The sequence below is a fragment of the Hyla sarda genome, chromosome 11, assembly GCF_029499605.1.
Source record: "Hyla sarda isolate aHylSar1 chromosome 11, aHylSar1.hap1, whole genome shotgun sequence".
Classification (NCBI taxonomy): Eukaryota; Metazoa; Chordata; class Amphibia; order Anura; family Hylidae; genus Hyla; species Hyla sarda.
Genome location: NC_079199.1, coordinates 8488724 through 8560812, shown reverse-complemented (window position 1 = coordinate 8560812; position 72089 = coordinate 8488724). Strand labels below are relative to the sequence as shown.

The 72089-nt window shown below is 44.9% G+C and overlaps 1 protein-coding gene across 1 annotated transcript; it reads left to right on the top strand.

The window, feature by feature from the left end:
* Positions 1 to 26339: 26339 nt before the first annotated feature.
* LOC130295000 (prostaglandin E2 receptor EP2 subtype-like) lies at positions 26340 to 59137 on the top strand. The gene is made up of 2 exons (XM_056545169.1): positions 26340 to 27465; positions 56019 to 59137. The coding sequence occupies exons 1-2, from the start codon at positions 26665 to 26667 to the stop codon at positions 56340 to 56342; spliced, it is 1125 nt and encodes a 374-aa protein (XP_056401144.1). The 5' UTR covers positions 26340 to 26664; the 3' UTR covers positions 56343 to 59137.
* The last annotated feature ends 12952 nt before the right edge of the window (positions 59138 to 72089 follow it).

The following is a 72089-nucleotide window of genomic DNA, read 5'->3' as shown; positions in this document are numbered from 1 at the left end:
ACCAGAGATGGACACTTTGAGTATCTGGTCATGCCCTTTGGACTGTGCAACGCCCCTGCCGTCTTCCAAGACTTTGTCAATGAAATTTTTCGTGATCTGTTATACTCCTGTGTTGTTGTATGTCACGATGCCGGCTGGCAGGTAGTGGATCCTCTGTGCCAGAGAGGGATTGGCGTGGACCGTGCTAGAGGATCGGTTCTAAGTCACTACTGGTTTTCACCAGAGCCCGCCGCAAAGCGGGATGGTCTTGCTGCGGCGGTAGTGACCAGGTCGTATCCCCTAGCAACGGCTCAACCTCTCTGGCTGCTGAAGATAGGCGCGGTACAAGGGAGTAGACAGAAGCAAGGTCGGACGTAGCAGAAGGTCGGGGCAGGCAGCAAGGATCGTAGTCAGGGGCAACGGCAGAAGGTCTGGAATCACAGGCAAGGAACACACAAGGAACGCTTTCACTGGCACTAGGGCAACAAGATCCGGCGAGGGAGTGAAGGGGAAGTGAGGTGATATAGGGAAGTGCACAGGTGTAAACACTAATTGGAACCACTGCACCAATCAGCGGTGCAGTGGCCCTTTAAATCGCAAAGACCCGGCGCGCGCGCGCCCTAGGGAGCGGGGCCGCGCGCGCCGGGACAGAACTGACGGGGAGCGAGTAAGGTACGGGAGCCGGGGTGCGCATCGCGAGCGGGCGCTACCCGCATCGCGAATCGCATCCCGGCCGGAGGTAGTAACGCAGCGCCCCGGGTCCGTGGAACCGACCGGGGCGCTGCAGTGAGGGAAGTGTAGCGAGCGCTCCGGGGAGGAGCGGGGACCCGGAGCGCTCGGCGTAACAGTACCCCCCCCCTTGGGTCTCCCCCTCTTCTTGGGGCCTGAGAACCTGAGGATCAGACTTTTGTCCAGGATATTGTCCTCAGGTTCCCAGGACCTCTCTTCTGGACCACAACCCTCCCAATCCACTAAAAAAAAAGTTCTTCCCCTGACCTTTTTAGAGGCCAAAATCTCTTTGACAGAGAAGATGTCCGAGGAGCCGGAAACAGGAGTGGGAGGAACAGATTTAGGAGAAAAACGGTTGAGGATGAGAGGTTTAAGAAGAGAGACGTGAAAGGCATTAGGGATACGAAGAGAAGGAGGAAGAAGAAGTTTGTAAGAGACAGGATTAATTTGACACAAAACTTTAAAAGGACCAAGATAGCGTGGTCCCAACTTATAGCTCGGGACACGGAAACGGACATATTTAGCGGAGAGCCATACCTTGTCTCCAGGGGAAAAAATGGGAGGAGCTCTTCTTTTCTTATCTGCGAATCTCTTCATGCGAGAAGAAGCCTGTAAGAGAGAATTTTGGGTCTCTTTCCATATGGTGGAAAGATCACGAGAAATTTCATCCACAGCGGGCAGACCAGAGGGCAAGGGGGTAGGGAGGGGGGGAAGAGGGTGACGGCCGTACACCACGAAAAACGGAGATTTGGAGGAAGATTCAGAGATTCTGAAATTATACGAGAATTCGGCCCAAGGTAGAAGATCTGCCCAGTCATCCTGGCGGGAGGAAACAAAATGTCGTAAATAGTCACCCAAGATCTGGTTAATTCTCTCTACTTGTCCATTGGATTGAGGATGGTATGCAGAAGAAAAATTTAATTTAATCTTGAGTTGTTTACAGAGAGCCCTCCAGAATTTAGACACAAATTGGACGCCTCTATCCGAGACGATCTGTGTAGGCAACCCGTGAAGACGAAAAATGTGTACAAAAAATTGTTTAGCCAACTGAGGCGCTGAAGGAAGACCAGGAAGAGGGATGAAATGTGCCATTTTGGAGAATCGATCAACGACCACCCAAATAACAGTGTTGCCATGGGATGGGGGTAAGTCAGTAATAAAATCCATACCAATCAGAGACCAAGGTTGTTCGGGGACAGGTAGAGGATGAAGAAAACCAGCGGGCTTCTGGCGAGGAGTCTTATCCCGGGCACAGATAGTGCAGGCTCGCACAAAGTCCACCACATCAGTCTCTAGAGTCGGCCACCAATAGAAGCGAGAGATGAGTTGCACAGATTTCTTGATGCCCGCATGACCTGCGAGATGGGAGGAGTGACCCCATTTGAGGATCCCAAGGCGTTGGCGTGGAGAAACAAAGGTCTTTCCTGGAGGAGTTTGCCTGATGGAGGCTGGAGAAGTGGAAATCAGGCAGTCAGGAGGAATGATGTGTTGAGGAGAGAGTTCAATTTCAGAGGCATCTGAGGAACGAGAGAGAGCATCGGCCCTAATGTTTTTATCAGCAGGCCGAAAGTGAATTTCAAAATTAAATCGGGCAAAGAACAGAGACCACCTGGCCTGACGAGGATTCAGCCGTTGGGCAGACTGGAGGTAGGAGAGGTTCTTGTGATCGGTGTAAATAATAACTGGAAATCTTGATCCCTCCAGCAGATGCCTCCATTCCTCAAGTGCTAATTTAATGGCTAGAAGCTCTCGATCCCCGATGGAGTAGTTCCTCTCCGCCGGAGAGAAGGTCCTGGAAAAAAAACCACAAGTAACAGCATGCCCGGAAGAGTTTTTTTGTAGAAGGACAGCTCCAGCTCCCACTGAGGAGGCATCAACCTCCAATAGGAAGGGTTTAGATGGGTCAGGTCTGGAGAGCACGGGAGCCGAAGAAAAGGCAGACTTGAGTCGTTTAAAGGCGTCTTCCGCTTGAGGAGGCCAAGACTTGGGATCGGCATTTTTTTTTGTTAAAGCCACAATAGGAGCCACAATGGTAGAAAAATGTGGAATAAATTGCCTGTAATAATTGGCGAACCCCAAAAAACGTTGGATGGCACGGAGTCCGGAGGGGCGTGGCCAATCTAAGACGGCAGAGAGTTTATCTGGGTCCATTTGTAGTCCCTGGCCAGAGACCAAGTATCCTAGAAAAGGAAGAGATTGGCATTCAAACAGACATTTCTCTATTTTGGCATAGAGTTGATTATCACGAAGTCTCTGAAGAACCATACGGACATGCTGGCGGTGTTCTTCAAGATTGGCAGAAAAAATCAGGATATCGTCCAGATATACAACAACACAGGAGTATAGTAGATCACGAAAAATTTCATTAACAAAGTCTTGGAAGACGGCAGGGGCGTTGCATAGACCAAAGGGCATGACCAGATACTCAAAGTGTCCATCTCTGGTGTTAAATGCCGTTTTCCATTCATCCCCCTCTCTGATGCGGATGAGATTATAAGCACCTCTTAAGTCCAGTTTGGTAAAAATATGGGCACCTTGGAGACGATCAAAGAGTTCAGAGATGAGGGGTAGGGGGTAGCGGTTCTTAACCGTGATTTTATTAAGACCGCGGTAGTCAATGCAAGGACGTAGAGAGCCATCTTTTTTGGACACAAAGAAAAATCCGGCTCCGGCAGGAGAGGAGGATTTACGGATAAAGCCCTTTTTTAAATTTTCTTGGACGTATTCAGACATGGCAAGAGTCTCTGGGACGGACAGAGGATAGATTCTGCCCCGGGGTGGAGTAGTGCCCGGGAGGAGGTCAATGGGACAATCATAAGGCCTGTGAGGAGGTAGAGTCTCAGCTTGTTTTTTGCAAAAAACGTCCGCAAAGTCCATATAGGCCTTAGGGAGACCGGTTACATGAGGAAGCACAGGGACACGGCAAGGTTTACTGGGAACCGGTTTTAAGCAGTCCTTGGAACAAGAGGGCCCCCAACTCTTGATCTCCCCAGTGGACCAATCCAGGATTGGGGAATGGAGTTGAAGCCAGGGAAGTCCAAGAAGGATTTCAGAAGTGCAATTGGGGAGGACCAACAGTTCAATCCTCTCGTGATGAGATCCGATGCACATTAGAAGGGGCTCCGTGCGGAAACGTATAGTACAGTCCAATCTTTCATTGTTTACACAATTGATGTAGAGGGGTCTGGCGAGACTGGTCACCGGGATGTTGAACCTGTTGACGAGAGAGGCTAAGATGAAATTTCCTGCAGATCCAGAGTCCAGGAAGGCCACAGCAGAGAAGGAGAAGGCAGAGGCAGACATCCGCACAGGCACAGTAAGACGTGGAGAAGCAGAGTAGACATCAAGGACTGTCTCACCTTTGTGCGGAGTCAGCGGACGTCTTTCCAGGCGGGGAGGACGGATAGGACAATCCTTCAGGAAGTGTTCGGTACTAGCACAGTACAGGCAGAGATTCTCCATGCGGCGTCGTGTCCTCTCTTGGGGTGTCAGGCGAGACCGGTCGACCTGCATAGCCTCCACGGCGGGAGGCACAGGAACAGATTGCAGGGGACCAGAGGAGAGAGGAGCCGGGGAGAAGAAACGCCTCGTGCGAACAGAGTCCATATCCTGGCGGAGCTCCTGACGCCGTTCGGAAAAACGCATGTCAATGCGAGTGGCAAGATGGATGAGTTCATGTAGGTTAGCAGGGATTTCTCGTGCGGCCAGAACATCTTTAATGTTGCTGGATAGGCCTTTTTTAAAGGTCGCGCAGAGTGCCTCATTATTCCAGGATAATTCTGAAGCAAGGGTACGGAACTGTACGGCATACTCGCCAACGGAAGAATTACCCTGGACCAGGTTCAACAGGGCAGTCTCAGCAGAAGAGGCTCGGGCAGGTTCCTCAAAGACACTTCGAATTTCCGAGAAGAAGGAGTGTACAGAGGCAGTGACGGGGTCATTGCGGTCCCAGAGCGGTGTGGCCCAAGCCAGGGCTTTTCCAGACAGCAGGCTGACTACGAAAGCCACCTTAGACCTTTCAGTGGGGAACTGGTCCGACATCATCTCCAAGTGTAATGAACATTGGGAAAGAAAGCCACGGCAAAACTTAGAGTCCCCATCAAATTTATCCGGCAAGGATAGTCGTATTCCAGAAGCGGCCACTCGCTGCGGAGGAGGTACAGGAGCTGGCGGAGGAGATGATTGCTGGAGCTGTGGTAGTAACTGTTGTAGCATAACAGTCAGTTGAGACAGCTGTTGGCCTTGTTGCGCAATCTGTTGTGACTGCTGGGCGACCACCGTGGTGAGGTCAGCGACAATTGGCAGAGGAACTTCAGCGGGATCCATGGCCGGATCTACTGTCACGATGCCGGCTGGCAGGTAGTGGATCCTCTGTGCCAGAGAGGGATTGGCGTGGACCGTGCTAGAGGATCGGTTCTAAGTCACTACTGGTTTTCACCAGAGCCCGCCGCAAAGCGGGATGGTCTTGCTGCGGCGGTAGTGACCAGGTCGTATCCCCTAGCAACGGCTCAACCTCTCTGGCTGCTGAAGATAGGCGCGGTACAAGGGAGTAGACAGAAGCAAGGTCGGACGTAGCAGAAGGTCGGGGCAGGCAGCAAGGATCGTAGTCAGGGGCAACGGCAGAAGGTCTGGAATCACAGGCAAGGAACACACAAGGAACGCTTTCACTGGCACTAGGGCAACAAGATCCGGCGAGGGAGTGAAGGGGAAGTGAGGTGATATAGGGAAGTGCACAGGTGTAAACACTAATTGGAACCACTGCACCAATCAGCGGTGCAGTGGCCCTTTAAATCGCAAAGACCCGGCGCGCGCGCGCCCTAGGGAGCGGGGCCGCGCGCGCCGGGACAGAACTGACGGGGAGCGAGTAAGGTACGGGAGCCGGGGTGCGCATCGCGAGCGGGCGCTACCCGCATCGCGAATCGCATCCCGGCCGGAGGTAGTAACGCAGCGCCCCGGGTCCGTGGAACCGACCGGGGCGCTGCAGTGAGGGAAGTGTAGCGAGCGCTCCGGGGAGGAGCGGGGACCCGGAGCGCTCGGCGTAACATTGTATATCTGGACGATATCCTAATTTTTTCTGCCAATCTAGAAGAACACCGCCAGCATGTCCGTATGGTTCTTCAGAGACTTCGTGACAACCAACTCTATGCCAAAATTGAGAAATGTCTGTTTGAATGCCAATCTCTTCCTTTTCTAGGATATTTGGTCTCTGGCCAGGGACTACAGATGGATCCAGACAAACTCTCTGCCGTCTTAGATTGGCCACGCCCCTCCGGACTCCGTGCTATCCAACGCTTTTTGGGGTTCGCCAATTATTACAGGCAATTTATTCCATATTTTTCTACCATTGTGGCTCCTATCGTGGCTTTAACCAAAAAAAATGCTGATCCCAAGTCCTGGCCCCCTCAAGCAGAAGACGCCTTTAAACGACTCAAGTCTGCCTTTTCTTCGGCTCCCGTCCTCTCCAGACCTGACCCTTCCAAACCCTTCCTATTGGAGGTTGATGCCTCCTCAGTGGGAGCTGGAGCTGTTCTTCTACAAAAAAATTCTTCCGGGCATGCTGTCACTTGTGGTTTTTTCTCTAGGACCTTCTCTCCAGCGGAGAGGAACTACTCCATCGGGGATCGAGAGCTTCTAGCCATTAAATTAGCACTTGAGGAATGGAGGCATCTGCTGGAGGGATCAAGTTCTCCTGTTATTATCTACACCGACCACAAGAACCTCTCCTACCTCCAGTCTGCCCAACGGCTGAATCCTCGCCAGGCCCGGTGGTCTCTGTTCTTTGCCCGATTTAATTTTGAGATTCACTTTCGTCCTGCCGATAAGAACATTAGGGCCGATGCTCTCTCTCGTTCCTCGGATGCCTCAGAAGTTGAACTCTCTCCGCAACACATCATTCCACCTGACTGCCTGATCTCCACTTCTCCTGCCTCCATCAGGCAGACTCCTCCAGGAAAGACCTTTGTTTCTCCTCGCCAACGCCTCGGAATCCTCAAATGGGGTCACTCCTCCCATCTCGCAGGTCATGCGGGTATCAAGAAATCTGTGCAACTCATCTCCCGCTTCTATTGGTGGCCGACTCTGGAGACGGATGTTGTGGACTTTGTGCGAGCCTGCACTATCTGTGCCCGGGATAAGACTCCTCGCCAGAAGCCCGCTGGTTTTCTTCATCCTCTGCCTGTCCCCGAACAGCCTTGGTCTCTGATTGGTATGGATTTTATTACTGACTTACCCCCATCCCATGGCAACACTGTTATTTGGGTGGTCGTTGATCGATTCTCCAAAATGGCACATTTCATCCCTCTTCCTGGTCTTCCTTCTGCGCCTCAGTTGGCTAAACAATTTTTTGTACACATTTTTCGTCTTCACGGGTTGCCTACGCAGATTGTCTCGGATAGAGGCGTCCAATTCGTGTCTAAATTCTGGAGGGCTCTCTGTAAACAACTCAAGATTAAATTAAATTTTTCTTCTGCATATCATCCCCAGTCCAATGGACAAGTAGAAAGGATTAACCAGATCTTGGGTGATTATTTGCGACATTTTGTTTCCTCCCGCCAGGATGACTGGGCAGATCTCCTCCCATGGGCCGAATTCTCGTATAACTTCAGGGTCTCTGAGTCTTCCTCCAAATCCCCATTTTTCGTGGTGTACGGCCGTCACCCTCTTCCCCCCCTCCCTACTCCCTTGCCCTCTGGTCTGCCCGCTGTGGATGAAATTTCTCGTGACCTTTCCATCATATGGAGAGAGACCCAAAATTCTCTCTTACAGGCTTCATCACGCATGAAGAAGTTCGCGGATAAGAAAAGAAGAGCTCCCCCCGTTTTTTCCCCTGGAGACAAGGTATGGCTCTCCGCTAAATATGTCCGCTTCCGTGTCCCTAGCTACAAGTTGGGACCACGCTATCTTGGTCCTTTCAAAATTTTGTGTCAAATGAATCCTGTCTCTTATAAACTTCTTCTTCCTCCCTCTCTTCGTATCCCTAATGCCTTTCACGTCTCTCTTCTCAAACCACTCATCCTCAACCGTTTTTCTCCCAAATCTGTTCCTCCCACTCCTGTTTCCGGCTCCTCGGACATCTTCTCGGTCAAAGAAATTTTAGCTGCCAAAAAGGTCAGAGGGAAAAAATTTTTTTTAGTGGACTGGGAGGGTTGTGGTCCTGAAGAGAGATCCTGGGAACCTGAGGACAACATCCTAGACAAAAGTCTGCTCCTCAGGTTCTCAGGCTCTAAGAAGAGGGGGAGACCCAAGGGGGGGGGTACTGTTACGCCGAGCGCTCCGGGTCCCCGCTCCTCCCCGGAGCGCTCGCTTCACTCTCCCCGCGGCAGCGCTCCGGTCACGTCCTCTGACCCGGGGCGCTGCGATTCCGCTGCCAGCCGGGATGCGATTCGCGATGCGGGTAGCGCCCGCTCGCGATGCGCACCCCGGCTCCCCTACCTGACTCGCTCTCCGTCTGTTCTGTCCCGGCGCGCGCGGCCCCGCTCCCTAGGGCGCGCGCGCGCCGGGTCTCTGCGATTTAAAGGGCCACTGCGCCGCTGATTGGCGCAGTGGTTCCAATCAGTGTGTTCACCTGTGCACTTCCCTATATCACCTCACTTCCCCTGCACTCCCTTGCCGGATCTTGTTGCCTTAGTGCCAGTGAAAGCGTTCCTTGTGTGTTCCTTGCCTGTGTTTCCAGACCTTCTGCCGTTGCCCCTGACTACGATCCTTGCTGCCTGCCCCGACCTTCTGCTACGTCCGACCTTGCTTTTGCCTACTCCCTTGTACCGCGCCTATCTTCAGCAGCCAGAGAGGTGAGCCGTTGCTAGTGGATACGACCTGGTCACTACCGCCGCAGCAAGACCATCCCGCTTTGCGGCGGGCTCTGGTGAAAACCAGTAGTGGCTTAGAACCGGTCCACTAGCACGGTCCACGCCAATCCCTCTCTGGCACAGAGGATCCACTACCTGCCAGCCGGCATCGTGACATGTATATTTAATATTTAATATAATATTTAATATATTAGTCTACTTACCTTGTTGGTGTCGCAGGACCTTCGGTCATGTGACTGTGTTGATTCCTCTATGGTATGTTAGAGGACCTTTGGTGGTCCTTGGGTCACATGGTAACCCATAATTCTCTGTACAGGACATTGACAGTTGTATGGACCAGTGAGCTTAAGTCCAGCCCCTGCCCATATAAGGGAGCTGTAGCCAGTAATCGCTCTCTTGGGTTGCTGCTCTCGTGGATGCCGGACTAGCAGGACGGATCTGCACAACTTTCAAAGACTAGCTAGGCCTAAAACCTGCCGGCCTCAGCATAAACTAAACCATGAGTTAACATCTAAATCCCCACGAAAGCTAGTGTGATTACTGGACCGAATCTAACCCCTAAATCCAGTGGATCACCGCAACAATTACCTTCTTAAGCTCAATAGACTCACGAGGATCATAACCACTTGTCAAGCTCTAATAGACTCTGTAATATGAACTGTTCCTGTTCATTATTGCCTAAAATCTTCAGTAAAAGTTCCGACAAGTTTCTGCAAATCTCCGGTTGTGGACAATCAATTATTTCCCTATCTCCCTATCAATCTTGGGACGGGTGGCGATAGGACAAGTATACAGAGAATAGCCCTCACCCTGGCATCACGAATAGAAAGGGTTAAGCAAGCACCCTTTAGTAACCGCACAGCTACATCCCATATACCCTACTCCCCCATGCTATCACATCTATATTTTACACCCCTATAAGTTATAGTTCTTTACATTGTTGTCTGTGGGGCAGTTACCACTCGTGAGTGTAGACCAACTACTAAACTTTTACACATCTTTATTATCCTTTTAAAGTGTCCCTGTAATTAAAAATTTTTTTTTTTACAGGTTTGGAGAGGCCAACAATTAGGAGAACATACAGGAGGAGCGCGCTGTAGTGGTTTGCAGCGATCTCCATCCCGTGGTATTTTCCTGATCGCTGGGGGACTGAACACTGAGACCCTGACTGATGAAAATATTTGATATGTCACAGAGACAGGTCAAAAGTTTGAGATCATTTTAAGGTAGGGTCACATGTAGCACATCTGCAGTGCATTTCATGCTGCGGGAAATACGCTGCGGATTCTGCTATAAGCATACAGACAGGGCTACCCGCCGCAGCCCTGTTTGCTTGTCCTCTGCTAGTCCAAATTGGCCAACAAGAGGACCCCCAGAGAGAGATTACCATTGGTAGAAATGGAGGCCAATATCCAAGGATAGCTGCAGGTGTATGTAGGCTCTAGAGCTGTGGACCTCCAGATATTGCAAAACTACAACTCCCAGCCGTTGGCTGTCCAGACATGCTGGGAGTTGTAGTTTTGCAACATATGGAGGTCCACGGTTTGGAGACCTAGGCCCTAGAACAGTGTTTTCCAACCAGTGTGTCTCCAGTTGTTGCAAAACTACAACTCCCAGCATGCCCGGACAGTCAACAGCTTGAGAGTTGTAGTTTTGCAATATCTGGAGGTCCACAGCTCTAGAGCCTACATACACCTGCAGCTATCCTTGGATATTGGCCTCCATTTCTACCAATGGTAATCTCTCTCTGGGGTCCTCTTGTTGGCCAATTTGGACTAGCAGAGGACAAGCAAACAGGGCTGCGGCAGGGTAGCCCTGTCTGTATGCTTATAGCAGAATCTACATGCTGGGAGTTGTAGTTTTGCAGCATCTGGAAGGCCACAATTTAGAGATCATCGCCCTACAGTGACATAGAGCATGTTAACTCAGATCACCATGGGCATTGCCAACCTCAGCTGTGGGACACGGATAGTTAATTTGCAGACAATAGCGTGGGTCTCTGAATGGATACTATGGGATTGACAAGGATATAACCGGTCAGCACATATTTCTCATCCAGTTGAATGCAATTGATACATTCTGCTGTATAAACAGATGCCTCCGCATACAGGGATCACAGTGAGAAGAAGCTGAAAATGAATACACCGCCACATGTTATGTAGAGTACAGCGGACTGCCGTGTGCTTTACAATGAAAAGAGTACTGTGATGCAGGATATCTTATCCCCTATCCAAAAGATCACAGGGAGTTCTGACTGCTGGGACCCCCTACAATCTCCTGTACGGCACCCCAGTTCTCCCGTGCACAGAGCTGTGTCAACTCCCGTATGAAGCGGTGGCCGACATGCCCCCTCTATGCATCTCTATGGGAGAGCTGGCGATATGGCATTTGTATATCTCTGGCTCTCCATAGAGATACATGGAGGGGCGTATTGACCACCGCTTCATACGGGAGTTGACAGTCTCCTTGCACGGAGCGAAGATCACTCTGCGCACGAGGAGAGCTTTGCGCCGTGTGGGAAATCACGGGGGGGGGTCCTAGCGGTCGGACCCCCGCAATCAGACACTTATTCCCTATCCTTTGGATAGCGGATAAGTTGTCCTGTACCACAGTACTTCTTTAAGGTATTGCAGTGATTGGCGGCACTATATTGCAGTGATTGGCGGCACTATCACTGTCTTATAGTATCAAAAACAAACTTTTCTTGGGATATCTTTAGGATAGGGTTACATGGGGCACATCTGCAGCGTTTTTCACATTGTGGATGCACAGACAGAAATCACAGAGGGACTGCAGAGTGAGCTCCCGGCTGCGTCCTGGAGCTCACTCTGCAGTCCCTCTGTAACTGCCGTCGGCGCATCCGCAGCATAAAATATGCTGCCGATGTGCCCTGTGGGACCCTGAAATAGGAAATTATACCAACACACAAAATCAATAACCCACAAAAGGAACATATGAGATGTGGTGACACGGGGGGGTGTTGGTGGAAATACCTGATCACTTTGTGACTCCAGGGCACCGTTATCCTATATATGGTAGAGGGTGTTATGCAAAGGGCAGATGGAATTACCCTAGGGGCAGATGGCATTAACCCTTCTATTCATGACGCCAGGGTGTGTATCCCTGATACCACCTGAAGGTATACCGCTAGATCCTGGGTTAGGCACAGGGGCAATAATAACTCTGATGCCAATTTACGGATAACGGTAGCTTTACTGAGGGTAGACAAGTGGAAAAGTCTATACAGATCAGCCAGGGCCCACAGAGGTGACCAGTGACTCAGAGACCTTAAGGGCTTGCTGGAACTTGTAGTAGATGGGGTCAATTTAATGCAGGCCACATTGACTTGACAAATGATGACTGTGACTTGTCTGATGACTGACAAGACTGAGACTGTGGTTACTTGTAGCATCTTGTGGCTGCAGACTGGACTTGAGGCTCCTATGACTCTGGACTCTCTAGGACTCGACTGGACTTCATCAACGACTTGTAAGGAAAGAGAGAGAAGCTCCACCCAGGGCTTATATGGGGGAGACCAGCAGAGAGCCCATAGGTCACCCCAGGGATCACCTGGTCACTGATACCTCCTGGGTAACAATCACATGACAAGTCACATGGTAAACAGTCTTAAAGTGACAACGCTTCCTGAACACATTACATGGTATAATACATTATAAACATATTTACATGGGGGACAGATGCAAGGGGTCCCAGGGGACACTTAAGGGAGGCTGCCTGACAGGACAGCAAGGGTACGGGGTAACATCTCCCATACTGGGCCACCACATATACATGGTCCGAGGTTTGAGACAGCTTCCCCTGGGCCAGACACGGGGAGTAAATGAACACACTGACGTCAGGTTACGGATAACTGTCTTTACTGAGCTGGTGCAGATAGTAATACACATACAGCTGCCCTTGGTGTGAGAGTGTGGCGTAACCCCTTGGGAGCACTGTTGCCTTGCTGAGACTTGCGGTGCTTTCACCAGACAGAATTATACTGACTTGAGAATGTAGATTTAAACCTGGTTGCTAGGGTCCTGTCAAGATACTGAAGAATGTTCCGCAGAGGCATAATTTTCCTCGGTGAGAGTAATCCTTGCAAGATGACCAGTTGAGAGATTAGACTTTAAGTAGTCCTCTCCTCAGAGCACACGACACGCAGCACACCTGAGCTAAGCTATTGCTCAGGAGCCGCTAGACTAGAGACTGACAAACTCCTCCCCTACACCTCACTATGTAGGGAAGAATTTTGGGGTCTCATTGGCAGGCAGGGTCACATGGGGTTCATTGCAGGGTCTCATGGGTAGGACCCTTAAAGGCACAGCAACATTGAAAACATATATACATAGAACAATAATAAAATTAATTTAGGAAAAGATATTACTCTGATATTATAGTACATACATAATTAATCCAACAACAGAACTTTAGTGGGCCCAAAACTTTATGCTGCCAAGCTGCCCGAGACAGTCCAAAACCACGGGACAGCCCCTGGCGCTGGGACACCACAGAGAGATAAGAAGACAAAAGGAACGGAGCTACGATTAGTAACCAGAGCAGAAGCAAATCCCCATAGCAAACTGTGGTCAGACTGGAAAGGACTACACAACTTCCTCTGGAAGGATTAAGATTTTTATATAGAAATAATTAAAAAATCTGTATAACTTTCTGGCACCAGTTAATTTAAAATGTTATTTTCCTTTGGAGTACCCCTTAAACGTGTCCTAAGGACACATCGAAACGTTAGATCGGTCGCAGTCTCAATGCCGACATGCCCACACTCATTAGATAAAACCAGCAGAACACTTCTCACCATAGTGCGCAAAAGAAACCATTCAGCTCTGCTACTCCTGTATAATAACATAAACTTAATACAAACCTATAGTATATAAAAGCATAATAAAAGTATATAAAAGCATAATAATCTGTATATATCAACATCAACATGAAGCAGAACATTTCCGGATGAGTAATTTATTTGTGCCGGTAGCATAACATTTACAAAATGCTGAGTGACTCACAAAATACTTGTTAAACGTACAAGATCTGGCAATCGGGTATATTATCTTATCGACTGAATCTAAAAGTAAATTATACGCAGAAAAAAAAAAAAATCAATGATTTCCCTTAATGTAGTTTTGCTGCATATTAAGTAATTTCCTTCAATCAGTCTAGAGAGTAACTCCGGTAAAAGGACTCAGTAAGTGCAAGACTGCTATAGGTGGTGTCTTAAAGGTGCATTGAGCTGTGACAAGTTTTCTATGGTTCACCTAAAGCACACAATGATCCCCTTTGTGCCCTCATTGTCTTCATAGGGGGGTGGCTGCGATGAGGCATCGGAAATCTTCTCACTTTTTGTCTTTACACCTTGGGGGTGCGGCGACATATGCAGGACCCATCTATGAGGCATCAACCTCACCTTACATTACACCAGTGTTTCGCAACCAGGGTGCCGCCAGCTGTTGCAAAACTACAACTCCCAGCATGCACGGACAGCCAAAGGCTGTCCGGGCATGCTGGGAGTTGTAGTTTTGCAAAAGCTGGAAGAACCCTGTGTTACGCCGAGCGCTCCGGGTCCCCGCTCCTCCCCGGAGCGCTCGCTACACTTCCCTCACTGCAGCGCCCCGGTCGGTTCCACGGACCCGGGGCGCTGCGTTACCACCTCCGGCCGGGATGCGATTCGCGATGCGGGTAGCGCCCGCTCGCGATGCGCACCCCGGCTCCCGTACCTTACTCGCTCCCCGTCAGTTCTGTCCCGGCGCGCGCGGCCCCGCTCCCTAGGGCGCGCGCGCGCCGGGTCTTTGCGATTTAAAGGGCCACTGCACCGCTGATTGGTGCAGTGGTTCCAATTAGTGTTTACACCTGTGCACTTCCCTATATCACCTCACTTCCCCTTCACTCCCTCGCCGGATCTTGTTGCCCTAGTGCCAGTGAAAGCGTTCCTTGTGTGTTCCTTGCCTGTGATTCCAGACCTTCTGCCGTTGCCCCTGACTACGATCCTTGCTGCCTGCCCCGACCTTCTGCTACGTCCGACCTTGCTTCTGTCTACTCCCTTGTACCGCGCCTATCTTCAGCAGCCAGAGAGGTTGAGCCGTTGCTAGGGGATACGACCTGGTCACTACCGCCGCAGCAAGACCATCCCGCTTTGCGGCGGGCTCTGGTGAAAACCAGTAGTGACTTAGAACCGATCCTCTAGCACGGTCCACGCCAATCCCTCTCTGGCACAGAGGATCCACTACCTGCCAGCCGGCATCGTGACAGTAGATCCGGCCATGGATCCCGCTGAAGTTCCTCTGCCAGTTGTCGCTGACCTCACCACGGTGGTCGCCCAGCAGTCACAACAGATTGCGCAACAAGGCCAACAGCTGTCTCAACTGACTGTTATGCTACAACAGTTACTACCACAGCTCCAGCAATCATCTCCTCCGCCAGCTCCTGTACCTCCTCCGCAGCGAGTGGCCGCTTCTGGAATACGACTATCCTTGCCGGATAAATTTGATGGGGACTCTAAGTTTTGCCGTGGCTTTCTTTCCCAATGTTCATTACACTTGGAGATGATGTCGGACCAGTTCCCCACTGAAAGGTCTAAGGTGGCTTTCGTAGTCAGCCTGCTGTCTGGAAAAGCCCTGGCTTGGGCCACACCGCTCTGGGACCGCAATGACCCCGTCACTGCCTCTGTACACTCCTTCTTCTCGGAAATTCGAAGTGTCTTTGAGGAACCTGCCCGAGCCTCTTCTGCTGAGACTGCCCTGTTGAACCTGGTCCAGGGTAATTCTTCCGTTGGCGAGTATGCCGTACAGTTCCGTACCCTTGCTTCAGAATTATCCTGGAATAATGAGGCACTCTGCGCGACCTTTAAAAAAGGCCTATCCAGCAACATTAAAGATGTTCTGGCCGCACGAGAAATCCCTGCTAACCTACATGAACTCATCCATCTTGCCACTCGCATTGACATGCGTTTTTCCGAACGGCGTCAGGAGCTCCGCCAGGATATGGACTCTGTTCGCACGAGGCGTTTCTTCTCCCCGGCTCCTCTCTCCTCTGGTCCCCTGCAATCTGTTCCTGTGCCTCCCGCCGTGGAGGCTATGCAGGTCGACCGGTCTCGCCTGACACCCCAAGAGAGGACACGACGCCGCATGGAGAATCTCTGCCTGTACTGTGCTAGTACCGAACACTTCCTGAAGGATTGTCCTATCCGTCCTCCCCGCCTGGAAAGACGTCCGCTGACTCCGCACAAAGGTGAGACAGTCCTTGATGTCTACTCTGCTTCTCCACGTCTTACTGTGCCTGTGCGGATGTCTGCCTCTGCCTTCTCCTTCTCTGCTGTGGCCTTCTTGGACTCTGGATCTGCAGGAAATTTCATCTTAGCCTCTCTCGTCAACAGGTTCAACATCCCGGTGACCAGTCTCGCCAGACCCCTCTACATCAATTGTGTAAACAATGAAAGATTGGACTGTACTATACGTTTCCGCACGGAGCCCCTTCTAATGTGCATCGGATCTCATCACGAGAGGATTGAACTATTGGTCCTCCCCAATTGCACTTCTGAAATCCTTCTTGGACTTCCCTGGCTTCAACTCCATTCCCCAATCCTGGATTGGTCCACTGGGGAGATCAAGAGTTGGGGGCCCTCTTGTTCCAAGGACTGCTTAAAACCGGTTCCCAGTAAACCTTGCCGTGTCCCTGTGCTTCCTCATGTAACCGGTCTCCCTAAGGCCTATATGGACTTTGCGGACGTTTTTTGCAAAAAACAAGCTGAGACTCTACCTCCTCACAGGCCTTATGATTGTCCCATTGACCTCCTCCCGGGCACTACTCCACCCCGGGGCAGAATCTATCCTCTGTCCGTCCCAGAGACTCTTGCCATGTCTGAATACGTCCAAGAAAATTTAAAAAAGGGCTTTATCCGTAAATCCTCCTCTCCTGCCGGAGCCGGATTTTTCTTTGTGTCCAAAAAAGATGGCTCTCTACGTCCTTGCATTGACTACCGCGGTCTTAATAAAATCACGGTTAAGAACCGCTACCCCCTACCCCTCATCTCTGAACTCTTTGATCGTCTCCAAGGTGCCCATATTTTTACCAAACTGGACTTAAGAGGTGCTTATAATCTCATCCGCATCAGAGAGGGGGATGAATGGAAAACGGCATTTAACACCAGAGATGGACACTTTGAGTATCTGGTCATGCCCTTTGGTCTATGCAACGCCCCTGCCGTCTTCCAAGACTTTGTTAATGAAATTTTTCGTGATCTACTATACTCCTGTGTTGTTGTATATCTGGACGATATCCTGATTTTTTCTGCCAATCTTGAAGAACACCGCCAGCATGTCCGTATGGTTCTTCAGAGACTTCGTGATAATCAACTCTATGCCAAAATAGAGAAATGTCTGTTTGAATGCCAATCTCTTCCTTTTCTAGGATACTTGGTCTCTGGCCAGGGACTACAAATGGACCCAGATAAACTCTCTGCCGTCTTAGATTGGCCACGCCCCTCCGGACTCCGTGCCATCCAACGTTTTTTGGGGTTCGCCAATTATTACAGGCAATTTATTCCACATTTTTCTACCATTGTGGCTCCTATTGTGGCTTTAACAAAAAAAAATGCCGATCCCAAGTCTTGGCCTCCTCAAGCGGAAGACGCCTTTAAACGACTCAAGTCTGCCTTTTCTTCGGCTCCCGTGCTCTCCAGACCTGACCCATCTAAACCCTTCCTATTGGAGGTTGATGCCTCCTCAGTGGGAGCTGGAGCTGTCCTTCTACAAAAAAACTCTTCCGGGCATGCTGTTACTTGTGGTTTTTTTTCCAGGACCTTCTCTCCGGCGGAGAGGAACTACTCCATCGGGGATCGAGAGCTTCTAGCCATTAAATTAGCACTTGAGGAATGGAGGCATCTGCTGGAGGGATCAAGATTTCCAGTTATTATTTACACCGATCACAAGAACCTCTCCTACCTCCAGTCTGCCCAACGGCTGAATCCTCGTCAGGCCAGGTGGTCTCTGTTCTTTGCCCGATTTAATTTTGAAATTCACTTTCGGCCTGCTGATAAAAACATTAGGGCCGATGCTCTCTCTCGTTCCTCAGATGCCTCTGAAATTGAACTCTCTCCTCAACACATCATTCCTCCTGACTGCCTGATTTCCACTTCTCCAGCCTCCATCAGGCAAACTCCTCCAGGAAAGACCTTTGTTTCTCCACGCCAACGCCTTGGGATCCTCAAATGGGGTCACTCCTCCCATCTCGCAGGTCATGCGGGCATCAAGAAATCTGTGCAACTCATCTCTCGCTTCTATTGGTGGCCGACTCTAGAGACTGATGTGGTGGACTTTGTGCGAGCCTGCACTATCTGTGCCCGGGATAAGACTCCTCGCCAGAAGCCCGCTGGTTTTCTTCATCCTCTACCTGTCCCCGAACAACCTTGGTCTCTGATTGGTATGGATTTTATTACTGACTTACCCCCATCCCATGGCAACACTGTTATTTGGGTGGTCGTTGATCGATTCTCCAAAATGGCACATTTCATCCCTCTTCCTGGTCTTCCTTCAGCGCCTCAGTTGGCTAAACAATTTTTTGTACACATTTTTCGTCTTCACGGGTTGCCTACACAGATCGTCTCGGATAGAGGCGTCCAATTTGTGTCTAAATTCTGGAGGGCTCTCTGTAAACAACTCAAGATTAAATTAAATTTTTCTTCTGCATACCATCCTCAATCCAATGGACAAGTAGAGAGAATTAACCAGATCTTGGGTGACTATTTACGACATTTTGTTTCCTCCCGCCAGGATGACTGGGCAGATCTTCTACCTTGGGCCGAATTCTCGTATAATTTCAGAATCTCTGAATCTTCCTCCAAATCTCCGTTTTTCGTGGTGTACGGCCGTCACCCTCTTCCCCCCCTCCCTACCCCCTTGCCCTCTGGTCTGCCCGCTGTGGATGAAATTTCTCGTGATCTTTCCACCATATGGAAAGAGACCCAAAATTCTCTCTTACAGGCTTCTTCTCGCATGAAGAGATTCGCAGATAAGAAAAGAAGAGCTCCTCCCATTTTTTCCCCTGGAGACAAGGTATGGCTCTCCGCTAAATATGTCCGTTTCCGTGTCCCGAGCTATAAGTTGGGACCACGCTATCTTGGTCCTTTTAAAGTTTTGTGTCAAATTAATCCTGTCTCTTACAAACTTCTTCTTCCTCCTTCTCTTCGTATCCCTAATGCCTTTCACGTCTCTCTTCTTAAACCTCTCATCCTCAACCGTTTTTCTCCTAAATCTGTTCCTCCCACTCCTGTTTCCGGCTCCTCGGACATCTTCTCTGTCAAAGAGATTTTGGCCTCTAAAAAGGTCAGGGGAAGAACTTTTTTTTTAGTGGATTGGGAGGGTTGTGGTCCAGAAGAGAGGTCCTGGGAACCTGAGGACAATATCCTGGACAAAAGTCTGATCCTCAGGTTCTCAGGCCCCAAGAAGAGGGGGAGACCCAAGGGGGGGGGTACTGTTACGCCGAGCGCTCCGGGTCCCCGCTCCTCCCCGGAGCGCTCGCTACACTTCCCTCACTGCAGCGCCCCGGTCGGTTCCACGGACCCGGGGCGCTGCGTTACCACCTCCGGCCGGGATGCGATTCGCGATGCGGGTAGCGCCCGCTCGCGATGCGCACCCCGGCTCCCGTACCTTACTCGCTCCCCGTCAGTTCTGTCCCGGCGCGCGCGGCCCCGCTCCCTAGGGCGCGCGCGCGCCGGGTCTTTGCGATTTAAAGGGCCACTGCACCGCTGATTGGTGCAGTGGTTCCAATTAGTGTTTACACCTGTGCACTTCCCTATATCACCTCACTTCCCCTTCACTCCCTCGCCGGATCTTGTTGCCCTAGTGCCAGTGAAAGCGTTCCTTGTGTGTTCCTTGCCTGTGATTCCAGACCTTCTGCCGTTGCCCCTGACTACGATCCTTGCTGCCTGCCCCGACCTTCTGCTACGTCCGACCTTGCTTCTGTCTACTCCCTTGTACCGCGCCTATCTTCAGCAGCCAGAGAGGTTGAGCCGTTGCTAGGGGATACGACCTGGTCACTACCGCCGCAGCAAGACCATCCCGCTTTGCGGCGGGCTCTGGTGAAAACCAGTAGTGACTTAGAACCGATCCTCTAGCACGGTCCACGCCAATCCCTCTCTGGCACAGAGGATCCACTACCTGCCAGCCGGCATCGTGACACCCTGTTTGGGCAACATTGCATTAGTATAATAATTTGGATAGGTGAGGCGTTATATAGCTACCGCCAGAGGGTGTAGATGGGGTGTACCCCACAACAGCTACTTCTGCTATCTCTAGAACATGGAGTCATATTAATGTGATGTCCCAGTACAGGATATGGTCCTGCACTACAGCGCCATCTCGGGTATCTCAGTCCAGTCAGCGTAGTGCCAAGCATCTTGAAAGGGCCAGCGCACCCAAATCATCTTAAAGAGACAGCGCACTCAATTCCTCTTAAAGTGACAGCGCACTCAATTCCTCTTAAAGAGAAGGGGAACTCAAATCATCTGAGTCAAGGTTCCTGTACAGATGTGCCGAAGCCTACTCCTAAGAGTGAGGAGGTTTGGCCTGACCATCGGACACCAACTAATATACCCAGGCCTACTCCGGCTGTAAAGGGGGTTTGGCCTAACCAGCGGGTACCCACAAAAGTGCCTCGGCCTACTCCTGCAGTGGTGGAGGTTTGGCCGGATCAGCAGGCACCAACAAGTAATCCCTCAGTGGTTACAGTCATCCCAACCATCACCAATTCCTGATTGTCCCATGTATCATGGAACACCCGTGTTGACCCCAGGCAAGGGGCCCAGTCTCGCAACCCTAGGTACATCTCGCAGCCTAGGACCCCACCTGGTAGGCGAGACTGGGAAAGAAAGCTGTCTAAATGATTCTTGTGTACAGTGAATTAACCAGACTTGGTCGCCAGACTGACTGGTGTGCAACAGCACACTTTTATTGTTCCAGGTTCCTGCAACGTTCAAGAATTGTGCCTGACAGACTTGTCACGAAAATTTATTTTTTTCTCTTTGCAACCAAGATTTGTAAGTAATGTGGCCGGCTTCAGACGAGTGACTCCTTGGTAGAGGACATTCACTATTAGTTCTACGTAGGCACAAACAAGTCAGGAGGGGGACCCTGACTTGAACCACATCCACAAACTCCTTTATGTACATGAACTACTGAGCAGTACATGAACTGTTGTGTAAATACTCAAAGTAATATATTCTGGTTCATCAAAATGGATACCGAGGTACACTGAAAAGTTATGGTCCTGTAATATGTTTGTCAAGGTCCAATAAAATGTATATAAGTTATTGTGCCCCAAAAGTCACCGTGCACAGTCTTTTCTGATGACTGGTTGTATCCTTACAGGGGCTTGTCCTGATCTATTCGGGAAGAGCACATGTCCCCCCTCCACCAGCATCTTGTACATATACAGTAATCAGTAGTGTACTACACATAATGTACGCCTAAAAGTACACATAGTACACAAATTACACAGTCTACTTTAATGTCATATGTCAAATGTCTAAGGTCATATGTTCTTGTGTTCATGCACAGGGTGCTTTACTGGCCAGAAGGTACTCCTGATACTAGGTAATGCACGTAGTCACTACGAGGTAACAGAAATGTCAAAATGTTATCTATATCAGTAGTCTAGCATAAAAATGTCTAGAATAAACTAAATATAGGGTTCTGGGGAGAAGTGTTTTAAATGCCAACGGACTCCAGTAGCCAAGACATTGGGCAGAAAGCCTCAGGCAACCCAATTCGCAAATGTCTAGTGTAAAGTATTAAGTCTAGTCATGAGTATTATGTTACAAGCATAGTCAAAATGTCATGTTGTGTTTAATCCACTGTTTTGCATAGTCAAGTCATCAAATGCATAGTAAAAGGTCCTTAAAGTAAAGTTATATGTATTGGTCCTAGTCATTATCAATCCTGTTCTCGATTGAACACCAAAAATGAGAGTATGTATGGACAATATTACAGAGACTCTTATGTTATCAGTTTTACCAGCCTGAAATGGACGTTTGTTTGCAGAAAATGCCTCAGGACTGCATCCGGACCCAGGGCCACCTCGACTCTCAACTCTAACAGAACCTGCGTTTAGGTGCGGCTTGTGTTTAGTAGGGGGGTTTGTGATGTCCCAGTACAGGACATGATCCATTAGGCCCTGTCAGGTTGAATCCCTCAGTGACCTGGAGCTCTCCTGCAGTGTCTCCCCTGCTGTTACTATACTGTCATTTATCGTAATAGAATTATAGTCAGTGTATTAATGTATAGTTAGTATAAAGGACCTGTGAGATGTTCTCTAAAGGACCTGTGAGATGTCACATGTTACCCGGAGGACACCAGGTTAACACAGGACCCGCAGCTTGACCAATGTGCTTTGGCTCAGCTATATAAGGGGGTGGCCATTACAGCTCTTATCTCTTCCACCACTTTACTGAGACCAGCAAACACCAGAGATCTCAGTGCTAGTGTCCAGCACCTGGAAGGCCTCAAATCTACAGTCATTCCAGTAAGTCACGTCTATGTCTGCTGTCATTACTACCTATAGTCAAGTCCAGCCTAAAGTCAAGATTCTAAAGTCTATTACAAGTCTAATTGGTCCCAGCAAGCTGCGAGGTCCTTCTGTGTTCCTGGCTACCTCCCTGGGATTCTGGCCTAGCTGTGAAGCCTCCGTTAAACCATAACTTGGTTGTGGACTCTCTCGTTTCACTGCCTAGCCATTGGAATAGCGGAGATACTCTGACGTCACGAACATTAGGGGTTAACAACACCTTGCCCCTGGGGTTAATACCATCTTGCCCCATCCACCTACACCGCTACACTCCGTGGTCCCGCATCACCGTAGGTCACCACATTGTAAAATACAAAATACTTTTATTGTTTACAATTAATAAAATACATAGAGATACTCAAGAAAAATGGGGAATGGGGTGGTGTCGCTCTGCTCCCTGGAACCCATTGTTTACCCCACTTGAAGTATGTACAGGGACGGTTCTGCCTATAGGCAAAATAGGCAGCCGTCTACAGCATCCTCTCGATGGGGGTGCCACCCTGCCCGCTGCAAGAAAATTAGTAACCAGCCAGAATCCAAAGCATATGCCGCTCATCCAAACCACCCACCCAGCCATAACCACCACTGTGTGAGGAGGGGGTTTGTTACAGTGTGTCACCCCAGTAGTAAGGAGATTACATGAGGAGGGGGTATGTTACAGTGTGTCACCCCAGTAGTAAGGAGATTACATGAGGAGGAGATTTGTTACAGTGTGTCACCCCAGTAGTAAGGAGATTACATGAGGAGAAGATTTGTTACAGTATGTCACCCCAGTAGTAAGGAGATTACATGAGGAGGGGGTTTATTACAGTGTGTCACCCCAGTAGTAAGGAGATTACATGAGGAGGAGATTTGTTACAGTGTGTCACCCCAGTAGTAAGGAGATTACATGAGGAGGAGGTTTGTTACAGTGTGTCACCCCAGTAGTAAGGTGCAAAGTGTCAAAGGGCAGAGCCAATGGGCAGGGTCAAGGGCCGGCAAAATTAGCTTTCGCCTAGGGTGGTAAAAATCCTTGCACCAGTCCTGAGTATGTATTGGTACAGCTTTCTTTCTGTATCTAAGTCTAGTTAGTAGCATGGTTTACATGCACTGTATATTTGTTTAATTACAACGTTTGTATGTTTTTTTTTAGGTATATTTTTTTGGCTTGTATATATCAGGGCTCAGTGTGGTCTTTTTCTTGCCCCCACTTTTGTGGAATATCTCTATGTATTTTATTAATTGTAAACATAGTGATACACTCTTGCATGATACTTTTTATAGATTACTTATGTGAACCGGAAAATGTATTTAAAAAAATTATGGATCTAAGTTTTGTCCCTTCTCTGTGTTTGATGTTTACATATCTCTAGAACTTGTACACATCTGACTGGGTTCCCCGTCTGAGATCCACAATTCACAAGTTTGTATACTGTACCATTTTGTAGCCCTTTTTGCCATATGCATAAACCCCCTTTATCCATGTGAGCAGCACCCTAGAATTAAAAGGGGTAAAATAATACCAAGATAAGGTTGACAGTGTATCTATCCATAGGAGAGACAAATCGAAAAGATCAGGGGCCCTAAGTGTCCCTGTCTGAACGGAGTGGCATAGAGTATGGGCACTGCTGCTCTAATAATCTTCTATGGGACTGCTGAGGATAGAGGAGAAGGAGTGCTCAGCTATAGAATGTGTCGGCAGATAAGAACCATTTGGCCCATCTAGTCTGCCCAATAATCTGAATCCAATCAATAGTTCCTGGCCCTATCTTATATGAAGGATAGCCTTATGCCTATCCCTATCTTATATGAAGGATATCCTTATGCCTATCCCTACATTATATGAAGGATAACCTTATGCCTATCCCTATCTTATATGAAGAATAGCCTTATGTCTATCTCTATCTTATATGAAGGATAGCCTTATACCTATCCCTATCTTATATGAAGGATATCCTTATGTCTATCCCTATCTTATATGAAGGATAACCTTATGCCTATCCCTATCTTATATGAAGAATAGCCTTATACCTATCCCTATCTTATATGAAGGATAGCCTTATACCTATGCTTATCTTATATGAAGGATATCCTTATACCTATCCTTATTGTATTTGAAGGATAACCTTATGCTTATCCCTATCTTATGTGAAGGATAACCTTATGCCTATCCCTACATTGTATGAAGGATAGCCTTATGCTTATCCCTATCCTATATGAGGGATAGCCTTATACCTATCCTTATCTTATATGAAGGATAACCTAATGCCTATTCCTACATTATATGAAGGATATCCTTATGCTTATCCCTAGCTTATATGAAGGATAGCCGTATACCTATCCCTATCTTATATGAAGGATATCCTTATGCTTATACCTATCTTATAGGGAGAATAGCCTTATACCTATCCCTATCTTACATGAAGTATAGTCTTATACCTGTCCCTATCTTATATGGAGAATAGCCTTATATCTATCCCTATCTTATATGAAGGATATCCTTATGCCTATCCTTATCTTATATGAAGGATAGCCTTATACCTATCCCTATCTTATATGAAGGATAGCCTTATACCTATCCCTATCTTATATGAAGGGTAGCCTTATGCCTATCCCATGCATGAGTAAACTCCTTCACTGTATTTGCAACAACCATTTCAGCAGGAAGGCTATTCCCTGCATCCACTACTCTCTCAGTAAAGTAATACTGATATTACTTTTAAAGGGGCACTGTCTTCGGCCATCTGCAGCGGCAGCGAGCGCATTGTTCCCTTGTCCCCGGATGCTGGCAGGGCTGGGATTCGCATCGAGGGATGCTCCCGCATGTGAATCCCAGCCCGTAACTCACCTCTCTCCCCTGCTGCCTCCACTGTGTCTCAGCTCCAGCGCGCGCGTCCCCGTCCCTTAGGACGCACGTGCCGGATATCAAAAAGTTAAAGGGCCAGTGCGCCCTTAATTATTGTGTACACCTGACACCATTCTATAAGTCCATGCACCTCCCACACTTCCCTGCCAGTGCCCATAGCCTGAGATTAAGCGACCCTTATAGCCTGTTAGCCTTACCTGTGTATCCTGACTTTCCACTACGTTATTAGACTCCGCACCTTTGCCGCCTGCCTTGACCTTTTGCTCCATTTGACTATGCTACTGCCTTATCCTTGGCTACCTCGCCTTGCCCAGCTACCTGTGTGGTCGAGCCATGTCGGGGTAGCGACCTGGGTGTCGCCTGCCGCAGCAAGCCCATCCTGCCTACTCTGGACAGTTCCTGACACAGACAGAGGTATCAGCAGAAAGCACTGTGGTAGACTGGAAAGAACTACACAACTTGCTCTGGAGTATACAGCAGCTGATAAGTGCTGGAAGGATTACGTTTTTTAAATAGAAGTAACTTTATGGTTTTAGTTGATTTAAAAACATCTCCCCCCCCCCCCGAGTACCCCTTTAACTAGAACTTTAAAATAATAATGATGATAATAATAATGTATAACTACTCGACCCCCCCCCCCCCCTCTTGATTTTGCTCGCTGTATTAAACCAGATTTTTCTGTCTCTCTACTATTATGCTAGTGTGGCCGTGGGGTGGCGGTTACGGCCGATGCCTCCCCCGTGGGCCTTATTCTCTTATGCCAAAATGTTATGTTCTACCTTGTTTGTGATTGATTCAGTCCGACAAAGCTTACTATTCTGTTTTTATGCTATTGGACGCTGCTTTCCTGTTAATTTTGGCTTAATGTTCACATATTGTTTTGCCTTTACAAAACTGAAAATAAAGAATTGATTAAAAAAAATAATAATAATAATGTATAACCTATTGAATTTCTTTTTGTTTCTAATTTCAATAAAGGTTTTACAAAAAAGTTTAAGAAATTTAAAGTACGGTAAGTAAAACAAAATAAAAAACAATTACCAATTTAAAATATATTGAACACCGAGCAAATTCTCAAATCTTAAAAAAAAGAACATTTCTACAACAGGCATTATTGCACTGTAGTAAAGTTCCTCTTCTGAAAAAGGTCATCAACAATTTCTAACATGACCGGCCAGTCCTAATCTAGTTCCACTTTTAATGCCTGCAGCGACAGACTTTATATCTCACGACTATAAAATCCTGGTGTAACTCCGAGCTCTCAGCTTTCACCCAGTGCAATGATCTGACAAGCTTTTCAATGGGGCTCGCCCTCAACAACTTGCTGTAGGGAGAGGATGTGGGAGGGGAGAGAAGCAGCATGGAATTGTGTGTCACTGAGCTACTGAAACACTCTGTCCAGGGTCTTCACCGGGAGCAGACATGACTTAATGGAGATGCCACCAGATCTTCACCAGTTCTGGAGCCTTGACCGTCCTACAAGATGGAACCTTGCATGGTTTATAAACTCATTGGACTGTCTTTTGTTTCTTTCTTTTCTTCCTCATTGTGTTGATTCGGGGAGGAGTGAAAGTTCAGAGTGATGTCAGAGTCTTCCCACGTTGGGCTTCTTCTTCCTCGAGTCACAATCTTCCAAGTGCCAAGGAATCACCTACCATGTGCCTGAAGAGCTGGACCAGCAGTAGCTAAGATCCTACGAGTTGACTTTTCAGCTCAGGTTCTTTCAGGACCACGATGGATGAAACTCTGAACTTCACCAACAAATGTGTGAACACTACACATTTAGGACCCAATGAGAGTCCGGCTATCAGCGCCGTGATGTTCTCCACAGGGGTCTTAGGGAACTTGGTAGCACTGGTTTTGCTGGAAAGACGCAGAAGAGAGAACAGGGGCAGAATCTCTTTGTTCTTTATCCTTGTGAATGGTTTGGTTATTACAGACTTGTTGGGCACTTGCATGGTCAGCCCGGTGGTGTTGGCATCTTATTCCAAGAGACTGACCCTCTACTCTTTGAATCTTTGCAATTATTTTGCTTTTGCTATGACATTTTTCAGCCTGGCCACGATGATGGTTCTTTTCGCAATGGCTTTGGAGCGTGCAATGGCCATAGGATATCCTTACTTCTATGAAAAGTTCATCAAGAAGCGGTGTGGGATCATCACCTTCCCAGTCATCTATTCTTTTTGCATCATATTCTGCCTCTTCCCATTAATGGGTTTCGGAGAGTTCATACAATATTGTCCTGGAACTTGGTGCTTTATAAACATGAGGGGTCAGAAAAAGGAAGGGCATATAAGTAATGTGTACTCCTCGCTGTATGCCACCCTACTTCTCATTCTCATCATAGCTGTACTTACCTGCAACTTCATAGTCATTGCCAGTCTGCTGAGGATGCACAAGAGACAGAAATCCCGCAGAGTTGGATCTCTGATGAACAACAAGCGAGAGAGGATTTCCATGTCTGAAGAAATTGACCATCTCATACTACTATCCATCATGACCATTGCCTTCATTATTTGCTCCGTACCTTTCGCGGTAAGATATTCCTACTAGTTTTAATTAGCCATAGATGTTAAAATGTGAGAAAAATATAAGATTTTGTTTTATATCTTTCATATTGACATCGCAGAGCCGAATTTATTTAACCCCTTCGTAACCTTTATTTCAAGCTTTGCATATCAAAGCTGCTATTCATTATAATGGTCTATGCCCTATTCCTGGCCAATTTAGTATTGGCCAACGTAAACAGAGGTGTTGCAATAGCACCCAATGCATGTATAAATCCATGTGTCTACAGTTGAATGGAAATTAAAGGAGGACTCCGGGACGTAACAACTTATCCCCTTATCCTAAGAATATGCTGGGACCCCCTGGGATCCCCCAAATGGTGCCATCGCTCTCTGCATGAATGGGGCATGTCCACCACAGCACAAAGAGGCAGCTGACACATCCCCTCCATGAACCTCTATGGGCGAGCCAGAGCACTGCTCTCGACTATATATCCGGCTCTGCCATAGAGCTGCATGGAGGGGGCGTGTTGGCCGCAGCTTGGTTCTGTGGTCGAAATGGCTCCTTTCATGCAGAAAGCCAGGATGCTGTGTGGGAGATTGTGGGGGTCCCACCATGTTTCTAAATATCAGTTTATATTGAACAACCTGTTCCCATTTCTAGGAACAGGTCAATGCAATGGTAGCAGGGGCGTACCTAGAGCATTTGGCACCCGAGGTGGACCCTTTGCTTGGCACCCAACCCCCCTAATTACACCACCTCCCTCCCCCCAATTCCACCCCCACCCTCCCCCCCTTAATTACACCCCCCTTAATTACACCCCCCCCCCTCTTAATTACACCCCCTCCTTCCACATAGAATTATTTCCTTACATTTTGATGATGCCTCTGTCCGACCGCTGGTGATGGATCCTTCTGCTCCTTTAAAAGATCCGCGAAGGCGGAGTCAGCGTCGTGACGTAACGTTGTGCGCCACCGCAACACTCCTCCCCCTGCTGCTCTGACTCCACAGATGCAGGCGCCAGGCGGAAAAAGCGTTGCAGTCACGGTGCAGCAGAGGATGGGGGGGGGGGGGGTGACTCTGTCATGGCCCCACCCCCCCTTGTAAGTGGCACCAGGGGCGGGCTGCCCCCCCCCCCCTGGTACGCCATTGAATGGCAGCAACTATAGTTGCCTTAGTATTATTTCTTCCAGTGACTGCAATGACCTTTGTCATAGTTCCTTCTTTTACTATTACCCTCCCATCAAACCTATAGACTTTAAAGCGTTTAACAACATTTCAGTACAATTTTACAGTGTATTTATTGATAAAAATCTATATAAAAAGGTGAGTCACTGTGTACATACATTACCTATCCTGTATTATACTCCAGTGCTGTATTCACTATTCTGCTGGTGAGGTCACTGCGTACATACATTACATTACTTATCCTGTACTGATCCTGAGTTATATCCTGTATTATACTCCAGAGCTGTACTCACTATTCTGCTGGTGGGGTCACTGTGTACATACATTACATTACTTATCCTACTTTTCATCCTGTATTATATAGCCATGTGTCTAATGCACAGCAGTCTATATGCTTTCTCTCCAGTATGACAGAAACCTAAGCAACCATGAGAAAAAACAGCTACTTAAACAGCGGTTACTACGTATAAACAGGAAATAATCCATTCATAAACTTCTACTTCTATTTTTCTGAACAAGTCTCAGTAAATACCACGGTCCCATCCAGCACGCACTGTAAATCTCGACTTTAATGCGCCATTTTATTCTATGTTAGAAAAAAATGATCAGATATTTCGTGCTCCCATTTGCCTGAGGCACCAAGAGACAAGTTCTAACTCATTCTGTACATGATGTCTATCAGATCGCTAATCTCTGTATCACCGGTGTATAGATCATGAAGTTTGTATAATCTGAGTATATCATTCCTTTTTTCCACATACAGTGGTCCCTCAAGTTACAATATTAATTGGTTCCAGGACGACCATTGTATATTGAGACCATAACTCTATGGAAACCTGGTAATTGAATCTGAAGCCACCAAAATGTCATCCAAAAATAGGAAAAAGTGAGGATTAAAGATAAATAAGTAGATAACTAATAGAGATAAAGCAAATCCTTCCATATAAAAGAGAGAAAGATCTGCTGGGAGCTGTAAACCACTGTCTTGTTTTAGGACATTGCGTGTTCTGTATAGGACCCTGAATAAACTTATTTCCTCTACATAGACCAGTGTTTCCCAAAGAGGGAGCCTCAAGCTGTTGCAAAACTACAACTCCCAGCATGCCCGGACAGCCTTCGGCTGTCCGGGCATGCTGGGAGTTGTAGTTTTGCAACAGCTGGAGGCACCCTCTTTGGGAAACACTGGTCTATGTAGAGGAAAGAAGTTTATTCAGGGTCCTATACAGAACACGCAATGTCCTAAAACAAGTAAAATGGAGTCGCCCTCACCTGGTGTCCAAAAGAGCAGCTAACCCTGGTACAGGTAAAGAGTACAGAACATGTAATACCTCCCTGTACTGTAGGAAGCGCTACCAGACACCAGTCAGTGCATACACTTCAGTAATACAGGTAAAGAGTACAGAACATGTAATGCCTTCCTGTACTGTAGGGGGCGCTACCAGACACCAGTCAGTGCATACACTTCAGTAATACAGGTAAAGAGTACAGAACATGTAATACCTCCCTGTACTGTAGGGGTCGCTACCAGAAACCAGTCAGTGCATGCACTTCAGTAATACAGGTAAAGAGTACAGAACATGTAATACCTCCCTGTACTGTAGGGGGTGCTACCAGACACCAGTCAGTGCATGCATTCAGTAATACAGGTAAAGAGTACAGAACATGTAATACCTCCCTGTACAGTAGAGGGTGCTACCAGACACAAGTCAGTGCATACACTTCAGTAATACAGGTAAAGAGCACAGAACATGTAATACCTTCCTGTACTGTAGGGGGCGCTACCAGACACCAGTCAGTGCATGCACTTCAGTAATACAGGTAAAGAGTACAGAACATGTAATACCTTCCTGTACTGTAGGGGGCGCTACCAGACACCAGTCAGTGCATGCACTTCAGTAATACAGGTAAAGAGTACAGAACATGTAATACCTCCCTGTACTGTAAGGGGCGCTACCAGACACCAGTCAGTGCATACACTTCAGTAATACAGGTAAAAAGTACAGAACATGTAATACCACCCTGTACTGTAGGGGGCACTACCAGACACCAGTCAGTGCATACACTTCAGTAATACAGGTAAAAAGTACAGAACATGTAATACCTCCCTGTACTGTAGGGGGTTCTACCAGACACCAGTCAGTGCATACACTTCAGTAATACAGGTAAAAAGTACAGAACATGTAATACCTCCCTGTATTGTAGGGGGCACTACCAGACACCAGTCAGTGCATGCACTTTAGGAATACAGGGGTTTTACCAGTGAATGCCCATTCTGATTGGTCGGTTTATCCAGCCCTTGACACATTTCGCAGATTCCCTAGCATTGTATGTTGAGTCTGGTTTCAAGTTACAATGGTCCAGAAAAGACCATTGTATGTTGAAACTATTGTATGTTGAGGCCAATGTAAGTTGAGGGATCACTGTACCATATAAAAGCTATAGCGCAATCTATGTGCAGGGAATGAACTACAGAGGTATCGGGGGAAACGTGTCCCCAGACCCTAACATGAGCCCTGATACTGCATTTCTGACTGAGCAAAACCTAAAGCTTCTAAGAATAACAAACTCAGCTCTGCATATTGAACCATCTAACACTTCTACCGGTATCTCTTGTATTCACACCCTCTGCACTAGTACTAACTAGGCTATGCTTGTTTTCTTTTACATTGGGTATACTGTATCTAATACGGTCATTTGACAGCCGTATTATAAGGCACATTCCCAGAAGGGAAATCTTCAACAAAGTATAAAACTAAAATGCAGCAAAACCAGTTCATATACAGAAGAGGTAGGTGGAATATTCTGCATTTTTATTGATTTTCACAAAATCCAAATTCCCCTAGTGAGCATGGTAAAATATAATAAAAGGTACAACCCTAAACAATAAATATTACAGTGTACATATCTGTACACACATATTGTATATTAAGAGTTGTGTTTTTATGTAAATCCATTACCTGTCTTGTCTAATCCCGGGTTATATCTTCTAATTCTTTTATTAACTATATATATATATATATATATATATATATATATATATATATATATACACACACACACATATTTTATATATTTGTAATATATAGTTTGTATAATAAACAATTACTTAAACAATTCCAGAAATAAACATACCTGATCTTACCAAAACATAACAGAATGATGAATCGTAACATAAATGGCAAAAAAAAGAAACTCAGAAATGAAATGAATCAAATATAATTGCTGTATACTGTATTACACTGCAGAGCTGCACTCACTATTCTGCTGGTTGGGTCACTGTGTACATACATTACATTACTTATCCTGTACTGATCCTGAGTTATATCCTGTATTATACTCCAGAGCTGTACTCACTATTCTGCTAGTGAGGTCACTGTGTACATACATTACATTACTTATCCTGTACTGATCCTGAGTTATATCCTGTATTATACTCCAGAGCTGTACTCACTATTCTGCTGGTGAGATCACTGTGTACATACATTACATTACTTAGCCTGTACTGATCCTGAGTTATATCATGTATTCTAATCAAGAGCTGTACTCACTATTCTGCTGGTGGGGTCACTCTAAATACATTACTTATCAGTCTATATTATACTGCAGAGCTGTTTTCCGAATTCTGCCGATTGTTACTGGAAACAAGTTTGTCTTTGAACATGCCCCTAATTTTCCCCTAAATCCAATAACCTGATTTTCCCTGAATCCAATGACTATACTGTGCCTGGTGGAACAGGAACAGAATGCAAATGACCAAACTCCATGCAGATCATGATCAATGACGGACTACAGGGAGAGTTCAGCTCTAATGCCAGCAGAATAGTGAATGCAGCTGTGGAAAATACTGCTGGATGTAAGTCAGAATCAATACACGACGAGGAATATCTTTACAGCCCCTCTCCCCTTTCTGTAGAATAATAATTACATTCTTCTTACATTACTTATGGTCTTTTGATTCAAACTTAAAAAGTTACATAAAAGTAAAAAAAAAAAAAAAATCCAGTAAAATAAATTGTTGCTCTGTAAACCCGCAGCTCAGACTGGCAATTCATCTCAGAGATGGAATTTCTCATTGTTATGTTTTTTTGGATTTAACGTAGTTTTACTATAAAAATAGATTTACTTCTCTGCGCCAACATAAACAGCTTCCAGTATTTCAGTTCTATGTTATTCATTAGGTCCAGGACTTTTTAGGAGACGACTGCAAAGTGAATTCTTTATGACTGCTACATCGTATACACTTATTACTGAACCAAAATCCTGATTGGGACATTGGGTTTTCGGTACATTGTGGTCCGGATGAGGACTCTTTACAGAACCAAAGTAGATGACTAAAAGCCAACGACCTACATCACCCAGTAATGGGTCCATAATCTGGAACCATCACCGATTTCCATAATGAATAGGAAGTTCACAAACATCTCTGGATTTCCATACCTAGAAACATTCTAAACCAAACACCATGGACTTGAAATGTTGTGAGATACATTTCCAACTATGTAAATCCATTTGTGCTGCTAAACAATGTTGGTCCTCCAGTGGTTTAAAGGGGTACTCCCGTGGAAAACTTTTTTTTTTTTTTTTTAATCAACTGGTGCCAGAAAGTTAAACAGATTTGTAAATCACTTCTATTAAAAAATCTTAATCCTTCCAGTACTTATTAGGGGCTGTATACTAAAGAGAAATCCAAAAAGAAATGCATTTCCTGTAATGTCCTGACCACAGTGTTCTCTACTGACCTCTGCTGTCCATTTTAGGAACTGTCCAGTGAAGAAGAAAATCCCCATAACAAACATATGCTTCTCTGGACAGTTCCTAAAATGGACAGCAGAGGTCAGTAGATAGCACTGTGGTCAGGACATCAGAGGAAATGCATTTCTTTTTGGATTTCTCTTTAGTATACAGCCCCTAAAAAGTACTGGAAGGATTAAGATTTTTTAATAGAAGTGATTTACAAATCTGTTTAACTTTCTGGCACCAGTTGATTTAAAAAAAAAAAAAAGAAGTTTTCACGGGAGTACCCCTTTAAAGTGTACCTGTCAGATCCCACAAAAAAAAAAAAAGAAAAAAAAAATTAAAGGGGTACTCCACCCCTAGACATCTTATTCCCTATCCAAAAGATAGGGGCATACGATGTTTGATCGCAGGGGTACCGCCGCGATCTTGGCTGCAGAACCCCAGTCATCTGGTGCAATGGAGCAAACTTCGCTCCATGCCGGATGACTGGCGATGCCTGGCCGGAGGCACGTGATGTCACGGCCATGCCCCCTCAATGCAAGTCTATGGGAGGGGGCGTGACGGCCGTCACGCCCCCTCCCATAGACTTGCATTGAGGGGGCATGGCCATGACATCATGAGCCTCTGATGCTGCACCTGATACCCTTAACGAACGATGGGTACAGCAGGGAGATCGCTGGTGCCCCAGCAGCAGGACCCCTGTGATTAGACTTCTTATCCCCAATTCTTTGGATAGGGGATAAGATGTCTAAGGGGTGGAGTTCCCATTTAATATGTTACTCAGTACCTAATCCTGACCATGCACATCTAACTTTTATGCCTCTATCACCTATATTTATAAAAACAACAACAACAAAAACTCTTTTCATTAGCTAACAGAGTTAGAAATTCTCTCAGGGGATGGAGGCGTGTCCTTTTCTCTTGGTAGTGGGAGGTGATTGGTGTGTGGTGGGAGGGGGCATGTCCCTCCCTTGTGGTGGTAGGAGGTGATTGGTGTGTGTTGGGAGGGGGCGTGTCTCTTCCTTGTGGTGGTGAGAGGTGATTGGTGTGTGGTGGGAGGGGGCATGTCCCTCCCTTGTGGTGGTGGGAGGTGATTGGTGTGTGGTGGGAGGGGGCGTGTCCCTCCCTTGAGGGGGTGGGAGGTGATTGGTGTGTGTTGAGAGGGGGCATGTCCCTCCCTTCTGGTGGTGAGAGGTGATTGGTGTGTGGTGGGAGGGGGCGTGTCTCTCCCTTGTGGTGGTGAGAGGTGATTGGTGTGTGGTGGGAGGGAGCGTGTCCCTCCCTTGTGGTGGTGGGAGGTGATTGGTGTGTGGTGGGAGGGAGCGTGTCCCTCCCTTGTGGTGGTGGGAGGTGATTGGTGTGTGGTGGGAGGGTCGTGTCCCTCCCTTGTGGTGGTGGGAGGTGATTGGTGTGTGGTGGGAGGGAGCGTGTCCCTCCCTTGTGGTGGTGGGAGGTGATTGGTGTGTGTTGGGAGGGGGCGTGTCTCTCCCTTGTGGTGGTGAGAGGTGATTGGTGTGTGGTGGGAGGGGGCATGTCCCTCCCTTGTGGTGGTGGGAGGTGATTGGTGTGTGGTGGGAGGGAGCGTGTCCCTCCCTTGTGGTGGTGGGAGGTGATTGGTGTGTGTTGGGAGGGGGCGTGTCTCTCCCTTGTGGTGGTGAGAGGTGATTGGTGTGTGGTGGGAGGGGGCATGTCCCTCCCTTGTGGTGGTGGGAGGTGATTGGTGTGTGGTGGGAGGGGGCGTGTCCCTCCCTTGAAGGGGTGGGAGGTGATTGGTGTGTGTTGAGAGGGGGCATGTCCCTCCCTTCTGGTGGTGAGAGGTGATTGGTGTGTGGTGGGAGGGGGCGTGTCTCTCCCTTGTGGTGGTGAGAGGTGATTGGTGTGTGGTGGGAGGGAGCGTGTCCCTCCCTTGTGGTGGTGGAAGGTGATTGGTGTGTCTGCTCATGCAACCTTGTCCATGAGTTCTATGATTCATGGACAAGCCTGATGCTGTTGCAGGACTGGTTAGTGTCACAGTAGATATGGGGACCCCTAGTGGTTGGATTTTTAGGGGACAGTTTCTTTATTAAATATTTAAAAAAAATGTAATCAGCCATATTACAAAAGGTCTTTAAAGGAGTACTCCAGAAAATAAAAATTGTCCCCCACAGTGCCAGCAGTAAAAAAAATAAAGATGTACATACCTTCCTCCGCTCCCCCGGGGCCTCCGGTATCCGGCTCCGGTCTCCGCCGCGATCCACTTCCTAGTTGCCCGTGGTCGGATGAGTCATACTGCGCTCAGCCAATCACCGGCCGCAGTGAAGTCCCGACTCAGCCGACGATAGGCTGAGCGGCAGTGTGACGTTTTCGGCCCCGGCCTCAGGTGCCGGTGTAGTGAGGAATTTTGTGTCCTGAAGCGTTTTCACACTGCCGCTCAGCCTATCGCCGGCCGAGTCTGACTTCGCTGCAGCTGGTGATTGGCTGAGCGCAGTATGACTCATCTGACCACCGGCAACCAGGAAGTGGTTGCGGAGGAAGGTATGTACATCTTTATTTTTTTACTGACGGCACTATGGGCGACAATTTTTATATTCCGGAGTTCTCCTTTAATTTTCATCAGTATCAACATATAAAAGTTTTTGGATCTGGCAGTGTCCATTTACATCACTGCAATTTAGCTGCCCCCGACCCTTACATAGCGGTTTGTTTCTGACAAGCGTGCATGTGTTTTCAATGGTTAGAAGGGGATAAGCCGCTGCCAGACTCTTCAGAAGGCAGCTTTTCTTCCTCAAAAACAAGAAGATTGAGCATGTTGCACTTCGACATGCCCAATGCTTCTCTCCCCAACATCACCTATCTCTACTGGTGGAGAATTAGGAGGCCATATAAGATTATTTGCCGGCCCTGCAGAAATTCGTGGATTTGGGCAACAATCCATCTGTGCATGGTCGGTTTAACTTCATCAACCCAATCTACGTGATCTTCCTAAGTGTCTCTACATCTGGTTAGGCGGTCGCTGTCCTCTAATTCTTGGAATGCTGAAATGTTGACAGAAGAACAACCCAGGCTCCAATGGAAACAAGAAAACACACAAAGAAACACAAAATGCATAAATATGTAATAATAATAATAATTTTAAAAAAAATAGTGAAATTGACCTGTAAAACCTGTAGTTTTTTTTTACTTTTAAAATTTCCCAGGTATTCAAGAAGCGCAATGCAACAACCAAAGCTTCACACCATCCCAATATCTAATGACCAACCTCTTCATTGTCCCTCAGGAAGCATGCCTATAATAAATATCACCCTGGGGACCACTAGCCCCCCTGTCATGATATACCGTGCAGAACAATGTTTCACAACCAGTGTGCCTCCAGCTGTTGCAAAATTACAACCCATAGCATGCTTGGACAGCTGCTGGCCAACCAGTGTGCATCCAGCTGTTGCAAAACTACAACTCCAAGCATGTCCGGACAGCCCTTGGCCAACCAGTGTGCTTCGAGTTGTTGTAAAACTACAACTCCCAGCATGCCCGGAACAGCTGTTGGCCAACCAGTGTGCATACAGCTGTTGCAAAACTACAACTTCCAGCATGCCCGGACAATTGTTGGCCAACCAGTGTATGTACAGCTGTGGCAAAACTACAACTACAACCAAACTATTGCAAACCTACAACTCCCAGCATGCTGGGAGTTGTAGGTTTGCAATAGCTGGAGGCCCATTAGTTGGGAAACACTGGCGCAAAGCCTACACTAGCCTTATTAGCTCATTAACAGTCTTGCCCTGTACGACGTGACCAGCAGCCAGAACCCTACAGAACTTTTGGCGTGGAGCAAAAGTGACTTTTCTAATTTAATTTCCATGAGAGCCAAATTGATGCTCACTTGGGAATAAACAGAGAGAATAACCAACACGCTGAATAAAAATCTTCTACCGTTTTGTGCATTCAGCTCCTACGCACACTTATACGTCTCCATGGGTACAGACAACCGGCATTGTGTAGTTTGACCCTGTGGTTATACATGTTACTCCAGCGCCCAGGTCTCGATATGTTGGTAACCTAAATACAAGTAGAAAAGGAGGCAAAGAAAGAAAGTAACACGTGCGGGCAGGATCTGACTACACAAAGGGACTGTAGTCTGTAACCATAGAGATATAATAATCTGCATAGGAGCTGTATACATAAAGCTGTAGAAGACACTAAACATAGGCTGTTTGCAAAGCTGCTTAACTTTTTCCTTCAGATGCATTGATGTGATACATTAAGCAGGATGATACAATAAGGTTATCAGATTTAACAACCTTAAAGGGGTACTCCGATGGAAATCTTATTAATTATTATTTTTTTAAATCAACTGGTGCCAGAACGTTAAACAGACTTGTAAATTACTTCTATTAAAAAATAGTAATCCTTCCAGTACTTATTAGCTGCTGAATACTAAAGAGCACATTCTTTTCTTTTTGGAGCACAGTGCTCTCTGTTGACATCAAGAGCACAGTGCTCTCTGCTGACATCTCTGTCCATTTTAGGAACTGTCCAGAGCAGCATATGTTTGCTCTGGGGATTTTCTCCTACTGTGGACAGTTCTTAAAATGGACAGAGATGTCAGCAGAGAGCACTGTGCTCGTGATGTCAGCAGAGAGCTCTGTGTTCCAAAGAGAAAATAATTTCCCCTGTAGTATTTAGCAGCTAATAAGTACTGGAAGGATTTAGATTTTTTTTATAGAAGTAACTTACAAATCTGTTTAACTTTCTGGCACCAGTTGATTTTAAAAAAAAAAGTTTTCCACCGGAGTACTTCTTTAAATAAACGTTGATGATAATCGAATAATCTTATCTAACACCTATGGCCCCCACATTCTCACCTCCATTTATACAGGATATCTCTTCTATGTAAAGATTAAATGTAGGTCAATTGCAGCTATTTGTTCTCTTCTGAATGAGATGAGATTGGAGGCAAAAAAATGTATAAATTAAATTATCAGTGCCATATTATAAACCCCAAAAGTAAATGTATGATAAATACACAGTGAGCCTTGGTCACCACTTTGGAGGATGAGCATTGACCACTGTGTTCCTCTAGAACAGTGTTTCCCAACCAGGGTGCCCCTGGTTGTTGTAAAACTACAACTCCCAGCATGCCCGGACAGCCAAAGGCTGTCCGGGCATGCTGGGAGTTGTAGTTTTGCAACAGCTAGAGGCATCCTGGTTGGGAAACACTGATCTAGAACAAATGTCTCCAACCTAAGGCATCCAGGGTGATGAAGCTTTGTAACAGATGGAGAGGCATGGGATAAGACCAAGGCAACAAATTAAAGGGGTACTCCAGTGGGAAAAAAAAGTTATACAGAATAAAAAATGTATTCTATAAAAAAAAAAAATAATAATAATAATCTTAATCCTTCCAATACTTATCATACTTGTTGTATGCCCCAGAGGAAGTTGTGTTTTTTTTTTTTTCAGGCTCACCACAGTGCTCTCTGCTGCCACCTCTGTCCGTGTCAGGAACTGTCCAGAGCAGGAGCGAATCTCCATAGCAAACCTCTCCTGCTCTGGACAGTTCCTGACACGGACAGAGGTGTCAGCAGAGAGCACTGTGGTCAGACTGGAAAAAAAACTACACAACTTCCTGTGGAGCATACAGCAGCTGATAAGTACTGGAAAGATTAAGATTTTTATATTGAAGTAATTTACAAATCTGTATAACTTTCAGGCACCAGCTGATTTCAACGTACCGCTCTAATATTCAGGTTTATTATGCTCACAATGCACTCCTAGTCCTAAGCTATCGCTCTGACAAAGGAATAAAACACATTGCCTCCCCCTCTCTGTTTTGCTGAACTATAAACCACAATAAAAAAATAAAAAAAAGTAATACAAACATGAACATGACCAATGGCATCCATACATAAACACATGTTAGGCGGGACTACCCTGTAAATGGTCTTTACGCTACTTAACCTCAGGACATCAGTAAAGGAGACACGTGTCTTCCTGTGTGTCACTCCGCACACGAGTAAATTTTACTCCGGTTGTGAAATAGCCAGCTTTGAAGCCTTCGAGTTCTGGCCATAGACCAAGATCTACTGCCAGTTAACTTGAATTCCCTTTCTTTATTAAATGGATCAGTCTTAGATTTTTCTTAGAGACAGATCAATCATTAAAGGGGTACTCCGGTTGAAAACAATTTTGTTCAAATCAACTGGTGCAAGAAAGTTAAACAGATTTGTAAATTACTTCTATTTAAAAAATCTTAATCCTTCCAGTACTTATCAGCTGCTGTATGCTCCACAGGAAGTTATTTTCTTTTTGAATTTTTTTTTTCTGTCTGACCACAGTGCTCTCTGCTGACACCTCTGTCCATATCAGGAACTGTCCAGAGCAGAATAGGTTTGCTATGGGGATTTGCTCCTGCTCTGGACAGTTCCTGACATGGACAGAGGGGTCAGCAGAGAGCAGTGTGGTCAGACAAAAAAAAGAAATTAAAAAAGAAATTAACTAAAAAGTAATAGAAGTAATTTACAAATCTGTATAACTTTTTGGCACCAGTTGATTTTAAAATAATTGTTTTCCACCGTAGTACCCCTTTAAGAAGGCCGCTAGGAACAAGTACGTCTGTTACATATTTTAAATCAGATTCCCACCACATCCCCTGAAATGCAGGTTAGGGGGCTGTAACGCAGGGTGGGTTTTACATTTATTCCAGCACTTCCATAAAAGTATGCAGCTTAATTTCTATCTTCTTAAAAGCAATGGTCAACTTAATGTGATTGAGACACATTTCAAGCACATGCACTCTTTTAAAGGGGTACTCCGCTGTATCTGCGGCTCTCCCATAGAGATGCCTTTGGCTGTCCGGGCATGCTGGGAGTTGTAGTTTTGCAACATCTGATTGAAAACACTACCATAAATTAACCTAACAATAACTAAACAAACATGGTTTACTCAAATTCCATGGGGGTGGAGGTGCGCATGGCGGGTGTATTTCTTGCAAACAGATCACATATGGAAGTCTTTGCTATACCAGCTTATCAGAAGTGCATAAATAAAGGCATGTGGTTTGTCACCTAAAATTTACATTTATCTTTACTAGTTCCTTAAAATGTTCCGGCAAAGTTTATCTTCTAGGATGTCAGATGAGAACATTGATAGGATATTGTTGGGTGGTCTAATAAAGAAGTAACCACTCGCCATTCTGTTTAATAAATCATAGTATTGGATGGGGGTCCCTGCACCCTCTCGACTCCCATTATAGGGTATTTAAAAAAAAATGTTTTTACTTTTTTTAAAGCCATGTTGGTTTGTCATGTGGGGTGCCACTTTAAGCCTAGCTGCAAAAAGCAAGTTACCAACACTGTTGCACAGTATTCATGGTTGGTTTCAATGGTATTTTATGGTGTTATTTTCTGTGGTTCCGTCATCACTGCAGCTCCCATGAGTCATACATATTTACAAGGCTTGATAATATATTGTCTTACATGCGGTAAACCAAGATAATGCAAAAAAAAAAAAAATTCTAAATTCTACCTAAGGCTAAATGTAATTTGAAAAAATATATATATGTAGACAAATCATTTTAATTCAATGAAATTCTTATTGTATTTACTTTATTCAGAGAAATCCACACATAAAGAAAATTTTACATATCTCTAAGTGTAAGTTCATCTCTAAACACTCTATGTAAGGGTGTAATATATATATATATATATATATATATATATATATATATATATATATATATATGAAGAGGAGGCCTGACTCACTGACACATCAACACCCAGCCTAATCCCTTGGACCTAGAAAGCTGAAATTTTTCACATGTGTTGTTTTTAAGACTGATTTTTCGAAATTCAACCCTTAAGGGGGTGAAAAAGGTGTTAAAGTTTGTATCGAAGTACGTCATTTTTGAAGCTAGAAGGATGAAACTTTGTTTTTAGGCTAACAGAGATAAAGAAACACGTGTTTTAAAGTTAAAACGGGGGTTCAAAGTTTGTATGAATTAAGATTAGGTTCATTTTTTTCATCTAAAATTTGCACCATTACTCTTAAATAAAAACAATGCCTGTCTGTATCCGTATTTAGATAATGATAATCCTCCGAAAAAATCAATCAAAACACGAAAAAATTTGCACAAGCTGCATCCGGACAGTATATAAGCAGCGCGAGAAGGCAGGCCACCTCATTATAAATGCGACATGCACGCGCTGCACCGGACAGTATATAAGCAGCGCGAGAAAGCGGGTTCCCCCTTTTTGTTAAAGGATGTCGATCTTCAATTCCATGGAACAGCAGATGTAATGTTTGTTAGAATTCGGGTTGTTTATATGCCCGTAGACTTTACCCAGAGTGGCCTCATTACTATAGGATCGTAAAATGTAGATCTATGTTACCCCAAATTTAACACGAGCGAAGCCTCGGGCAAAAGCTAGTGTATATATATCTATATATATATATATATATATCGGGTGTAACCAGAGGCATAGAGGTGGCTACTATTAGACAGATGCAACTAAATGGAAACTGTGAAACCGTGGGATGGTGGTGTAGCTTCAATGGAAGTCAATCTTAGTAACTGGTGCAGTGGAGGTGCTAGGATAAACAGAGGATAGTGGCATCAATATACGAAGTAAAAAGCAAAAGAAAACGATATCCGCACTCACCGCAAGAAAGGCGACCAAGAGCTCCTAAATGGAGATGCTGTAGATCACTGATGCATAGCGTTCAGAAGGCGATTACCTGTAATTTTGCACACTCAGCGCTTCGCCCATGTTCGCCCGTGTTCAGAAGGCGATCACCGGTAATTTCGCGCACTCAGTGAGTGCGCGAAATTACCGGTGATCGCCTTCTGAACACTATGCATCAGTGACCTCTCGGATCTACGGCATCTCCATTTAGGAGCTCTTGGACGTCTTTCTTGTGGTGAGTGCGGATATCGTTTTCTTTTGCTTTTTACTTTACTTTTTCCAAAAATCAGCGACGTTTCAACCGTCTCACCTGGCCATAATCAAGCAGTCCTGATTGCTTGATAATGGCCGGGTGAGCCAGTTGAAACGTTGCTGCTTTTTGGAACACTTGTGTTTGTTATGGAATAAAACCACGTTTGCGCACTTTATCATGGACTGTGTGCTGCGGTGAGATCCTTTTGCTGTATTTAATTGTGGAGTTACCTCTGACTATGACTCCAGAAGCCGCTTTGCACCTGGCACTTTATTCATGTACATTTGGTTGTATTGCTTTTCTACATTTTATATATATATATATATATATATATATATATGTGTGTGTGTGTGTGTATATATATATATATATATATACATATATATATATATATATACACATACACACACACACAAATAAAATAGAGGACAGCACAGGACCACTCCTTCGTTCCTGTGGTCAACCGGAGGGCCACTCCAGCATCAACACATATCCAAGTAGCAGGCCGTACACCAGAGGATGTAAGACTCCTTATACTCTTGTAAAGAGCAGTGATTTATTGGTTCCACATATGCAACATTTCGTCTGAGTGTCCAATTGTGTACAATAAGAAATTAGTATATATATTTATTAACTGACATGCACCTGCCTGCAAAACTGCATGCACAGTTTGTTTTTATGACTCGCATCGAAATTATCATCTAATTTTGTGCAATTTTATGTTGTCTGTACTGGCTTTAAAAATGTTCTTGTTGTGTGAGTGGATAGAAGTTGCGCTGGTCGCTGAATGTAATTAACATTTGACCGCTAAGCGGTCACTAAGACCCTAAATTTCCCACCCAATATAAAACTTAACGTTTAATGAGCCAAGATTAAAATAACCTCACACATATTGATCCATAGTGCATTGATTGGCATGACACTGCATGCTATAGAAGTGAATTGAAAAAATAGACTGTGGCTGCAGTCCACAGTCTATAGTGTGAGACAATTAAAAATTTAACACATTGCCCGCCCGCCCGACGTTTCGCCACAGGCTGTGGCTTTATCAAGGGCTAAGAGGCAAATGGCCATTTGCCTCTTAGCCCTTGATAAAGCCACAGCCTGTGGCGAAACGTCGGGCGGGCGGGCAATGTGTTAGATTTTTAATTGTCTCACACTATAGACTGTGGACTGCAGCCACAGTCTATTTTTTCAATTCACTTCTATAGCATGCAGTGTCATGCCAATCAATGCACTATGGATCAATATGTGTGAGGTTATTTTAATCTTGGCTCATTAAACGTTAAGTTTTATATTGGGTGGGAAATTTAGGGTCTTAGTGACCGCTTAGCGGTCAAATGTTAATAATATTGGATTTACCCTCCACTCATAGGTCCCTCTGGTCGCTGAATGTATCACTTGCTCAAAACATTTTTGTGCAAATGTGCTACAGTGACCGATCGGCATAGGAATGTTAGTGAGCTGTTTACCTCTTGTGCACTATATTTGCGCAAATTATGATCTGAAGTGCGCAATATGATAGATTTTGTGCAGCACAATTCTGTGCTAATGATAAATCTTCCTCTTAATCTATTGAGAGTTTTTTTTTTTTTTTTTGTAAATCAGTTATATAACTTGAGCTACCTCCTGTATTATACTCCAGAGCTGTACTCACTATTCTGCTGGTGAGGTCACTGTGTACATACATTACATTACTTATCCTGTACTGATCCTGAGTTATATCCTGTATTATACTCCAGAGCTGTACTCACTATTCTGCTGGTGAGGTCACTGTGTACATACATTACATTACTTATCCTGTACTGATCCTGAGTTATATCCTGTATTATACCCCAGAGCTGTACTCACTATTCTGCTGGTGGGGTCACTGTGTACATACATTACATTACTTATCCTGTACTGATCCTGAGTTATACCCTGTATTATACTCCAGAGCTGTACTCACTATTCTGCTGGTGAGGTCACTGTGTACATACATTACATTACTTATCCTGTAATGATCCTGAGTTATATCCTGTATTATACTCCAGAGCTGTACTTACTATTCTGCTGGTGGGGTCACTGTGTACATACATTACTTTACTTATCCTGTACTGATCCTGAGTTATATCCTGTATTATACTCCAGAGCTGAACTCACTATTCTGCTGGTGAGGTCACTGTGTATATACATTACATTACTTATCCTGTACTGATCCTGAGTTATATCCTGTATTATACTCCAAAGCTGTACTCACTATTCTGCTGGTGAGGTCACTGTGTACATACATCACATTTCTTATCCTGTACTGATCCTGAGTTATATCCTGTATTATACTCCAGAGCTGTACTCACTATTCTGCTGGTGAGGTCACTGTGTACATACATCACATTTCTTATCCTGTACTGATCCTGAGTTATATCCTGTATTATACTCCAGAGCTGTACTCACTATTCTGCTGGTGAGGTCACTGTGTACATACATCACATTACTTATCCTGTACTGATCCTGAGTTATATCCTGTATTATACTCCAGAGCTGTACTCACTATTCTGCTGGTGAGATCACTGTGTACATACATTACATTACTTATCCTGTACTGATCCTGAGTTATATCCTGTATTATACTCCAGAGATGTACTCACTATTCTGCTGGTGAGGTCACTGTGTACATACATTACATTACTTATCCTGTACTGATCCTGAGTTATATCCTGTATTATACTCCAGAGCTGCACTCACTATTCTGCTGGTGAGGTCACTGTGTACATACACTACATTACTTATCCTGTACTGATCCTGAGTTATATCCTGTATTATACTCCAGAGCTGTACTCACTATTCTGCTGGTGAGGTCACTGTGTACATACATTACATTACTTATCCTGTACTGATCCTGAGTTATATCCTGTATTATACTCCAGAGCTGTACTCACTATTCTGCTGGTGAGGTCACTGTGTACATACACTACATTACTTATCCTGTACTGATCCTGAGTTATATCCTGTATTATACTCCAGATATCAGAGCTCACGATCAGTAATGTTATGTATTTACTAAGTTTCTGCAATTTTCTGTAGCTATTTATGGAATCTGTAAAATAAAGCTTAATGATGATCCATCACTTTAAATTTTTTCATCCACTAAAGCTTTCACTATACTGAGCTGGAATTTAGCACTCAGTCATAAGGGGTGCGGGCTGATCACTAATAACGTAAAGACCCTCATATTGGTTTATAATAAGACATGAATAAATGTGGAGGGTGTCAGGGCGGGAGGGGAAAGGTCGTCGACTACTCATCTGTGATTCAGAAGAGTCACTTGTTTGGTCAGTCTGGGTAAGGCTGATATTTCATGTGCAGTATTCACTGAATGATTCCAGAGCTTAAAATATGAGATTGTGACACATAAAACAAACATATGTAATATTCCTTGGTCCCCGGAGCTTTCTATAATTTGGGGATTTCTCTCTAATGTGGTAGAACTTTCCCCTGAAGATTATGAATGTGCAATCGCCAAGGTCAAATGTATCATTGAGGCAGATCACAGACCCTAAAGAGACAGGCCCAGGCTGAATGTATCATTGAGGCAGATCACAGACCCTAAAGAGATGGGCCCAGGCTGAATGTATCATTGAAGCAAATCACAGACCCTAAAGAGATGGGCCCAGGCTGAATGTATCATTGAAGCAAATCACAGACCCTAAAGAGATGGGCCCAGGCTGAATGTATCATTGAGGCAGATCACAGACCCTAAAGAGATGGGCCCAGGCTGAATGTATCATTGAGGCAGATCACAGACCCTAAAGAGACAGGCCCAGGCCATACGTATCATTGAAGCAAATCACAGACCCTAAAGAGATGGGCCCAGGCTGAATGTATCATTGAAGCAAATCACAGACCCTAAAGAGATGGGCCCAGGCCGTATGTATAATTGACGCAGATCACAGACCCTAAAGAGATGGGCCCAGGCTGAATGTATCATTGAGGCAAATCACAGACCCTAAAGAGACGGGCCCAGGCTGAATGTATCATTGAAGCAAATCACAGACCCTAAAGAGATGGGCCCAGGCTGAATGTATCATTGAGGCAGATCACAGACCCTAAAGAGACAGGCCCAGGCCATACGTATCATTGAAGCAAATCACAGACCCTAAAGAGACAGGCCCAGGCTGAATGTATCATTGAGGCAGATCACAGACCCTAAAGAGACAGGCCCAGGCCATACGTATCATTGAGGCAGATCACAGATTTTAAAAGAGACAAGCCCAGGCCAAATGTATCATTGAGGCAGATCACAGACCGTAAAGAGACAGGCCCAGGCCGTGCGTATCATTGAGGCTGATCAGAGACCCTAAAAAGACAGGCCGAGGCCAAATGTATCATTGAGGCAGATCACAGACCCTAAAGAGACAGGCCCAGGCCGTATGTATCATTGAGGCAGATCACAGACCCTAAAGAGACAGGCCCAGGCCATACGTATCATTGGGGCTGATCACAGACCCTAAAGAGACAGGCCCAGGCCATACGTATCATTGGGGCTGATCACAGACCCTAAAGAGACAGGCCCAGGCTGAATGTATCATTGAGGCAGATCACAGACCCTAAAGAGATGGGCCCAGGCTGAATGTATCATTGAAGCAGATCACAGACCCTAAAGAGACAGGCCCAGGCTGAATGTATCATTGAGGCAGATCACAGACCCTAAAGAGACGGGCCCAGGCTGAATGTATCATTGAGGCAAATCACAGACCCTAAAGAGACGGGCCCAGGCTGAATGTATCATTGAGGCAGATCACAGACCCTAAAGAGATGGGCCCAGGCTGAATGTATCATTGACGCAAATCACAGACCCTAAAGAGACAGGCCCAGGCTGAATGTATCATTGAGGCAGATCACAGACCCTAAAGAGACAGGCCCAGGCCATACGTATCATTGAGGCTGATCAGAGACCCTAAAGATAGAGGCCCAGGCCATATGTATCATTCAGGCAGATCACAGACCCTAAAGAGATGGGCCCAGGCTGAATGTATCATTGACGCATATCACAGACCCTAAAGAGACAGGCCCAGGCTGAATGTATCATTGAGGCAGATCACAGACCCTAAAGAGACAGGCCCAGGCCATACGTATCATTGAGGCTGATCAGAGACCCTAAAGATAGAGGCCCAGGCCGAATGTATCATTGAAGCAGATCACAGACCCTAAAGAGACAGGCCCAGGCTGAATGTATCATTGAGGCAGATCACAGACCCTAAAGAGACAGGCCCAGGCCAAATGTATCATTGAGGCAGATCACAGACCGTAAAGAGACAGGCCCAGGCCGTGCGTATCATTGAGGCTGATCAGAGACCCTAAAAAGACAGGCCGAGGCCAAATGTATCATTGAGGCAGATCACAGACCCTAAAGAGACAGGCCCAGGCCGTATGTATCATTGAGGCAGATCACAGACCCTAAAGAGACAGGCCCAGGCCATACGTATCATTGGGGCTGATCACAGACCCTAAAGAGACAGGCCCAGGCCATACGTATCATTGGGGCTGATCACAGACCCTAAAGAGACAGGCCCAGGCCATACATAACATTGAGGCAGATCATAGATTTTAAAAGAGACAAGCCCAGGCCGAATGTATATTTGAGGCAGATCACAGACCCTGAAGAGACAGGCCCAGGACTGGTTAGCTACATTCATAGTTTAATAGGGCTTTCTCTTTTTGGGGTCCTTTAACATTTAAATAAAGATGGTGGCTTTTAACTGAAAGATCATATAGACAGGAGTGCAAACAACCGCCAAGTCTTCCTGCCCTAGGTGGGTAATGGTATGGTGGTGTTAAGTAGCACCAGTTAGGGTCCTGTTTCACCACTTCTTTTGAGGTCCTGTCGCCTTTTTGTACCCCCAACTAAACATTTCATTGAATATTCAGCCAAACGATTAAAAAATAAATTCGGCAGAACAGAGAACTTATAAAGGACTGCACCGGATAAGACTTTTCTGTAAACGTGTTCTCTTCTCGTCTTGAAAGGCAATATTTACACGGGACAAAGTACAAGTCTGACTAACATGCAACATTCTTCTACAAGTTATGACATAATAAAGTTGGCGAAAAGGAAACTAGAAAAATATAAAACTTCTACATCGGATAATCAACAAAGTCTCATAATCTGACACCTAATAATCCAAGCAATGCCAACATTTCTGACACTGAGCAAAGAACCAAAGAATCATAAAGCAGATTTTACATGGTCTGAAAATCCATTTATTTGAACTGGGATATGTGAGAGGAATAGGTCGCCAGCAGAAATTCCTAAAACAAATCTGTCACATGTGATTTCACCTTAAAGGAGAACTCCAGAATACAAAAATTATCCGCCATACTGCCGGCAGTAAAAAAATAAATAGATCCAAACCTTCCTTCGCTTCCCCGGTAACCCACTCCGGTCTCTGCCACGATACTGTTCCTGGTTGCCGGTGGTCTGAGAGTCATACTGCACTCAGCTAATCACCGGCCACAGCGAAGTCAGACTCGGCCGGCGATAGGCTGAGCAGCAGTGTGAGAACGGTTCAAGACACAAAATTCTTCACTACATCGGCACCTGCTGCCGGGGCCGAAAACGTCACACTGCCGCTCAGCCTATCGCCGGCCGAGTCAGGACTTCGCTGCGGCCAGTGATTGGCTGAGTGCAGTATGACTCACCAACCATCGGCAACCAGGAAGAGGATCGCGACGGAGACCGGAGTGGGATACCGGAGGCACCGAGGAAGCGAAAGAAGGTATGTACATCTTTATTTTTTTACTGCCGGCAGTATGGGGACAATTTTAGTATTCTGGAGTTCTCCTTTAAAAGTAATTTTGTCTGACGAAAATTCTAAAATTTCTATAAATCTGGTACTTATCAGGTCCAATTTATGTTTTTTTAATAGAATTCTGCAATCTAGTACACGGAAGGGGTCAATAAATTGTAAGGCAAATTAAAAGCCCCCCCCCCCCCCATTCTCATTGATAAGAAGGGTTACAGGGTCAGAGGGGCAATATAAAATACAATTGCATTGTGCAATTCCTAGGTTATGTGTGAATAAAGTGACAACTGGGTGTTACCATTCCACTTGTAATAGGGGTGCCCCTGTACACACTGACACTGTCCATACAGAAATAACAGTGTTACACCCCTTTGACAAATGGAATGGTAATATCTAATTGTCCACTTATTTATACACTTCCAGGAGGAATAACGGGGGATGCTCCGGAATTGTGAAAGGGGTATTCCAACTTATAATAATTACTCCCTAGCCACAGGATATTGCCTGATTAAAGGGGTACTCCCGTGGAAAACTATTTTTTTTTAATCAACTGGTGCCAGAAAGTTAAACAGTTTTGTAAATTACTCGGGGATATATATATTTGTATAATGCACATATATGTTACAGTACACGCTTACATTAATGATTACACATTCCTGGCTGAGATGGACGCAGTTGGACCATTGGTATGGCAAGTGTGTATGGCAAGGGTTATTCTTTGTGCTCTAATTTGAACAAAAATGTATATATATTAGTGAATCTAGTTTTAGAGTAAATGGAATTAAGATTGGATATATAAATATGGATATTGTATATACCTGGATTAATCATGAATGTATAGGGATCCTGAGTGGCAGTTTCTATAGATGTCAGATTGTGTAAAATGTTCTATTTCTTTCCTTATTGAAGATAGCAGTAAGTGTCTATTGCTTTGCTTGTGGCACTGCAAGTCAAAGAATGTCCATTAAGTTACTCTGTATGAAGAGCTATTTGGCTTGTCAAAATGAACGAGCTTCTCCTGAACGATTGTGCGCACACCTGTAGCTCTACTTGATGATGATAATACAGTGCAGATTTATCAGAGGTTTTACTTGCGGTTATTTAAGCTGATTTTCCTTGATAATTCTTCAATGTTCTGTGATGTGGCGGAGAATGCATATCCTTTTAGCTGAAGATCCAATTGGGGATTACGGGAGTACGCTCCCTCCGGATGCTTCGTCAGGGAGAAGGAAGCCATGCTTCTGAAACGCGTTGGAGGTATCTTGGATCTGATCCCGTACCGTAGTGACGTCAATAACCGGTCTCCGTTAAGCCGCAAACCGGGGCTATCACGGCAGAGAACGCTACCAGCCGGAGCGTACTCCTGTAATCCCCAATTGGATCTTCAGCAAAAAGGATATGCATTCTCCGCCACATCACAGAACATAGAAGAATCATCAAGGAAAATCAGCTTAAATTACCGCAAGTAAAACCTCTGATAAATCTGCACCATAAATATGCGCAATTTGCTGCTTCATTCCGAGGTGACTACCAAATGTTCATTCTCAATATGGGTTCACCCAGCAATCTTGAGAATTTAAACTCGGGTCTCAAGTAAAAAGGGAGCGGCAAGTTGCGCCTGCACCTCTCCATTAAAGGGGTCCTCCCGTGGAAAACTCAACTATTCTTGGCAGCGACATAGACAATTAATGTAGTAGAGTCGTGAATGCGCAGCTCGCTGCTTCATGTCCGTTCTCAAGATCATGGTGGACCCCCACAATAAGGTAATTCTTCCCTATCCTCTGGATAGGGGATAACTATTACACATTAGAATACTCCTTTAATTCATGGAGGCATGTTGAGAGAGTACAGTGGTTCTTTAACTCACTGATACACTGTAGAACAATGTTTTCAAACCAGTGTGCCTCCAGCTGTTGCAAAACTACAACTGCCAGCATGCCCGGACAGCCTTCGGCTGCCCGGGCATACTGGATGTTGTAGTCTTGCAACAGGTGGAGACACAATGGCTTGGAAAACACTGCTGTATATATATATATGTATATATATATATATATATATATATATGTATATATATATATATATATATATATATATATATAAACCATCTTTCGGATACAGTCAACGAGCAGGTTAAAGGCTGTTGACTGATCCACCGCAACTTCTAACAGAAATAGCGCAAAATAAGTCAATTGTCATTGTCACATGCGAGACAAATTCGGGCCCTGTATAAAAAGAAAGGAACTTTCACAATGCACATTACGTCTGAGCTACATGAAAAGTTTACGTCGAATGTTACACTGGCTTTATATATGTCACATGTAGGTGCAACATTTTATGCCACAGCAGAAGCCGTCCAAGGAGAACATAATACCTGCCCCAATGGCTGCTCTGTCATCAGTGACAGCTGCCTGGTATACTGGATAGATAGTCAGATAGATAGATATAGATATGAGATAGATAGAGATATATAGTGAACCACAGTGGTAAAGAGGGATGGATGGCATTTCAAATCCGAGTAAGGGTAGAATGCCATCTTCTGGGAACACCAACATCTAAAATATTGACAAAGCACAAAACATACATAGTAACAGCACTGTAAGGACATCAGACATTTTGTTCAAGACAAAAAAATTGAGAATCAGTTTAACAGGTGGCGCCACCTTTGTTGAAGTTGTGAACTTGCAATGACAATGATAGCAGAAGATATAAGACCTACTTACCTGCTGGAGTGATACTGCAGCGCAAGACCCAATGGTAATGGTACATGGGTCTGTAGGACTCTGTAGGGTCAATGAGACCTGACTTCATAAAAGGGGGTTTGGGGCCCCCGAAGTAATTTTTTTTGTTGTTCTTGTCACCTAAGAACAACAAAACATACAAGTTTAAATAAGGAATTTTGTGGCAAACACATGCAAAATGCAAAAAAATATACTGTACAATACAAAATACAGCATAAATACAATATTAAATAAAATACAATAGAAATACAATAGAAAACTTCTGCAAATATAAAAATGTTTGTGCTATATTGGTACAACTTTTTTCGTACTTTTCTAAAAAGGTGTTTTCCCAGTCATCGAAAGTTATGGCACATTGTTAAGAAAGACCAAACTCAAAGCCATACATAGCGGCTTTGAGCTAAATGATTAGCTTTCTTCTCTGTTCAGGACTAAGCGAAAACATGGTGTTTAACCCCTTGTTGAGGACACAGCCCATTTTAATTTTAGCGTTTTTAGTTTTTTCCTCCTTGCCTTCTAAGAGCCATAAGGCTTTTATTTTTCCATCCACAGACCCATATTAGGCTTGTTTCTTTTTTTTTTTTTGCGCAACCAATTGTACTTTGTAACGGCACCTTTCATTTTACCATAAAACGTATTGCGAAACAAAATTCTAAGTGTTTTTATAGGGGAAATAAAAAAAAAAAACTATTAGGAAATTTCAAACAATTCCCATGGGTTAGGCTTGCTTTTCTGTTTTTGTGCTACTTTAAAAAAAAAATTTACTTTTTTGACAAAATTAGTATGCTTAAAGGGGTAATCCGCTGCTAGACATTGTATCCACCATAAAAAGGATGATAGTGGGGGAGTTCCCGATGATGGGGCCCCCCGCGATCTCCCGCAGCATCCGGTGTTGTAAACAAACATCGGGTTCCTGTGGCAGTGGTCGTGAAGTCATGGCCACGCCCCCTCTTGACATCACGCCACACCTCCTCCCCCCCCTGCTGACACGCCCCCTACCATAGACATGAATGGAGGGGGCATGGCATATCAGGAGGGCGTGGCCGTGACATCACGATCACAACTTCTGGCTCCGAGCATTCTGAAAATGCCGGAGTACCCCTTTAAAATTGCAATACCATACGGATCATAATCATTTCTGCACACAGGGATACCAAATATGTGGTTTTTATTTATTTTCGTATTTAAAAAAATGTGAAAGGGGGGATTTAAATTTTATTAGGGAATGTTTTTTGTTTTTTAATAAAAAAAGAAAATTATTATTTTATTGACACTTTTTAAGTCCCCATAGGGGACTTTTATAAGCAGTCATTAGATTGCTGACACTTAATGATGCCATGCCTAATGCATAGAATTACTCAGTGTTATTCACCATTTACTGATCAGCAGATCAGACTCGGAACCTGAACGGATCGCCAATGTCAGTCATAGAGCTTCATAGTTGGTATGCAGCTCAGGACATAAATGTACGTCATGGTCAAAAGGACGTCCATTTACGTCCATTGTTCTTAAGGGGTTAAAGAGCCTTCTATGATGCCTGAATTTTCATCACCTGTCACCATTAAAATTTTGTTTATATACTGTTATAGAGCAGGAGGAGCTGAGCAGATTAATATATAGTGGGCGGTCCTACTTAGGACTGTCAAATCACTGACTAGGACCACCCACTGGACTCCTAAGCACATAACAAGCACAGGAATACAAAATAATAGTTAGGCCTCCATTCAAAGCCGAAAAATTAACATTAACGCATCCCATTGACTTTAATGGGGTTTATTGAGTTTCTGTTTAGTGTTTGTTTATTTAGAAGGATTTGACAGGACAAAAAAAATATACCAGACAAATAAATCCTATATATATATAAATCATGATGGAAAGTGGAATTTAAAATATTTTCTTAATTCTGGATTAATATTGGGCTATGTGCCTTGATATAATAGACATAAAGTCTTACATTAGATAACTTTCTGAAACTTTCCCTAGACAGATTATGGCGCTTAGTCCTTTATTTGTCAATCGTTTGCAGACGACTTATGTTAACGCAACGTCTGCGAAACATTGTCTAATAGGGAGACATAATATCATTGTGTGACTCCTCAGATGAGTTTTATGGTTGTTTTCGAGCCTAATGAGGTTTTGGGATCATAAAGTTGTTCCTGTGTTAATCAACAAATTCATCAAATATTAATTCTGCCCTTTATTTATTCATGAACCCCTGAGAGAACCTCCTGAAATGTCAGACTTACTGGAAAATAGGCGGCAATGTGCAACCTAATGGTGATAAGTATACAGGACGTGTCACAGTATACAGGCAGCATGCACAATAAATACAGGACCATAAAATAATATTACATACAAGTACAGGGCATCATCAATCCAAGCGATACACCATCATTTTACCTAAACACCGTATGGAAATGTTGGGCAGGAACTGCATGGTGCTATTGTGCAAGTGCTGCATGATTTAGGCATGATATATCACTACGATGTAGGTACCATGGAGCACTTGATATGGGCACTGTATGGCACTTCTAGGTCCTAGATAACAACATTATGTAAACATCATATGGTGGCATTATTTAGGCATAGCAGGTCACTATTATTTGGGACGATTTATGGCGACATTATCGATTTTGCCCATGGACTTCAGTTCTGCATCTGATATATTTAGATATGCTTTATATTTATAACATACTAGATGAGTACCCGGTGTTGCTCGGTCTCTCAGCCTTTTGAAGCCCCAGCAGTGATAGGCTCAATGCAGCAGTGCAGCCATGCACTCTCCCTCCCCACGCACTGATGTATTTTCTACCCCCTAACTCTTTTCTCCCCCGCCTGCTCCATCCTCGCTTTCCATCCGTCCCCTCTCCTGCCCCAGCACTAACTATTCTCTGCACCTGCCTGCCAGGCAGTTAAATTATACTTTACCTTGACGTTGGCCTGGCACTAGGATGTTTAAAACTCCCGGTCAGTCTCCACAGCCCAAGAGTACCATGATCAGAAGAAGTACCGGAAGTACCATAGACCTCTTTGGCTGTGGAGATTGCACCTCCTTCTAGACATCCTGCCACTGGACCAATATCACGGTAAAGTAACTGTTTAACTGTTCGGACCCCGCTGTTTTTACTTTGTCAGTATCAGGTTGTCCTTTAACTCTACTATGTATTTTCATATAAGAAACACACGTCCCATGTTTAATTGAAATATAATCAGCCGTTTGGAAGTTATGCTGGAACATCCATAGACACATACACTGCTCAAAAAAATAAAGGCAACACTAAGATAACACATCCTAGATCTGAATGAATGAACTAATCGTATGAAATACTTTCCTCTTTACATAGTTGAATGCGCTGACAACAAAATCACACAAAAATTATCAATGGAAATCAAATGTATCAACCCATGGAGGCCTGGATATGGAGTCACCCTCAAAATCACAGTGGAAAACCCCACTACAGGCTGATCCTACTTTATGTAATGTCCTTAATACAAGTCCCAATGAGGCTCAGTAGTGTGTGTGGCCTCCATGAACCCGTATGACCTCCCTACAACGCCTGGGCATGCTCCTGATGAGGAGGAGGATGGTCTCCTGAGGGATGTCATCCCAGACCTGGACTAAAGCATCTGCCAACTCCTGGACAGTCTGTGGTGGATGGAGCGAGACGTCCCAGATGTGCTCAATCGGATTAAGGTCTGGGGAATGGGCGGCCAGTCCATAGCATCAATGCCTTCCTCTTGTAGGAACTGCTGACACACTCCAGCCACATGAGATCTAGCATTGTCTTGTATTAGGAGGAACCCAGGGCCAACCGCACCAGCATATGGTCTGATAAGGGGCCTGAGGATCTCATCTAGCTACCTAATGGCAGTCAGGTTACCTCTGGCAAGCACTTGGAGGGCTGTGTGGCCCCCCAAAGAAATGCCACCTCACACCATTGCTGACCCACCGTCAAACCAGTCATGCTGGAGCATGTTGCATGCAACAGAACGTTGTCCACGTTGCTTCCTGAGTGGACAGTGGGATTCTACAGAAGGGTCATTGACTTGCAGTTACATTGTGTTGTTTAAGTGTTCCCTTAATTTTTTTGAGCAGTATATATACATACATACTTAAGTAGAATTTTATATATATTATAGAGGTGCTCTATTATGTTGCTAGTAAACCACCCGCATATCATTTAACAATCCATATGTGAATTTTGTATTTTATGTTTTTCAGGTACGGGCCTATATTAACAGGGCAGACAGCGATAAAGGTGATGACAAAATGGACCTTTTAGCCCTGAGATTTCTGTCAGTCAATCCTATTATTGATCCTTGGATTTTCACCATATTACGACCCTCCGTTCTCAGGCTGATGCGCTCAGTTCTATGCTGTCGGAGCTCTTTCAACTTTGGAAGCATCAGAAACTCTCCTTCCCTAAGTACTCGCCTGTCAACCAACAACAAGCTGAACTTTGTCGACTCTACATATGGGCTTTCCCAGAAGAAACATTTAGCTGACGGGGAAAAAATTGCATGGGGAGAGAAAACAGACACCTAGTAATATAAACAGTATAAAAGAACTCCATGTACCGAACATACAGTATATATGACAGGTACAGAGGTGATCCAGTCATGGTGATGGCCAATGAAAGTGGAGATCATCAAGACCTTGGCAAGTTATAACTACAGGGTCCATGCAGTCAGAGGTTGGGACCACGACTTGTATGTTTCACTGACGTGTCATGTCAGTAATATTCTTTGGTCAAAAGAGTGAAGCAAGGAGAACCAAAGTGCCTTCAACTTCTCAGTAGAATGGGGCAAAGTCAAGGCATTGCAGGTGGAAAGAAGCATTTTCTTAGATGTTATATGCACACATGTTCGTGGTTTCCCAATACTGATTTTAGACTGGTACCTCCACTTTTACTGTTTTCTGACTGGAAGATTAGCAGAGCATTGTATCGGTGGTAAACCATTACCTTTAATCACTACCTATTGCATTTTAGCCAGTAATCCTGTTTTTCACTTGAAAATACTGTAAACTGATCAAGGGGCAAGGTTATGTACATTTTGGATAAAAAGTAGCACTTTGGTCGAATTATGAAGGAGTATCTAGCTAAAATGTAATACTTTGCAATAGTACAAGGCTTCAACAAACTAACATGGTTACACTGATCATGCACCTTCTGGTAAGCCTAAGTTCTGAGACAATAACCAGGTCCTTCTTCATCAGAGGCAGACGACAACCCCATCTGAAGCTGGCTTTGGTCACTCACCACATGGGGAGCTATTATTTCCTGGATTTGTTAGTTTATCTAATATACTTATTTCCACCAATATAGGGCAACTACAATTTGGGAAGAAGGAGAACATTGCAAGCCAGCTTGACCATAAATAGAGAAAAAAACATAATAACTTGACATCTCATCGGGCATTACTTTACAAACAGTTGTCAAATATCCAGATAGGAACCACCATGGCAACCAATTTACTGTGGGTCCGGCTCTAAAAAACTGTTGACTGGGAAAAGCCGAGACCAGACAGACACTCCCTCAGCATTACACGGTGGCCATTTAGATACTTGCCTGCCCATGCATTTTGATTTACAGAGGGGTCCTAAGGAGGGGACCCCCCCTCCCATAATGTTCTTAAACCTATGTACTGATGCACAGTGCTGCAGGACACATGTATGTGATGTACTGTATATTTATATAGCATGATATATAGTATAATGCCCACAGCCCAGCATGGTTGAGACCACTAGTCTTTTGGATTTTACATAAGAATCCAGACTCAAGCCTTATAAAAGGTTTTTTTTTTTTTTATTGTAATCTACGTCTTTTCTTCCAAGTTTGGACCCTAAAAAGGTTAGACCACTGGGCAATCTCGCATAAAATGGGAGACCCGTTTTGGGGAATTTACCAGACAAGTGCCACTTACATATTAGGCCTCTTTAATCCCGTTTCAGGGTGCTGTCATAGACATACCTTCAAAAAGGTATTTCAAGATATACTGTGGTGTACCCGCAACACGCCCATAGACATTAATGTACAAAAATAGTCTACTAGTGACTACGTTTGGTCTTTCCCACAAAGCCTATATGTTTTGTTTCCAGGACCCAAAAGCACAGAAGTTTTCAGTCTGGTTAAAAAAACAGATACGGTGGGAAAATGAGCTGACCGGAGGCATTAGCTGACTCCGGTCCCCTCATTGAAATGAATGGGGTACGGTTTTACAATTGCCCTGCTGGATCTGGTTGCTGTATGCCCCAAACGTGTTGTGAATGCACCATAACAGATGTAATAGTGTCAATAAAAAGATTCAGGGGAATGACACATTTGTCTTTACCACAACGAAGTGCAAAATTTGTTGGATACCACCCTTGTGAGGCGGAACGTCTGAATTTCCCTTAAGGTCTATTCACATGGCGGAATCTTTGCTCGGAAAAATTCCGGGCGTAGATTCTGCATGTCATTCCGGGCGGAGATTCCACTGAATCAGTCGGAGTTAGGACCGCTTGCAATTTGTGGAGATGGCAATGCATTTCCAACATGTTCATTCTTTTTGCGGAGTCTAAGATCCGGTATTTCTGGTAATACCGGAAAGCGAATGGTGCAGTAGAATCAGTTGAAAACAACGGAAGGTTCATGCTTTACCTGAATTTCCAAGCGGAATTTCTCTCTGAAAAAACGTAGTGCGAATGGGGCCTTAATGTGAGCTGGCCCTAAGTATTATTCATGTTACGATTACTTCAGGCGGGTCACATGGTCTTTTATTCAATAGGCTTATAAAAGTTCCCAATAGGCAGCCATTTTGAGTAAAAACTGCTTATCTACACTGAAGATGTTCGGCCCACAAGATCAGGAGAAGAGTCCATGACAAGGACCATTGGGACAACGGGCTAAGCACAAAGGGCCTCAGGTATCAATATTAAAACAGGAAACCAGCCGTGTTGCCCTCAGCAAACAACCAGAGCTCATGAATTTCTGAGGTAAAATGAAAGCTGCTGGTTACCAAGGGTGTTGTCGCCCATAGCAACCAATCACAACACAGCTTTTATTTTACCACGGGAGTTAATAAACAATGTAAGCTGCGCTCTGATTGGTCGCCAGGGGCAACCAGGCCGGTATTCATTTTTCAGTATTGTTACATGAAACAATTAAAAAAGAGATTAATATAAAGTGAGTGAATTTACATTAAAAAAGACACAAAAATTATTATTTTTCCGAAAATTTCCAAAAGCACTTAAATAGTATTTTTTTCCATAGACATCGAAAGTTTTATTGACTATACATATATAAAACAATGTTGTTATTTAATTGTTAACTTGTCTACGTGTTCAGCGTCTCTTTTTTATGTAATAAAATTGATTTTAAAAAAACTTGAATGTTCGTTTATTTCTAAGATGTAATGATTGATACAGAAGTTTTCCATTCTACGTTGCGACCCGCCCCATTTGGGAACATATGTATGACCAGTGATTCCGGCATAGCTGTACTGTTTATTGGAGTCTTAGAAAGTCTGAAATATACCTTTTTTTTCTCAGTGGTCTTTAAACTGCATCCCTCCAGTTGTTGCAAAACTACAACTCCCAGCATGCCCGAACAGCCAACAGCGCTACGTGTGATCCCACCCTTTATGGGTAGGAGATAAGGATAGGAGATAAGATGTCTGATCGCGGGGGTCCCGCCGCTGGGGACCACCGCTATCTCCGACACGTCACCCCAGTCATCCAATGCATGGAGTAAACTCCACTCCGTGCCAGATGACTGGCGACTACAGACGCCACGCCCCCTCCATTCATGTCTATGAGGGAGGCGTGATGGCTACGTACTAGCTGTCACGCCCCCTTCCACAGACATGAATGGAGGGGGCGTGGCGTGACATCACGAACACGGAAGCTCCAAGCTTCCATGTTCTGGATGCCGCCGCTGGCCCGGAAATCCTCCTTTGGAGAGGGGATACAATGTTTTCCGGCGGAGTACCTCTTTAATGGTCATACAACTCTTCCCCCTCACACTGTCACATAACTTTTTTTAAGCCGGCCCTGAGAACTGAAAGGCTGGGCGTTGTAGTTTTGCAGATAAGACAACAATCACTGGGGACCGATATCCATGATAAACCCTTGAACCTTGGCATGACATTTATTTTTAATTTTTTCTTAGCTGAAATGACTTAGTTCCTCTAGTAAACTGAATCATCCTTCCAGCTGACACGACAACACACGACATGTCATTCACCAGCTTCCTCCGTCGTTCTTATCTGGACGTGCCCCGGTATGCGCGCAATAATGAAGACCTTGCATATCTGTTCTGTGCACAAATGTTTGGGGGGAATAAGCAGCTATGATATAAGATGCACTATTAAAGGGGTAGTCCAGTGATAAAAAAAAACGTATCCCCTATCGTAAGGATAGGGGATAAGTTTCAGATTGTGCGGGGTCTGACCGCTGGGGTCCCCAGCGATCTCCTGTATGGGGCCGGGGCTCGCTGGCCAGATAGCGGGTGTCAACCACCGCACGAAGTGGCGGCCAACATGCCCCTTCAATACATCGCTATGGCAGAGCCGGAGATTGCCGAAAGCAGCACTCCGGCTCTGCCATAGAGTTGTATTGAGGGGGCGTGTCAGCCGCCGCTTAGTGCGGTGGTCAACACGCCCCCTTCCCGCGGGGCTGTCGGGGCCCCGTACAGGAGATTGCTGGGAGCCCCAGCGGTTGGACCCCCTGCGATCTGAAACTTATGCCCTATCCTTATGATAGGGGATACGTTTCTCATCACTCGATATCTCCTTTAAACGTCAGCGTGCAATCTGGGGATAAAAGCAAGAATGCTTGATTCTCGGGGTTAATGAGCTCTCATGGGAAAAGCCCAGTGCTATCTCTTCGAAAATGAGACTAATGGAGAACTTCCTTCTGTCATGGCTAAAACAAGTGATGACCAAACTGTGGACCTCCAGATGTTACAAAACTATAACTCCCAGTATGCTCGGACAGCCAACGGCTGTCCGGGCATGCTGGGAGTTGTAGTTTTGCTACAGATAGAGGGCCGCAGTTAGGAGACCACTAGTTCAAGCCACGACAGAAGGAAGTTCTCCATCAGTCTCAGTTTTGAACAGATAGCACTGGGCTGTTCATTCCAGTTTCTAGAACAGATACCAGATGCCATAGGCTGTATCAAGGCATGCTGGATGTTGTAGTTAGTAACAATGTGGTGGCATGGGGGGGGCAAGATATACTTGTCAAATTGTGATGCCAAGGCATCGTTAACCTACACGGTCTGAGGTGGAGACGGCTTCTCCTGGGCCAGGCACGGGGCAATGAACACACTGATGCCAGGTAACTGATAACTGTCTTTTTACTGAGGCAGTAGCAGATTGTACAATACTCGCAGTACAGGGAGAGTAGAAGGGATGAAGTGTAACCCATGGGAGCCCTGTGGCGTTGCTGGAACTTATGGTACTTTTTACCCACTTGAATTGACTTGCTATTAGATATGACAGACTTGAGACTTGGAGATATCCCACGCTGACTAGGGTTCTGCTAAGGTCCAATTTACTGACACCGCCAGGGTATGAACTCACCAACTCCTGTGCAGGGAACACTTGCAGAATGGTGGGGTTGATATGATAAGAGATTTTCTTCAGGCTTCCCTTGGAATCACCTCACACTTCTTCTGACTCCTTTCCACACTGTAGCTCACATGGAGCTCTGCACACAGCAGAAACTGAAACTAGATTGGATAGTTCCTCCCCCCCTACACTATATACAGAGAAATTTGGGGGTTCCCATTGGGCAATCAGGATCACATGGGTACTCTGCATCATACCTACTTACAGATATCCAGAACATTCCTTAAAAGGTACAGTGCAACACAATACAAATCAACAGGACAAAATATCACACTGAATATTACAGCATCACCTGAGCAGCAGGGCCTGGGTCAGGCACCTGAAGCAATGTTTACCTGACAGGACGCACTCCGGTACTAAGATACCACACAGCAACTGCCAGCATTTCTCGACACAGCCTATGGCTCTGCAGCTTACTCCGAAACTACAACTCCCAGCATGTTGCACCATAAGCTATACTATACTACTGCTAGAGTGCTAGAAGTTGTAGTATTGGTGTGGGGCAGCTGCAGAGCCATAGGCTGTATCAGGGCATGCAGGGAGTTGTAGTTCGTAACTAACTGTAACTCCCAAATTTACAAAAAAAACAATCAAAAAAGTCCCAACAAAAATGGAACCAATAAAAACTGTAGATCACAGCGCATAAAACGACCCTCATACAGTCCCATATAGGGAGAAATAAAAAGTTATAGGGGTCAGAAGAGGACAAAATTTACCTCACATATGTATAGTATCTTTCATATCGCTTCCTGTGATGTCATGCATATATAATTAATTATGCAAATTAGTTAAAGTTTGGAAATTTTTTAAAAATAGGATCGAAAGAATATATGCAAATTAGCATGGTCTTTTTTTTTTGGGCAAGAAAGGTGGTAACCCTAATCACAGCAGTTACTTGGACTTGGCCAATATTGAGCCAGAAAGTTTTTGGAGCCACAAATAACCCCAATAGTCATCAGGAGTCACAAACAACCCCAAAATCTTTTGTTACAATTTCTATAACGTCTTACAGGAGGAAGCAGCGGATGAATAAAGATGACCCCATGCCCTATCACTGGCACAGCTTGGGACCCAGCATTTTCCTTTTATTTGATGTTTTTAGCATTGACATTGTGATGTTCTCAGAAAATTCCACAAGGAAGCACCAAAAACCAGAATTACCGCACGACCCTGGCAGTCGATCAGGATTTTACTACATAATTAGCACCCGCCATGTATTTGTACCACTTATGTTCACGAGAATATTTCTTTTAAAAGTAACAGTGGGAACACTTCAAATAAAAGGTCAGTGAAGGACGCTTGAGATTTAACCCCTTATGGGTCCATCCAGTTTTAACCCTAAGAACCAGTTTTTACTTCTTAGCAAGTAGCAAGGATAAATTTCCTTTTTTTTTATCATAATTATGGTGTGGTCCCTCCCAGACCTTTCTTTATGAGCCATAACTACACACAAGCAATGGTTCCTGTTAAGACAAACTGGAGTTGCACCTTGCAAGGGCACCTTGCATTACCACATTCCCCCGGGAGAGTACACTCTTGGTGTGATCAGCACTGTTGAGACTTTCATTTTTAAGACTCTTAAGATGTCCACAAACATGTCAAACGTTTTGAGCAATTGGGGTCTCAAAGTTGTGAACCCAACTCACTCGCTCACTGTTCGATCCAACTCATTGAAGGAGACGGGCCCCATTATAAGGCTATGGAGCCCATCTTGGGTTAGGAGTTGGATCGAGCGGTGGGGCAAGTGAAGCGCACAGCCACACACTTCTCCTGGCTAGATCTAGAAATTGGTGGCAGTCTCAGTGCCTGGACCCTGACTGATCAACACTTTAAAAGGTGTCTGAGAGACATTTCAAGTCAAGATGTTTTTAAACGACAGTAACGCTTTATGCTTCATTTAACATGATAACAACCCCAAACACCTCCAAGACCACCACTGCCTTGCTAAAGAAGCTGAGGCTCAAGGTAATGGACTGGCCAAGCATTTCTCCAGACCTAAACCCTATTGACCATCTGTGGGGCATCCTCAAAGGAAGGTGGGGGAGCACAATGTCTCCAACTCCACAAACTCCGTGATGTCATCATGGAGGAGTGGAGAGGATTCCAGTGACCACCTGTGAAGATCTGGTGAACTCCATGACCAGAAGGCTTAAGGCAGTACTGGGAAATAATGGTGGCCACACAAAATATTGACACTTTGGGCTCAATTCGGACATTTCCATTTAATATCTTTAGAAAGAATTGGAAGGTCAAATAAAGATGAAAGCTATCAAATAACCATACAAGCCGATTTAGCACCAACCCCATATCGATGCTTTTAGAATGAGAGCCATATAAATTTGTCGGTCGGTTGCCCCCATGCTTTCACCCATCTACTGCACTCATGGAGTATTTGTAGTAAAGAGGCTACTAGTAAATGTCATTACCCTAAATCCTATTTTACATGACCATGGGACCAGCCCTAGCCTTCATTTTTGTGTCTCCAAATGTTTTAACAATATGAGAAAAATTTTAAGTTACACAAAACCCACAGGAAGCGAACAGTGAAGCATCTGACACATCATTCAAGCTGGATGGAATTTAATAATTCAAGCACAAACAACATCTTGATCTAATATTGTGTTTGTCTTACTTTAAAATTCTTTCGTGCAGAACACGATCTGAATTCATAAAATTAAGACACGATGTGGAAGCGGGATGTGCGGAAGAAACAGCTGCTCTCGAAAGAAGGTAGAGGACACTTTAATGGAGGTGGAGAGCATAAAAAAGTATCCTCTAATGGCTTGTACATAAAGAGGGGTCCCGTACGGAAAAAAAAAGTAGGCCTTGTCATCCCAACCCCCCCCCCCAACCCCACACACCCCTCCCAGTGCTAGTTCATACCACCACACAAACCCACCATTTATCGTGAGAAAAACCAAAGCGTTGGGGTCTCTCTCACTTATGCCGATCAATGTAATAGAAGCAACCAACATCTTTATGTAGGGCCCCAGGGCTAGAGTGCTGCAAAGAGTCAATTACTTTCTGGCAGACTCATTTTCATACATTTTTCCCAGGACTTGACCCCTCCCCAAAACCCACTTTACTGTGCAGGACACCAAGGGTAACATTATTACAGTTTGGGGCGCTATAGATGGGGGGGGGGGGGGGGAAGAACGATGTTGGATAAGTGCGGAGCCTAAGGGTACATTCACATTAAGTAATTTAATTGTCATCTCCACTTGTGGAGTTCCACAAGCGGAGATTCCATCTGGCCACCGGCACCTAAATCCTTTGACGGTAGGACCACACGGCCCTGCACCATCCCCATTGACGACAATGCAGTACTTGCGGATTTCCCCGCAAAGAATGAACAGAGGGATCAGGTCCGCGGAAGACCCATTCATACTGATGGTAATGTCCACTGTAGGGACGAGTGGTGGCTAAAGGAAGTGGTCATGGCGGTCTGGGCCAGATAGAAATTAAAATAGAATGACTCCGATCATCACACGCCACCTGTTGTCACTGGGTGTAACTGCATTGTAATCATTGTATCATGGTATATAGTGGTAGTTATAGCAGTTATGGTGTGGCTGTATTTATTTTTTATTTATTTTTTTGGCATTAGGTAGTGGCATCATTGGTTATATATTTCTGTATACACCAGTGTATCCCAACCAGGGTGCCTCCAGCTGTTGCAAAACTACATGTCCCAGCATGCCCGGGCTGTCCGGGCATGCTGGGACTTGTAGTTTTGCAACAGCTCAAGGCGCCCTGGTTGGGAAATAATAGTGTATACGGTGGTCTGTTTAGCCACAGTGTTAAATAAGATGTTATATAAGAACTGTAAACCTATAAAAATCTCCATACAGCAGATTCCCATAATCTAACACTAGGCAGAACTTTTAGCAGTATAAACCTATACAAATAGTCACGTCATAGAGAAAAATATGTATATAGAATGCCACAGGCGACATTAGATCTCTAGTATCTCTATGATGCTCCTTCTCAATACTTGCCTGGCCCCCAGGGACTTGTTGTGGACTACACACTAAAAATAGTGTAATGTTTACAATATGTTTTCAATCTGCTGCATTCTTGGACTAAAATTACTTGGATAAAGAAGTTAACTTGAAATAAAATAATTGTGCACTGTGTTGTGATTTTTACAAGTCTCTGGGACCAGACGAGCGCACACCCACAATAGGAAACCATGAGATCTCCTAACACCGATGAGGCGATTCTTGGCTTATGGCTTTATAGGGGCTGTAAGGGGAACCATAAAGGAACCATCACCCTGCAAAACTCTGCTTTTCTGGATACTCCTGTGTATACAGGATTATATACAGCAATGTTAATGTGGTGCGGGGTGTGATGAAGGGCAGATGTTGTTACCCTTAAGACAGATGTTATTAAACCTTAATATTCGTGATGCCAGGGAGTGGTTATCCTATACACCACCCGAGGTATGGCCACTGGTTCCTGGGCCAGGCGCGGGGAAAATAATCACTCCAATGCAAGGTTATGGAACATCGGCACTTTTCTGAGGAAGACAGATGTTAAAGTCTTTACAGCTCAGTTAGGCTAAAGGAGGTGACCAGTGACTTAAGGAGACTTGTTGGCTCGCTGGGACTTGTAGTGGACTTGAACTCAATTATGCAGTCCCACGCTTACTTTAGACTTGACTATGCTGACTAGACTTCTCCCCTGTATTTAGGCTTACCAGGCTTTGACTTTCACCTGAAGGGGGTTCCATGGACAGTGGCTGCGTGACTAGGCCTTGGTCTCCCTCAGGAACACCAGACACACTCAGGTCTTCACTTGATTGTACCTCAGCAGAATCTCAACTCAACTAGGCTACTATATAAGGAAGCAATTTGGAGGGGTCCCATAGGTCACCAACAAGTCACCTGGTCACTGGCACCTTCCCTGGTTACACAGGCTTAGCAACAATATTTAAAGGCACATATGCCTCAAAACATTAACCAGCATATAACATAAGAAAATATTGCATATTTAACACTTGACAGTCCATAAGAGGGATGTGGGCCCAGGGGACACCAACAGAGAATCCGCCACACAGGACAGGATAAGTGTACAGGAGGACAACTCCTGTACTGGGTTACCACATTACAAATAGACCAAATGCCTCCTAAACCTCTGAGCTCCACTATCTCTGTAGCAAAAACAAGAATAAATTATTTTAAAGAGTTAACGTGTGACTAACCAGTTCCACCGCAGCAAAGTTCACATCACACATCAAAGATGATCAAAAGGCGTAAACAAGAACACCATGCTTCTCCGGGCTCCACATAGCGTCCATTAGCGTCCCATAGACAGGAGGTCTATTTGACCCCATTATCGCCAGTTACGTTCTTGCCTGCAGGGCTCCAAATGTATAATAGCAAGAACTCCGCACTAAGTGTCAATGATGGGGGCTGGAGGGCGGCCATAGCTAGACTGAAGGGCAGTAATGTGGCACTGAGCGTTACGTACTTGTAAACTGTTCCAGGGCATAGACTCAAGTCAAGAATGTTATTAGTGCCGACTGGGAGAGTAAACAGGGAACACTGGAGACGGGGGGGGGGGGGGGGGGAGAGTCTAGAAATGGGATCCATAATGGGTGGTGTTGATTGTAACCCATGCAGTGACAAAAGGTGATGGGGCAGATACGTACCATAAGCTGAGGTCTAGAAATTCTGGGTAAAAAATAAAATAAAAAGACATTAGGTCTGCTTTTTTTTTTTTTTTTCAGAAATAGCGCCATACCTGGTTATATGCTGTGTGGGGTATTGCAGCTCATCTTAATTTTATGATTTAAAAAAGGAAGCTGCAAGACCAGATGTAGCCCATGGACAAGAGTGGCGCTGTTTCTGCTATATAAAAAGTAGACCATTTTTCTCTTTTTTTTTTACAAGCATTTATAAGCCATCAGTCCATGACTGACCCTTATCTGCCAATTGTTTTAGTCAGTGTTGGCTGCTTCTTAGATCCAACAATAATCAGTGACTGGTCCATGTTATTCAAAGTTTAAGAACAAGACTTATAAGTTTTGTCTCATGAGACGTTTAGGGTGCTAATGTATCCCTCCTCCGTGATTTACCCTGCATTACCTCGACTGAGGATTCGGGGTACATCCTGGATCTATGGATGAGTGTGTGGTATGGCGGGGTGTGTGGGGCAGGGCAGATGTTGTTACCCTAGGGGCAGATGGTATTAATCCCTTGTATTCGTGACACCAGAGCGTGGTTTTTCCTATACCCACCCGAAGTTATACCTCTGTATCCTGGGCTAGGCACGAGGGCAATAAAGACTCCAACGCCAAGTTACGGATAACAGTAGCTTTACTGAGGGTAGACGGATGGTAAAGTCTATGCAGTTCAGCCAGGGACCACGGAGGTGACCAGTGGCACCAGGGACTTGTAGTAGGACTGGGTATTTTAGTGCAGGCCACGTTGACTAGACAGACGACTTGACTTGACTGTTGCCTGACAATTATTGCAGGTTTAGCTTACTTGCACTTGACTGTGGCTGCAGACTGGGCTTGAGGCCTCCAATGCTCTGGACACACACGCTGAGACAGCACTGGACCTCAGCAACAAGAAAGGAAAGTTACCTCCACCCAGGGCTTATATGGGGGAGACTAGCAGGGAGCCCATAGGTCACCTTTGTGGTCAGCTGGTCACTGATCCCTCCTGGGTAACAATCACATGGTACATTTTATTAAAGGTATAACACATCTTATAATACAAAACATATGTTGGGGAAACAACTACAGGGGGCCCTGGGGACAACACCATCCCATACTGGGCTACCACAAGCGCATCTTTCAACACTGTGTCCGTCTTTAAGACACACACATGGTTGAATGCATGAGTTCGGTGGTTATGGGAGCTGTTTACTAAGAGGTATGTCCTGAAACGTGGCATCAGACTCAACAGTGGTCGTGTAGGGACTTACACCAGGCTCCAACGATATGTAATAGAAGAAAGCAGGAAAAGGACCCTTGAAGTAGGCGCTGCTAGCTCTGAGGGCAGAGCGCAGAGAACAAGGCGCACACAGAGCACAAACTCCGAACTTGAGTTCGGAGTTTGTGCGCTGTGTGCGCCTTGTTCTCTGCGCTCTGCCCTCAGAGCTAGCAGCGCCTACTTCAAGGGTCCTTTTCCTGCGTTCTTCCATTATCCACTCCAGGACGACTCAGTCTTCTCAACCCTTCTGCAATCCTTTGGCTCAGCAGCGGCTTGAACATTTAACAACCCATTGTGGGTTACATGCGCAATTACTACTACCATCAGGTGAGCAGCCATCTATAAGCTCCGCGGGGTTGCCCCCCACTCACCACTCTCAGTACCCCTGAGTAATACACGAGGCGCCGTCCGTCGGTCTTCTTTTTCTTTTCTCCACAGAACCAACGATATGTAGGAACGTTATGATGAGAAATGTTTATGTCTTACCGAAATAAAGAATAAAAAGGAAGAACCAATGCAGATTAGCCAAAGGCTGTCTGGGCCTGTTGGGAGTTGTAGTTTTGCAACATGTGGAGACACCCTGGTTGGGAAACACTGCCCTAACCTTTAAGGATTATAAGGAAGATTGTATCTCGTAATAGGTCAGCCTTAGGTTTTGCTTTAATTCATGTAATAAGAAATATTCTCACAGTTCTAGGACAGATGTGGCCTCATTCACACTGGACATGTTGACAGCCATTGCGTGCATTACAGGAAATTTTGATTTAGGAATAACCCTTTAACTTTTGCCAAGTGAATGACTCCTGGGATCTAGAAACATCTGTCTGTCTTGCGGTGGATATTTCAGTGGAAGACACATAATCATGCTATACATCCCACAAGGGTTATAGGGCTGCCAAAGAATTCCCACACTTGTCACAGATACTGGGTGTCTATATTTAAAGGAGAAGAATCATACGCGGCCTTACTGGTCCTGGCAATAGGGACTTTTTATTATTATTAAAATTCTACAGAATTCTCTTCATATTAGCTAATAGCATCTCATCATCTCTCTCAATGATAAGCAGCACAGCCATAGATAACAATAGGCGGCTCCAGGGCCCTATTGAGAGTCATCCTGGTCCCTAGTCATGGGGCCCCCTACCACGAACCATAGCTGAGTTTATATAATGTCTTTTTTATATACAGGATAATATATATGTCATTTTTATATACAGGACATGGCTGAACTGGAGAGGTCGAGGAGGAGGGTGACAAAGATAATAATGGTATGGGAGGATTACAGGACCAAGACCGGGGGTTATTTACTTGGGGTTAATTAGTTTGGAGAAAAGATGTCTTAGGGGGATCTGATCACAATATACAAATATATGAATGGGCAGTACAGAGATCTTTATAGGTAGGCATCTTTTTATATGTATGCTGGTAACCATGACAACAGGGCATCCTCTACGTCTAGGGAAAGAAGGATTCACCATCATCACAGATTGGGATTCTTTACTGTAAGAGCAGTGAGACTATGGAACTCTCTGCCACATGATGTTGTGATGTTTGACTCAATAAACAAATTCATGGGGGGGGGGGGACCTGGATGTTTTTCATACAAAATATATTACGGTTATGGATACTAGATTTATAGGGATAGAATATTGATCAAGGGATTTATTCTGATCACCCTATTGGAGTCGAGAAAGGAATTTTTCCTCTGTCATGAGGGCAATTGGCATCAGCCTCATGTTTTTTTTTTTTTTGCCTTCCTCTGGATCAACACCGTAGGGTCTTAGGTTGAACCTCACAAATTATGTAACTATGTAAAATATATAACTTACTAATATAGTGTTATCACTTATCGTACTGGTTTCTACATGGTTTTCGTTATTCACCCCTGACGGGAAGTTGTGTATTCCTCTCATTGTCTGTGTGTTGTTGCCTCAGCAGCCCCTAGCTCCTCCCTCTCTCCATAGGAAGTTGTGTAATCTTCTCAATGTACAGTGGGGATCAAAAGTTTGGGCACCCCAGGTAAAAATGTGTATTAATGTGCATAAAGAAGCCAAGGAAAGATGGAAAAATCTCCAAAAGGCATCAAATTACAGATTAGACATTCTTATAATATGTCAACAAAAGTTACATTTTATTTCCATCATTTACACTTTCAAAATAACAGAAAACAAAAAAATGGCGTCTGCAAAAGTTTGGGCACCCTGCACAGTTTATAGCATGCACTGTCCCCTTTGCAAAGCTGAGATCTGCCAGTGTCATGGATTGTTCTCAATCATCATCTGGGAAGAACAGGTGATGTCAATCTCAAAGGTTTTAAATGCCCAGACTCATCTGACCTTGCCCCAACAATCAGCACCATGGGTTCTTCTAAGCAGTTGTCTAGAAATCTGAAATCTGAAATCTGAATAGTTGAAGCTCACAAAGCTGCAGAAGGCTATAAGAAGATAGCAAAACGTTTTCAGATGTCAATGTCCTCTGTTCGGAATGTAATTAAGAAATGGCAGTCATCAGGAACAGTGGAAGTTAAAGCAAGATCTGGAAAACCAAGAAAAATATCAGACAGAACAGCTCGCAGGATTGTGAGAAAAACAATTCAAAACCCACGTTTGACTGCACAATCCCTCCAGAAAGATCTGGCAGACACTGGAGTTGTGGTACACTATACCACTATAAAGAGATACTTGTACAAATATGGTCTTCATGGAAGAGTCATCAGAAGAAAACCTCTTCTACATCCTCACCCCAAAAATCAGCGTTTGAACTTTGCAAATGAACATATAGACAAGCCTGATGCATTTTGGAAACAAGTTCTGTGGACCGATGAGGTTAAAATTGAACTTTTTGGCCGGAATGAGCAAAGGTACGTTTGGAGAAGAAGGGGAACAGAATTTAATGAAAAGAACCTCTGTCCAACTGTTAAGCATGGGGGTGGATCAATCATGCTTTGGGGTTTTATTGCAGCCAGTGGCACAGGGAACATCTCTCGAGTAGAAGGAAAAATGGATTCAATAAAATTTCAGCAAATTTTGGATGCTAAGTTGATGCCATCTGTGAAAAAGCTGAAGTTAAATAGAGGATGGCTTCTACAAATGGATAATGATCCTAAACACACCTCGAAATCCACGGGGGATTACATCAAGAGGCGTAAACTGAAGGTTTTGCCATGGCCTTCACAATCTCCTGACCTCAACATAATTGAAAATCTATGGATAGACCTTAAAAGAGCAGTGCGTGACAGACAGCCCAGAAATCTCAAAGAACTGGAAGACTTTTGTAAGGAAGAATGGGCAAAGATACCTCAAACAAGAATTGAAAGACTCTTGGCTGGCTACAAAAAGCGTTTACAAGCTGTGATAATTGCCAAAGGGGGCAGTACAAGATATTCACTCTGCAGGGTGCCCAAACTTTTGCAGACACCATTTTTTTGTTTTCTGTTATTTTGAAAGTGTAAATGATGGAAATAAAATCTAACTTTTGTTGACATATTATAAGAATGTCTAATCTGTAATTTGATGCCTTTTGGAGATTTTTCCATCTTTACTTGGCTTCTTTATGCACATTAATACAAATGTTTACCTGTGGTGCCCAAACTTTTGATCCCCACTGTATGTATATAAGATTCAGGTCTGGTAACAGCATGCTGTGCTGTGCAATGCCACAGGCAAAGGAGCAAACAGGGAATGAATACAGCAGTGTTACGCCTAGCGCTCCGGGCCCCCGCTCCTCCCCGGAGC

Coding starts and splice junctions, on each gene's coding strand:
- LOC130295000 (XM_056545169.1), top strand. CDS start 26,665: ATGGATGAAACTCTGAACTTCACCAACAAATGTGTGAACACTACACAT. Junction 27,466..56,018: donor TTTGCTCCGTACCTTTCGCG/GTAAGATATTCC, acceptor TATGTTTTTCAG/GTACGGGCCTATATTAACAG.